The following is a 72089-nucleotide window of genomic DNA, read 5'->3' as shown; positions in this document are numbered from 1 at the left end:
ATGGCAGATCACTGGGCATGTCACATTATATGCAGTGGTCTAGATGGGAGTTGGGCACCATCATGTGCATGGGTGGAGGACAAGGGGAGGGGATGTCAAGGATGAGAGAGGGAGAGATCAAGAAAATGGAGAGATCACAAGAGAATGGTGGAAGGAAAGGAGAGGTGGAGGAGATGAAGAGGATAAAGAGGCTCCTCGAGAGCGAGGAATCATAAACAAAAAAGTTTTGACAAGGAAGAAGTGGAGGCTATGAGGCTATGATATGTAAGCTCGAGCATGACCCTTCTTTTAAATTATGGCTATATCATCTAGGGGGTATAATAGTGACATAGAGGTGTATTTCAAGTGATCATGGTTCTTCCACTGCCATGTGACAAAATAGCTAGCCTAGGTGGAAAGTTGGTACATCAGCATGACAACCACCTGTCCTTATCTATCCCTTTCATAGAAAAGCATTAGCTTTTATCTCATTATTATTTTCATACACTTATGTTGAAGTCCATAAACCTCTAAGATTAATGTAATGACATTAATTGCATCCTCCCTTATTCTAAGGTTCATACACAAAATTTCATTCAATATGCATCAAACAAAATTTGAAAGACATTTTTTAATCCGTTGATACTCTCTTGAAGTCAATAGGCAAGATCTCAAGCAGAACACAATTCAAATGGTAGGCCTTGTACACTTATCTTAGTTCCAGTAATCCATTGCGAGGACATGACTCCTTGATCTAGTATCTTTATGATGCCAAATGGTCCCTTTCAGCAAGAATTAAAATTCTTATTTGGATGCTTATCCTTTTGAGAATCAAAGATCAGGGTCATACTCCCTCATTATGTAGTAAAATTTAATATTGTTTCTCCCCTCAGCTTCACTCTTGATGTTTCCAATACATAGACCTCCATAGACTTGGCTTGGGAGACCATGCTAATCTCTTTGCTTGGCAGATTTGGAGATTCAGATGCACAGAGTCTCTTGATGGGACCCAAACCTTTGCATCTTAGTCACTCTAGTTGATCTAGCAGCATATTATACACACCCTCGTTGCCACTTGGAGCAGAGTTACGGCTCCGAGGTTAGGAGAATGTCCTTCATGAGAGAGTGGGACCATGGCTTATTTTCCACTTATACTGCCACAGGGCCCTCATGGCACTACTTGATAGACGTTTGCTTTTTTGCAAAAGAATGATGAACTAAATATAATTCAAAATGACTACAAGGTTACAGGAACAAAGAGTACTCATATATTTTTAACACATTTGGATACATTGTGATGGTGATAATAAAATGTAAACAAAATCTAATGTTTAGTACATTTTCAACTTTGGTATAATACATAAGCTCCACCTTTGCCTTGATAGTTGTTACTATTATAACAATATGTGGTTTAAAATATTTAAGTGCATTTGAAGTCAAGCTATTAATATTTCATTGATGGACAGATGATAGATGACTATTGGGAAAGCAGCAAGAAGATGTTGGCAGATGCTGATTTTTTGAGAAGTCTTAGGGATTTTGACAAGGACAATATACCTGCAGTCACTATACAAAAAATCAAACCGTAAGATCCATTGCTCACACATATTAAATACTCATTCCCACTATTGCAATCTTTCAACTTTCATTCGGAATAAATTTCTTTTCAAAAAGCAAAAAATTTAAATTTAAATCTCAGCAGCCCTTGAGCTCTTACATTTTTGACATAGTCATTCATCACTATTTTCTTTCCTCCCATTTACACCTTGGCAGACCAGTAGTGTTTCTTGTCCATAGGAAAAAAGAAATACAAAATAAGTTAAAGGGGATAGTCTCGTAAGGAAATCCTTATCAATGTTGTGCAATTTCCAACTAAGAGATCACATCGTATTTAGAAAGTTCAATTCCCAATTTCACGTACCTTTAAGGAAGGAAAATGGAATTCGGGAATTTCTTAGAAGATAGAAAGTAAAAGGGTGATTTTCCTAGGAGGTCCATAGTGTCTACCTTTCACATGAGCCTTCCTCTTTCCCCATATCTCATCCTCCTCAGTCTCTGTCTCTTTCCTCCCTTGCAGTTTGGTTCCTCTTTGCCTTTTTTGTACAACAGGGGATAAGAATACCTTTTTTATATAGGCATGGATCTATGTACTTTTCCCCTTCTTAAAACCAACATCTACGATCATTTCGAGAATAGAATCCTCAATTGGATCCTATTTGTTAATCTAACTAGCCTTGAGCACTCCTCAATTGCATAGACAATTGTCTCATTTCCTTGGTCCCAAAAGTACAAATAACTTGTAAAGAAACACATGTAGAGAAGATGCCCAACCATTGGACCTGTCTACCCTTTGCCTAGTTGGTCCCCTACAACCAGTCAATGAATGGCAACATCTACAATCATTTTGAGAAAAGATTCCTCTATCGGCTCCTATTTGTTAATCTAACTAGCCTTGAGCACTCCTGAACTGCATAGAGAATTGTCTCATTTCCTTTGTCCCAAAAAGTACAAATTGTAAAGAAACACATGTAGAGAAGACGCCCAACCATTGGACCTGTCTACCCTTTTCCTAGTTGTTCATCTACAACCAGTCTAATGAATGGATGTGTCAATCTATAAGATGCATGCATGAGTGCCCTATAGAATCCCAAGTAATGTTGTGATGCTCCAATTAAGGCAGCTCTCTAAAAACTATCCAGGTGTCTATTATCAAGGGTGGTCCTCTCTCCCATATGGACCATGCATGTATCATGAAAAGCCCATTGCACATCTTGAATCATAGGAGTGTATCTTGGATAAGTGTAATGTAGAAAACCTCAACATAAGCTCCTCCTTTTGATTTCTTTTTAAAAAACACATTTTCAAAGATGCTTGAAGCCATAGCCTGAATGTGAATCAAATAGTGAGTGAACCAAGCCACATCCTTGCCAATCAATGTGACTGAAAATTGTTGTTTTTCCTATCATCATTATACAGAACATCATAGCCGCTAGCTTGCCATCTGGTTTCATATTGATCGACGTGGCTGTCGGCATCCTCTTCCATTGAACCTTGTTTTACCTCAAGATTCTGCATAGGAGGCCATAATACAAACTCTCTACTGTACAGATTTCCTTTTTCTTTTTGCTAGAATAGGTGGTAACGTGTCAAATTTAAGTCGCCTTCTTATCTGATTGCCCACACCTAGGTACCTAACAAATTCTTAAACACTCTTTGTTATGGTGTCGAAGTTGGGTGTGATTGCATTATGTCATTCTGATTTGCATGTACAATAGTATCTTTCAATCTTGATTTTTTCAATTCATGCTATTTTCATGCTCTAGATCTCATCTAGTAGCCTTTTACATGTTGAGATTGATCTTCTTCATTCATAAATTATGCTGAAGATATTCACATTCGATTCAAAGTCTGCTACTGTATTGTCAAATTTTTCTTTTTTTGTAAAAAAGAGACTTCTATTAAGAAAGAAACTCGCTAGAGCAAGCTCTGTGTGGAAATACAACATGCTAAGCATGTAATAAAAAACACCTCAGAGGAATGAGGTAGAAAGAAACCAAGGCTGAGGCTGAAAATGCCAACTCAACCTTGTAGAAGTCTCAGCAAAGAAGGGAGAGTCTCTCCAATCTCTGAGAAAAGTAATTCTCCTGAAGGAGACTGCTCGAGATGGTCACACAACTAGCCATCAGAGTGTGTACCATATCTGTCCAAGTACTGGCCAAAATCTGAGAAGGGTAAACCTGAGAACCCTCCAAAGCCTCAGTGCATCTGGCTCTCCAAATGTGTCATGCTACAATGTTAGCTAAGACCTCCCATGGAGAGTCGACTGAGGAATGAGCAGACCTGAAGAGAGTGGCCGGAACATCCCTTAGAGAGCACGACTCCACAAGGTGTCGTCGGATTGACTGCTATCCCACCATGAATAGAAAGCCAAAAGAAGAGAGTGATTTTTCTATTCCGGTGGGATTTCCAGAGCCTCTGCCAAAAAATTTTCTGCAAGTTAGCCGAAATCTGAAAGTTCTCCCAATGATGAGCTGTGGTATGCCTCCAACCCCTACAGCTGAGCTGGAATTTTTTGGCATTACTAACCGTGTAACGAAAGAAGGGGATGCCCTTCTCTCGGTGCCCTTCATCTATCCATTCCCATTCCCCAGGGTCCCACTGCAAAAACTTAATTGGGACACCTCCATAGAGCCACAGCCTCCATGAGCCCAGGGCGATCAGAAGCGGGTCAGGATCCAAGTACCACTGTGAAAGAGAGCCATGCTCCATGAAGCCCACTATTCTGACTGTCTGAAATGGTACCTCCAACAAGATATCATCTATGGATCTGGACAGCCTGCCCCCCGAACAAACATCAAAGACTAAGGCATCGTCATGTGTGTCATGAAAAGCAATCACCTGTAAAGGAACTCCCAGTCTGAAAAATGCCCCCATCCAGGTGCAGCAAGTAATAGGCATGTCATCTGTATCCACCCAATCCAAGGGCAAGGCTGCATCAATCTGTCGGACTCTCCCTGCACTCCTCCCTCTGAGATTAAAACCATTTGGGCTTGTCGGTCTGCAGGAAGCTTCCTGAAGGCTTTCCATGCTCCCACAATAGATGTAGGGCCCCTCTCCCATCTTGGCCACTGCATGTAAGGAGAAGCTCCAAGTGGTCTGCCATGCTCATCCAAAATCCTATCATTCCACATGATAGGCTGCCTTTCAATCTCTTCGTGGGTGGATGGGGGAATCCTGTGAAGAGTACTTCTGAAGCTGGCCCATGCTTTCAGGATAGCAACCATAAGAGGGGAAGAGGGAGATCTAAGGTGGACTGTGGTGAAAACCCATCTCGTACTGTGTGTCCAATCCTCTCCTAAAGTGGGCATGCGAGACTGTATGCATCTGATAAAGAAATCCTTCCAAGGCTCTTGCCCTGGCATAAGTCCTCTCACAACGACCTTGCAGAGTAAAGCTCTGCACTATAGATCTGGGTCGATGATATTCAAACCCCCTTCTCTTGTAGGAAGAATCAAGGTCTCCCAAGACACCCTGGCTGTAACATCAGATGTGCCATCTAGACCACTCCATAAAAAGTTTTGTATAGGCCTCTTAAGCTGAGTAATACAATCCCTAGAGTGGCACCAACAAGAGCAAATAAACCAAGCTGTGGCTAGAAGAACCTGGTTAACCACTACCACCCTGGAAGCCAAGTCAAGTTTGGCTGAGCTCCAGAAAAGGAGCTTTCTTTTGATGCTCTCCAACACCGGAGCAAACTATTGTGAAGGAGAGATGCCCACCCCAACCATCATGAAATCATGAGGATAAATAAAACCCCCTCAGAGTGAGGTGGAAAACAACCAAGGCTGAGGCTGAAAGTGCCACCTCAACCCTATAGTAGTTTTAGAGAAGAAAGGAGAATCCTTCCATTCCCTGAAGAAAGAAGCCCTCCTAGCTGAGGCTACACGGGAATCTCCCTGCATACTTGTCCATACGGCCATCAAAGTAGCCAATGTGTGCGAGGGATGAACCTGAGTACCCTCCAAATCCTCTGTATGTCTGTCCAGATACTAGCCAATGTGTGCGAGGGATGAACCTGAGTACCCTCCAAATCCTCTGTGCATCTGACTCTCCAGATATGCCAGGATGCTATGCTCGCTAGAATCTCCCAAGAAGTATCCACAGAGGCATGTACAGCTGTAAAAGGAAGGTGTGGTACCACATCCAACGAACAGGACTCAATCTAATGACGTCGAACTGAAATGGATCAAGAGGAGTCAAATCTCTCATAGAATACCTGAGGCTCTGTAAGAGAAAGCCAAGCCACTGAGCCCCATGTCATAAAGAATGGGGAGTGGGCAAAGTGACTGAAAATCCTAGCTACCCCCATCCAAATCATCCTCGCCTGTCTGCAATCCCATAAGCAATGCTGAATAGTCTTCGAACCAGAGAGGCGACGAGGGCAAGTAGGATCAGCTCCAAACCTGGATCTCCAAAGGTTCACTGCAATCCCACCATGGATAGAGAGCCAAAAGAAGATAGTGATATTTCTATTCCTGTGGGATTTCCAGAGTCTCCTCCAGAAGCACCTCTGCAGATCCACAGTGATATCAAATGTCTCCCAATGAGGAACTCTGATTCACGATCTTTTTGCTTCACATCATTGAGCTCGGTGGACATATTCTTGATTAATTTCTTGTCTGAACCTCTTGAGAAAAGCTTTGAACCTTTGCTACCTAAATGTAGAACAAAAGTCACCCGAAGAGATAAAAGAAGTAATGTGAAATAGAATTCTGATGTAAACATACTTTATCTCCAATCAATATCAATGTCTAGCACGTAGACAGTTCCCATGGAAGGAATCTATGAAATTTTTGAGCTATGGTATCATGCTTCACATGCCACTTGTTTCAATGGTGATGTGGATATCCTTGCATAACTGTTCCTGGACTCATCTAGGTATATGTTGAGAGATCACGCTCAACATCATGTGATCATATGTGCATAGCACCATCATGTGATCATATGTGCATAGCACTAACCCAATAGAGTGCCATAAAGAAAAGGGTTAGATGCCCTAACCATAACCCTAACCCTAACCCTAAATGGGTTTGTATATATTCTACATTTTACTAAATCTAGTGTACAGTTAGTCAATCTACTACTGAGCTGAAATCTCCTGGCATTACTGACCGTGTGACAAAAGAAGGGGAGTTCCCATCAGGTATTTGCAGTGGGACCCCGGAGAGTGGGAGTGGATTGACGCAGGGCATCGATGGAAAAAGCCTCCAAGACCCGGTGGAGAGTAGCCGGGGGTCTGGGTCTAGGAACCACTCTGAATCTGATCCCTGCACCAAAAGACCTACAACACTGATAGGATGAAAAGCAGACTCAAGCAAGATGTCCTCTGTGGACCTAAGCAATCTGCCACCATCTTGCACACTAAAAACTAAAGCATCCTCTTGTGCATCTCGAAAGGCCAAAACCTGAAGCGGAACGCCGCCTCTCGTAAAAGTACTTGCCCAAGTAGAGCAAGTGAGTGGCATATCATCTGTCTACCCAAACCTCTGGAAGGGCTGGCTCAATCTACAAGATCCTCCCTACACTCCCTCTGAGATGTCCTATCAACCTTGATTTGGTCTCCTCTGGAAGCCTGCGGAAAGCTTTCCAAGACCCCATAGATGATGCAGGTCTCCTCTCCCACCTGGACCACTACATGTAGAGTGAGGCACCCAGTGGTCTGCCATGATCATCTAAAATATTGTCATTCCACATGATGGGTTGCCTATCAATCTCTTCACGAGAGGAAGGAGGAATTCTCCGAAGAGTGCTCTTGAAACTGGCCCAAGCTTTCAGAATGGCAACCATGAGAGGGGACGAAGGTTATCTGAGGTGTGCTGTGGTGAAGATCCACCTAATACTACTCATCCAGTCTCCTCCTGAAGAAGGTGTGCACCTCTATATGCTGCTAAAAAGAAAGTCCTTCCACGGTTCCTGCCCTGGCATAAGTCCTCGCACCACTATCTTGCAAAGTAAAGCTCTGCACTGTAAATGTGGATCAATAATATTGAGACCCCCATCCTGTGTAGGGAGGATAAGGGTCTCCCAAGCCACTCTGGCTAAGGCATCTGCTGTGCCATCAAGCCCACTCCAGAGAAAGTTCCTGATCGGTCTTCTGAGCTGAATGATGCAGTCCCTAGGACGGCACCAACATGAACAAATAAACCAGGCAGTGGCTAGGAGGACCTGGTTGACCACCACAACTCTAGAGGCAAGATCCAGCTTGGCTGAGCTCCAAAAGAGAAGCTTCCTTCTGATGCTCTCCAACACGGGAGCAAACTGCTGCGTGGAAGAAATATCCAAGCCGACCTGGCAGCCCAAATACCTGACAGGCACACCCCTCTGAACCCAAGTGAATCCTGATCCAAAAGCCATTGGATTTATGCCAATTTATCTGCGCCCCTGCCGCCAACCAAAATAAATCCAATGCTGTCCTGAAAGAAGTGAGCGTCTGTGGAGTGGCATCCAAGTAAAATGCTGTGTCGTCTGCCAACTCACTCTCAAGTAGCTCCTCTTCCCTTCTGATGGGAAGTCTCAGCCCAAAGATGTCAGCTTGAGATCTAACATAGATACTCGTAGCTTCGGCCACGAACGAAAAAAGGAAAGGAGCAAGGGGGCATCCCTGACGGACTGATCTCGAAATCTGAAATCTCTCACCCCTTACCCCACCAATAAGTACCTGCTGGCTATGGGCTGATCTGTACAAAGAGGAAACACCTCTGATCCAAGCATCAGTAAAGCCAAAACGTAGAATGGTGCCCTCCAAAAAACCCCAATCTACTCTGTCATAAGCTTTCTCAAAATCCAAAAGAAGAATGGCTAGATTCTAGCCACTCTGCATGGCCCAACTCTGAAGCTTCCCAGAAAGAGAAATGTTATAAAAAATACTTCTGCCATGCACAAATCCCATGTGAGTGTCATGAATAAGATCAGGGAGAAGGGGCTGCAATCGGAGGCTGATTGCCTTGGCGAGAATCTTGTAACAAGTCCCCAGAAGTGTGATAGGCCTCCACTGGGACACTAAATTTCTACAACCTCCTTTTGGGATAAGGTGAATGAGACCCTCTGTAAGCGACCCAGAGTCCCAAATGGCCTGCAGGGCTGAAGTAATGTAGTCTCCAATCATATCCCAAAATGCAATGAAAAAAGAAGGGGTGGGGCCATCCGAGAACCCGGGCACTTGCCCTTGTAAAGGGCTGAAAGTGCAAGAAGTGTTGGTGAAAGTTGCATCGAGCAAAACATGCATATCCGGATTCACCAACAAAGGGATGCTCTGCCAAATAGCCTGTCTAGCATCCTCTCTATCCTGTGTCTCAGGATCACAGCAGTAAGAAGGGTGGCATAAAAATATGAAGCTATGCGTAAGACATCATCAGGCTCTGTCTGTAAAACCCCACGTGAGTCAATAAGCTGGGATACACTCTCTCTACTATGTCTAGGGCCAAGAGTAGAGAAAAAGTGTTTATTGACTCTACCACCCATCTAAATCCAGAAGGACTCCCGTGCATGAAAGGCATACTCTGCTCTCTGATCAAGCAATATCTGCTAATGAGCCCTTGCTGTAGCAAGGCGCTCCTGATCCAGCGCTCCTGATCCAAGCATCTGAAGGCCGTTTCTGCTCTTCCCTCTGCAAAGCTGCCAACTGCTGGCGAACACCAATCTCACGTCTGAGAATATCTGGTCTCCTGGTACAAGCAACTGAGAGGTAGAAGTCGCTAATACCAGAAAGGGCAGCAGCTACATGTGATGGATATGGCTGCCCACCCTGGACATGAGAAACCCATATCTACAGGGCTGCCTCTGTAAGGTCCTCCTCTGTGTACAAGGCATCTCGAATCTTGATGGTGGCAGACCGGCCTCTCAAGTGAGGCTCTGAGATAGCCAACACAACAAGAAAGTGGTCTGAAGTGGAAACCCCAGCAGCAATGCATACTGATCCACCTCTGTCTATTGCCCAATCATCTACATAGAATCTGTCAATGCGTGCATGAATAGGCATCTGCTGCCTCTTGTTCGACCAAGAGAACAGGAGGGACTGTGGCTGAATAAGAAAGGCATCGTCCAACCAAGTATCTGTGCCACAGAAGTGAAAAAGGAAGGCATCCTAAGCTGCTCTCTCCAAAGAGTGAAGTCGTCCTTCTCTACCCCCTTTTTTGTCTGACGGTAACTCAACCATGTTAAAGTCACCTCCAATCACCCATGAATCCGCAATGGGGGCCCAGGAGAGCAAATCCTTCCACATAAGGACACGTTCCCCTCTAATGTTGGAGGCATACAGGTTAAGGAAACCAACCCTACGCCCTCCAATCAAAAGAATGATCCACTGAGCTCTAGAGGGAATAATGACTCCGTGTCCAACAACTAAGGGGAGAACCGACTGCGAAACTGAAATAGAAGTGCCCCCCCTGGTGCCCAAGGCAGGCAACCAAAAAGTATGGCCAAAAAGCAACTTGCCTGACTTGGCACAATCTCTAGAATCCACTTTGTGCTCTTGAATAAATAAGAAATATTTTTGGACCTCTTCTCTTGGCGAAATGCCCAACGGTCCTGCTGTCCCTTATCACGCAGCAGTTTATTTTTCATGTTTCATGATGTCCCTTATCACGCAGCAGTTTATTTTTCATGTTTCAACTTAATACAAGTCTTAAAAAGGTATGTGCAATAGTAACTTTGATTGGAGCACTCTACGAGTCGTCGCTCCTGCGAGCTTCCCTCCCCCCATCGCTAGCTACCTCCACTCCCTAGCCCCCCCCCCCCCCCCCCCCGCCGCGACCACCCCCCGCCCCCTGTCTCTCCACCCTCGCCTTCCGCTCGCCATCCCCCTCACCCGCCGCCTCGCTCGCCTCACCCGCCATCCCGCTCACCCGCCACCCATCCCTCCGCCTCGCTCGCCGCCTCCCATCCCCCGCCCCCTGCCTCTCCGCCCTCGCCCCCCCGCCCGCCCTCGCCCACCCGCCCCCCTCGCTCACCCGACCCGCCCCTCGCTCACCCGCCTCGCTCACTCCACCCGACCCCCTCGCTCCACGCCTCCATCCCGCTCCCCCCCGTCCCCCGCGCCCTCACCCGCCTCTCCGCCACTCCGCCTTCCATCCCCCCTCGCCTCCATTCCGCTCCCCCCGCTTCCTTCCGCTCCGCTCTGCTCCCCCGATTTTTTTTTTTTTTTCCGCCTCCACTCCGCTCCCCCGCCCTCCGATTCACCCCTCCGCCCCCGCCACATCACCCCCGCCCCCCCGCCCTCCCGTGCCACCCGCCTGCCCCGTACCCTTCACCCCGCCTCGCCCAACCCCCCCCCCGTTCACCCACCTCGCTTCGCCCGCCCCTCTGCTTCACTTCCCCACCCCGCCTCCACCCTCCGCCTCCGCCACCATCCCTTCCATACCCAGGCGCCATCCTCCCGCTTCGTCTCCCCTTTTGGGGTGGCAGCCTGTTCTTCATCGGAAGCTTGCAGTTAGTCTTGGCGGTATGGCGGCACCCTGCCCGGATCCGGAGGCCCAGTCGGACCCTCCCTCTCCAGATGCCTACCGCGTTATCCTGACAGAGCAACAATCATCCCGTGTGCAGGAGGTTGCCACTAACTTTACCCGTACCTCTGTTTACGGTAGAGTCATTGGACACTCTCCCTCCAGAGCAGCCATCAGGGACTGGCTCCAGTCCACTCTCCTGCTAGAGGATGGCCATATTGAGGAGGTGGCCCTTATGGGAAGGGGCATCTTCTGGCTCAAACTCTCCAATGAGAAAGCTGCGAGCAACCTGATTGCCGGTTCCCCCACATCGGTGGATGGAAAGATTATCATGATAGTCCCGTGGTACCGTGGATTCAGCGCAGCAGATTTTGATGTTCGGTTCCGTATACCTCGCCACCCAGTGACACTAGTTTTTCCAGGGCTTGCTGCTGAGCTGCGGCCGATTGTCAGGGACTTGGGCTCCCATTTTGGATGGGTTATGCACGACACCTTCGCCGATGCGGTGACCACGGCAGGAGCCCCCCGAGTCCGAGTGGCTGTGGCAGACCCTGCGACCCTCCCTGCAGTGATCGAGATTGTGACAGATGCCGGCAGCATCACCCAGAGCATGATAGTCACCGGACAGCCAGGTCAGTGCCTGAGGTGCCATGGCTTTGGGCACTTGGCGGCTGCGTGCCCACGCTTCGCCAGTTCATCTCGACCCCCCCCGCCCCCGCCTCCTCCGCCCCCGCCCCCCCCCTGGACAGTCACGTCAGGAGGAGCCGAGGCAGGCGGAGCCCGGTCCAGAGTTAGTGGGTGGCTGGACCGAGGTTAGAAGGAAAAGAGGAAGGAACAAGAAGATCTGGGATAAAGGCAAGGAGGCAGAGGTTACCCTTCCGGCAGCAGCACCCCAGAGACCTGACAGGCAGCCGCCCCAGGGACCTGGGAGAGCTTCTTCGTCGACGGCAAGCCGCCCTTCACAGCCTCAGATCCCCCCCTCTCCCGCTCCCCCGCCCCTTTCCACTCAGTCCCAGTCCCCCCCCCAGTTTCCCCTCCCTTCGCCCGGCCCGCAGCCTCAGCCTCCGTCTCTTCCTCCTCGGTCTCCTTCTCCTCCCTCTCAGCCCCAGCTCCAGAGGAGTCCCCATCCCCCCCCTCCCTCCGCCCCCCTCGACTCCTCTACAGTGTTAGCTGCACCCTCGGCTTCCCAGTCGAGGGCAGCCCCCGCTCTGCCTCCTCCACCTGCTCCGCCAGTCGCCTCCGTGGAGCTCGAGTCGCCTGCCCCTCAGCCTCCTCCCCCTCCCCCCCCGCTGGCAGGACACCCGGAGTCTACACCACCACCGGAGCAGGCTTCCATGGCCGCTAGCCCCTCAGTGGCAGACTCTGATGGGTCTCAGCTTCAGGAGAGAGCGCTTCCTCGAGACTTTTACAGATCAGGCCCCTGGGACTACTTGGACGTGGCCGACCTTGGGACCTTCCCGGCTTATCTCGACATGAGCATCTTCTTGCTCCGCAAAGGGGCGGATGGGAAGATTGTCGCCTTGGCCCCTAGGGATGGCCCTAGCTTCGCCTTCACGTTCCTCAGCGATGGCACCGAGACCTGGACAGACGACTCGGTTTGGGAGGCGCTCAGAGAGCAGACACACGCCCAGGTCTGTTCCTGGATAGGCCCGTCCGGTGGGCAGCTTCTCGAGACTCAGTGGTCCGAGGGCGATGTGCGCTTGCGGTGGCGCTGCGCCGCCAAACGCTTCCGACTGATTGTGATCCTCAGACCTACCCCGTCATGGCCTCTCCCCCAGGATGTCAGAGCTTGGTCCCATCAGAAACTCCGCACCTTCTATGGGATGACCACTTCAGAGATCTCGAGCTGGCTCGAGAAAGCATTTGTTCATGGCACCAAAGGCCTCTCGCCTTTGTTGAAGGTGTTGAAGGACGGGCAGGACGATCCCGTCTCCCCCTCCAAACCTTCTCATAAGCGGCAGCGCCTCCATTCCGACATGCCTGATTCTTCATCGACTTCGACCGCGAGCAGACAGTTGTTCGCAGCCCCCCATCCCTCGCCATGAGCCTACACCTCGTATCCTGGAATGTGAACGGGTTTCACTCTTCTGGCACCCGTGGTCCCAGGAAGCTCATTTTGCGGCAGGAACTTCAGCCTGCAGTGATTGGTCGTTTGGATGTACTTCTGCTCCAGGAGCACAAGCTCTCTGCGGCTCATTCCCGTAGCTGCGGGAAGGTTCTCCCTGGACGTTCCTACACTTACTGGGAGCCCTCGATCGGCGCACAGGGGAGGAGTGGGGGTGTCTGTACCTCCGTGTGCGAGCAGTTAGCCCAGGGAGTTTTCGGTCATGGCACGTTGATCCCAGGCCGAGCCCTTTGGGTAGGCCTGGATTTGGAGGGATCCAAAATTGGAATACTCAACATCTACGCTCCTACAGACCTCCGATGCAGAGCCACTTTCTGGAGGACACTTACAGGGATTCTTCCAGTCATGGATTCCTGGATTGTTGGAGGTGACTTCAACAATCTGGAGTCATTGGAGGACCAGCAGGGCAGAGGTCCGGAGTTTACAGGTATGGCTCAGGCAGAGCAGTCAGCTTGGGACTCCTTCATCTTCGCGACAGGAGGTAGGGACAGCTGGAGAGACCCGTCCTTCCGGCGTTGGCACAGGAGCCTGGACTTCTCTTGGGGCTTCCGCAGGGAAGGAGGCAGACTCCTGGAGAGGCTTGATAGATTCTATGTCAGTGATTGGGCCATCAGTAGAGGCGGTCAGGCGGGTATAGTTCCAGGGACGACACTTTCCGACCATGCGCCGGTACTCCTCTCATTAGATTCGGCAGCCCAGACCCTCCCCCCCCGGTCATGCAGGATTCCCGATTCTATTTTCTCGAGTAGCAGTATTTGCAGTCTTTGGGACAGAGATTGGGGGGAGTGCACGGATTTGGTGGACTCAGTTGCGCAGGCTCTGCAGGAGTCCAGCCAGATCTGCCAGCTAGCAGCCCTACAGGTTCGTCAGGAGTGGTGGAGTAGAGAGAGAGCTCTTCGGAGGGACCTCGCATCCATTCAGCGACTCCAGCAGGCTTCCCCGGGCTCGGAGGAGCTTCGGATCCAGGCCCTTCGAGCCAGAGCCCTCCTGGAGGAGACACTCCAGCGCCGCTCAGAGTTTTCCTATCACGCCTCTCTCTCCTTCTGGGCCCGGAAGGGTGATCGGATGTGCAGAGAGTTCTTCAGGACGCATGGCCAGAGAGCTGCAGGTGATCAGCTTTGGAGTCTCAGGACAGCGGATGGTCACATCGTTACGGATTCGGGGGAGGTCCTGGGGTTGGCCACTGACTTCTACAGGACCCTCTTCCAGCAGGAGCCGCTTGCCCCTCGTGCTAGTCGTGGCCGTGAGGAGGTGTGGAGGCACATTCCATCCCTGGTCCAGCCTAGCATGCAGGCGATGTTGTTGGCGCCGTTTACCTCGGATGAGATGCTGGAGGCCTTGATGGCTATCGACGGACAGAAATGCCCAGGAGAGGATGGGCTTCCCCGAGCTTTCTTCATTTCCTTCTGGGACCAGATCCATCAGCCCCTCCTTGCAGCTCTGCAGGGGATTTTCAGCAGCGGTTTGATGCCAGAGAGCCTCTCTTCGGGACTGATTTGCCTCATCCCGAAGGGAGGAGATAGACAGGAGATCCGCCAGTGGCGTCCGATCACTCTCCTTACTACCGCCTACAAAATCCTCGCTAAGATGATCAGTGCCAGAGTTCGGCCTCTACTCCCAGACCTCATTCATGACACTCAGACAGGCTTTGTCCAGGATCGCAGTATCTTGGATAATGTCTTCACCTTTTCAGAGGCGGCGGAGTGGGCTCAGCACAGTGGATCACACCTTGCCATTCTACTTCTCGACTTTGAGAAGGCCTACGATCGCGTGGACTGGGCCTTTTTGGAGGGGACTCTGGAGCGGCTAGGTTTCCCCGCAGGATGGATTCAGGGTATCTCAGCTTTGTACAGGACAGCGTCTAGCAGGGTCATCATTGGAGGCAGGATGGGTGAGCGCTTTAGCCTGGAGAGATCAGTGCGTCAGGGTTGCCCCCTTGCTCCTTACCTGTTTCTTTTCTTCGCCGAGGCCATGACTTACTACCTTCGGGCGAGGTCTACCGAGATCCGGGGGGTTCGCCTTCCACTTCGGGAGGACACGGAGCTTCTGGACTCGGAGTACGCAGATGATACAGCCCTTTATGTCCAGGATGATGAGAGGATGCTAGAGAGGGTGCGGATGGCCTTGGAGGTCTTCTGCTCGGCCGCTGGTGCGAAAATCAACTGGAACAAGTCAGTTGGTTTTCTCACAGACCCTGGGGCGTGTTCTCAGTGGGGGCGATTTCTGGGTTTCAGATGGATTCCACGAGGACAGACAGCTAGATACCTTGGCTTCCAGGTTGGCCTAGACATCACGCCAGCTCAGCAGTTTCTCCCGGTGCTAGACTCCATCTGACGGAAGCTGGCTTTCTGGAGTACTGCTAAGCTGTCTCTTGCAGGTCGTGCCTTGGTAGTTAACCAGGTCCTTCTAGCCACGGCTTGGTATGTGGCTTCATGCTGGTGCTTCTCGAGATCCAACGTGGCACAGCTCAGGAGGTTGGTTCGGAACTTCCTTTGGTCTGGGGAGGATGGTCTTAGAGATACCAGAGCCAGGGTTGCTTGGCAGACAGTCATTCTTCCACAGGCTGAGGGTGGCCTGGGGGTTATCGATCCAGAGCTTCAGAGTCAGGCCTTGTTAGGCAAGCTTGTCATCCGCGGTTTGACCCCGGGGGGGCAGACGTGGAAGATGTTACTTCAGCAGGGAATAGGCTCTTGTGTCCCGCGCCGAGGTGGAGAGTGGCCACCGTCCTTCAGGTGGATCTTCACTTCTGCCCCGCTCACTCAGCCCCGTTCTCCACTCGTTCGTAGCCTCCTCATGGTTTGGAGGCGGCTTTGTCTCAGTCTCATACAGTCCCAGCCCAGCTGTCAGGAGGAGATCGATCGCCAGCCGCTCGTCTGGAATGGGCAGGTCAGAGACGCCGAGGGCCTTCAGTTGGGGGAGAGATCACATATCAGGTGGGACGGCTGGATGAGGGGGCCAGCCCAGTCCCTTCGGGTTTGGAGGGATACGTACAGACATCTGGAGATGACCGATCTTGCAGTCGCAGCTGGAGGTGCACGTGGAGTCCAGGCGAGACGCACGGAGATTGACGGAGCGATCCCAGCCGCTTGGTTGGCTCCACCTGAGCCTCAGGTCCTCATGCCTGGAGACACCCGTTGGCTGGGACAGTTCACCCCCCGTGGCATCCCACTGGTGGTCGCAGGACGTTTGGATGACTCCTCTATCGCCTTCTTCGCGGTTTCAGGGGATGGACGACTCAGGAGAGAGGATGCGCTCATCGACCCCCTACTCCCGTGGCAGAGGGTTAGGGTCGTAGGCCTTCTGGGGAAGGTCTGGCGTACCGACCCTAGTATCGAGCAGGACTAGTTGCAGCTTTGGCGTCTTTGGCTATGGGAGGGGCGGGCCTTGTCAGAGCTTGAGTGGGACCCAGGAGAGTGGTGGTGGCCAGAGATTGTGACAGGACAGGGGCCGACTTCCTTCTTCGCTTACAGCACGACTCTGGGCAGGCGAGTTCTCGTGAGGATGCAGAGCCGCCCCCCCACCCAGCGACCTAGCTGGTACGCACAGGGTATTTCCAGGTTCTTTTTGCAGGCATTCTGGAAGGCCTTGTGGGAGAGCTGGCGGCCGCGGAAGATCTCATACTTCCTGTGGCTTCTTGCCCACAAAGGTCTTCCAGTGGGGAGCTGGTTGAGGCAGATAGGCCAGGACGGTTGCTGTCAGATTTGCCATGCGGACGAGGAGTCACCAAAACACTGCCTGTGGAGCTGCACGCGCGCCCAGGAAGTGTGGAGGTGGACCTTCGGGCTTCTTACCCGCGCAGCACCAGAGCTAGGAGTGATCACTTGGGGCGCGTTCTGTTGGTGCAGCACCGCACCTGGTCTTCATCACTTGTTCGAGGCATGCCAGCAGGACCCCACCTTCCTTATCACACAGGGGACGTGGGGGCCACTCGAGGGTATCCCACAGCACCTAGCAGAGGCTGATACAGGAGTTCGGGAGAGGCAGCCAGTCTGGGAGATTATCAGCAGCATTACAGGATGGCACATCTGGACCTCGCGCTGCGCGCAGATCCTCGGTGGCACTTCCTTATCGACTGCCCAGATCATGGCGGAGATTTGGAGTGAGATTATTCATACCCTCAGAGGCCAGTGGGACCAGATTCAGGGAGACTCCCGGGCTGGTCAGGAGAAGCGGAGACGCTTCCTCCAGGCTTGGGACACACAGAGCCTCTTCTTCGAGCAGACTACGCAGGGCCTTCGGTGGCACTACTCACCACCCCGATGGCTGTTCATTCACACTCAGCATATCCCTCCGTGAGAGTATGATTTATTATGCTACCTTTTAGGGCTGCGTCCGGTTTGTGAACGCAGCCCGTCAGCTATAAGCTGACCTCTTGTATTTTGTTCTCGAAGTAATATAATTAGCACTGTTTTTTCGGAAAAAAAAAATACAAGTCTTAAATTACTCCCACGGCCAACCACATGGTCTGTACCGTTTCCTTTTCCTACTCCATCACCATATCAATGGTTTGTAAGTTCATTTTTATTTTTTTCTTGATAGATTCGTCCTCCATTTCTATTCACCGGGACGGTGAATGATCGTGGCGGGGGAAACTGTTACCTTATCACACGACGACCACCTGTCGACAGGCATTGACCACATGACAACATCTGTTGACCACATGTCGACCATGTGTCAACACAAGTTAGCCACGCGTTGACCACATGACAACATCTGTTGACCACATGTTGACCATGTGTCAACACAAGTTAGCCACGCGATCACACGGGTTCATCCAGGAGTACTATCCGAGGCTGTGAACCACAGGTCGACACATGTCAACCACAGGTCAACCAGGAGTATCATGTCCAAAGTAATCTCATCAAGAGCTGCGCACATGGAGAGTGAGCTTAGCACATGGAGCAGGCAGGAGTATTTATATTTACACAGTGGTTCAGTGATACAGTGGTGCAGTGGTGCAGTGAACCAGCTCACCTGCACATGGAGAATTTACACCATCAGGCTGGCGAGTCAGGGAGTCAGGAAGTCACCGTAGCCATCAAGAGAGCCAGCGGCGCAACGGTTCACCTCACCTGCACATGGAGAATTTACACCATCAGGCTGGCGAGTCAGGGAGTCAGGAAGTCGCCGTAGCCATCAAGAGAGCCAGCGGCGCAATGGCTATCCTCAACAGCTAAGGAGATAAGAGGATGACCAATGGGAAGAAAGAGGGGGATTCTCAGCGAAGAAGGGACCCTCCAAGGCGGGGGATGAGGATGAAGGAGAAGGGAGAGAGAGGAAAAGGGGCATTTGGCATTCAGCACTGGAGCGAAAGAGAGGAGAGTGAGGAGAGATAGAGGCTAGAGCTACGAGCTCGCCAAGGAGAGAATGTGGAGAGACTTGTGTGTACCCTCTGTCTACTATGGAAATAGACCTGTGCATTCTTGTGACTTGCGACTTGTGACCTGGGGACACTAGTCCAGTGATATGTACTTTGGCCAACTTGGTCACTTTCTCATCTCTCTTGTCTCTTCCCGATATGGGGATTGTTCACCAGTGTAGGATTTTCTTATTCTGCTTATGTTGTGGAGTTTGCCGGTGATTGTCATTTAGCATAGTGCACTCGTACGTCGTCGTTCACTGTAGTATATCATACGACACTCGCACACTACTGCACGGTGCGCTCTGTCTTCCATTGCATTAGAGCATTGCAGCACGATCCATTGCATTAGAGCATTGTAAAACTCATGCTACTCACGCCAGTGGCCTTTGGCCTCCGGTAATACCTCCGGAAAGATAGGAACCCCTCCCCTCAAACAGTTTATGGCGATCACGATGGGGCACTACTGGTATTGAGTAGCACGAGTGAAGTGGTGATCTAGGGTCCTAGAGAGAGGTCGTATGCCGAGTAGTTCTGAAACATTTGAAGGAGCTAGTGAGAGAACTAGGAGGTACTTGAGGAGAGTGGAGAAAAGACTTCCGGCAGACCAAACTAGGTTCAAGAAGCATTACGTGCGACGTAAGTTTGCGAAGTCCTCAACTTGAGCAAAAAGTGAGCCCATTGAAGCAGTAGCTAGAGCAAGTAACTTCATCGACACTCTCATTGACTTGGATCAACAGGAACCCTGGTGGTCTGATCCGGACTCCAGAGAAGAAGAAGTGCAAAGCGGAGAACAGGTGAAAGAAGAGGGTACTAAGGACGAGGGCTCCTCAAGGACTCATCAAGGTCAAGGCAGCCCCTCTCCTCCTCCTGCAACGATGTCTTCATCAACCACCTCTTCTACTGGAGTGGTGACTCCATCTACTCCTGCCTCGACCTCTTGTGGACAAGCTGCTACCTCATCTATTATGCATAGCTCTGGGCTCCTAGCTAATCCTTCTTCTACATCTATCCCATTGGGGGATATTTTTGCTCCAGCCATGCCTTTACCTGCCATGATGGTTTCATCTCCCTTTCCATCCACACCGGTGTTGCCTTTTCCACCACCTCCTTCCTTCCCTTCTGCCTACTCATCCATGACTTCAGCTCCGTCCCTCTCTTTCCCAAATACTCTCCCATCCTCTTTCACCCCCATATCTTCCATGTTCTCACCCTTTCCCTCTGCAACACCGAGACCCCCCACTTACGCACTACCATCTGGGTACAACTTCTTCTATGACTACATCAGTAGTGACTTCCCCATTGTGGTCCTCCACAGGAGGAGTTGTCGGGGTGGTCTCCTCCTTGGGAACACCAACACTCATTACAGCCCCATCGGGACTCCCTCCAACTCTTGCATCTTCTCCAACCTCTCGGGTGGGGATGGCCGTTCTCAGTCCTCCAGACAGAGCTAGACTTCTTGAGCTACTCAACAAGGTCCACGTGAAGACTCAAAAGTTTAAAGGCCACCTCCATGAGGATGCGGAAGCTCATGTGAGGAAGTTCCTCACAGCATGTAGAGCTAAAGGTGTGGAGAATGAGCATGCATTCCTTCACATCTTTCCCTCGTCATTGGAGGATGCCGCGGATGTATGGTACAGTCAATTTCCTCCAGACCACTTCCAGACATGGACAGACCTAAGGGAGGAATTCTTACGTACTTTCAAGTTGGAAAAATTCGAACACATGATTGTCCAAGAGTTATCCACTGACACCATGAAGCCTGGAGAAAGCATCTCTGAGATGTACAGCAGGATGAGGGTCTTGGCGGCAAAGATGTATGTGCCACCTAATGATGCTGTCATGAAGGGATGGTTTTTGAAAGCATTACCCCCTTCCATTGCTATAAGGCTGGTGGATAAACTCCCTGAACATGCCTCACTTCAAGACTTCCTAAAAGAAGCTGTCAAGATGGAACGGTCACAGTTAAGCTTTGCCTCATCAACAAATACGACCACCCAACTCCCAAGAGAGGAGGGATCATCCGCATGGCAGCAACTCAAGAAGGAGTTAGAAGAAATCAAAGAAGGCCTGAAAGATAGAATAAAGGTGGATGGTCAATCGTCCTTTGAGGCCCAAATTCGAAGTGGCCTTTGGTGCACCGAATGCAAGGGTTCTAACCATGGTTACTGGGAGTGCCCCTCCAAGCGAAAGGTACCTACTTCTACCTCATTTTGTGAGATCCATGGACATGATGCCTCTGAGTGTAGGTACCTCAAAGGATTAAGGAAGCTTCTTCCAGAGTATACCTCGGGGCAACCTCTGGTTGCTGCAGTCAACAGAACGGTACCCATAACTTCTGGTCCAGCAGAAGTATCTCCTGCTCCCCTCTTGCACGAGCATCTGAGCCACCTCCTCCTCCTGTCATGCCACCTCCATTGCTTCCGACTCCCCCTTTGCTCCAAGCTCCTGCCCCCAATTCAATTGGTTCCCCTTATTTCTATCCTCAGCCATACTATGCCCCGTACCAACCACCTATGTCAGGAGGTGGCTATGGACCCTCTTATCAACGCGGTCGAAGGGGTGGTTTTCGAGGTGGACGGGGAGGTGCAGGTAGAGGTACAAACTTTAGAAGACCCATCATGTGTTACAGATGTGGTGAGTACGGCCACTACCAAGATGATTGTACACAGCCGTTCGGGGGACCCTCTTGTACACAGTGCAACACAAATGACCACTACACCAGAGATTGTCCCAATAGAAGACTGGAACCCGCATCCCAAGTGAATATGGTTGATGTAGTAGTGGCGGGGGAGGGCAACAATCCCCATTTGATTGGCGCAGTGTTGGGTGCTGTGACACGGTCACATACAAAAGGTGACAAATGTAAGGGTGACTCAGAGTCAGCACCGGAGACCTCAGCACCAATGAGTTCGACAAGTGTTCCCCCACCGAGGTTCTCCTCCTCAAAGGTACACAGTACGCCCAGGAATAGACCACCCATGCTGGCTTCTGATAGTGATTCAGAAACAAACTCGAAGGGCGCACAGCCATTAAGGTCAACCACTAACTCTGGGAGTGCCTCATCCTCGGGTGATCACTCTATGCCTTTGAGGTATCAGGAGGTGGTAAAGGGTGTCATGAGAGATCTTCAAACAAGTTCTGAAGATGAAGGTAGCACACTTCAGCTTCCATCCCGCAAGTCCAGGACTGTGAGGTTTGCAACAGAGTGACAACCCTCGGACAGTACCGGGATAAGGAGGCACGAGTAGGTCCTCCCACTTTGTCCCCAACAGCACTCAACAGAGAAGGGGCTATGGGGACAAGACCTAGTCCTGCCCAGGAAAAAGGGAAAGGAGTGATGGAAGAGAAACCACTGGAGACAATGACTCATAGTTCAGACCTACATCCACATCCTCATGTAAGCTTCGACCCTCGGCCAGAGGCTAGGAGGATGAGGTTGCAGAAGGCTAATGCTAGTGTCCACCACTACTCCCTGTTTGAAGATCTTATGAGTTTCAAACCCAACCTCACTCTACGACAACTTTGTCTGTTGTCCCCCCAAATCAAGCATCAGACTATTACATTTCTGAATCGCCTCCCAGGAGGTCGACACAAGGGATCTACTCCGAGTGGGCCAACACCAGAGACATTACCGGCTCAGCATGGGTCTACACCGGACCACTTCTCTGCCTACGCTTCCCTCACTTGTGAACAAAGTCCCAAGCTCACCGTGGAGATCCATGGAGTGGAGCTGAAAGACGTCTTCCTCGATGGTGGGGCGGCTGTGAACATTATGCCGAAAGGTACACTCCAAAAACTAGGGTTGAAGTTGACAAGTGATGCTCACTTTCTGGTACACATGGCTGATCAACGCAGAGTAAAACCAATGGGTGCAATCAAAGGTGTTCACATGAAGATTGACGGAGTAACTTTTCTCTCCAATTTTGTTGTCCTTGATATGACCGAAAATGAACAAACTTACCCTCTACTTCTTGGTAGGCCACGGTTGAGGTCTTCAAAAGCCATTCAGGATTGGTCAACTGATGAAGTTCGATTGCCCCTGGGATCGACATCCCTCGAAATAGATATGGTCACACGGCAGGCAAGGCACATACCAATAGAACTAGGAGAGGAGGATTTTGAAGAACAAGCCGGAGTCGAAGAGGAGCATCGGGCCTGTGGGGACTGGCCCAGGGGTGGTGACCAAGATATCAATGAGGAGACAATCCTGGAAGGATTTGAAAGTTTGACCTACTTGTTGGATCGGGCTGATCAAGAAGACGAGGAGGCTGTCATTTTGGATTGGATGGAAGCCCTAGGCTCCTTAGCGGTCAACATGGTGGAACTATGCCAACAAGAAGATCAAGAAGAACACCTACTTGTAGTATCAGAAATCCACCCAGAACGACAGGGTCTGGCTGAACTAGTTTACGAAAGGATGCCCTTTGGACTTTGCAATAGTCCACACATGTATAAGAGAATGGTCACTAGGGGTACTACAGTGGACACCACGGATCGTAATGAGGACAATGATGGTACTGCAGTAAACATTGAGGATCGTCTAGTGGCCGACATGGAGGACATTGGTCAAAATGATGCTGACAATACTATAGGATACAATGAAGGATCTACTGTGGACGAGGCTAGTACTGCACAACCCACCAATGGTACTCCAGAGTACAATCATGGTATTACGGTGCACAACCATGGTACTACGGTGTACAACCATGGTACTGCTGAGTGCAATGATGGTCATACAGAAGACAGAAACACTAATGAAGACGAGACTGATGGTGATAGTGATTTAGAAGAAAGTGACATAGACATTGCTGAACTTGAGGAGAATCACCACCAACAGCTTGAGGTCTTGGGCGGACCCAGGGTGCATGCCGGATACAGAGGTGAGGACATGACCAATCTCACTTTGCTTGACCTTTTCTTATCAGAAGCCGACCACCCCTCAATTCAAGACCTTCCAGAAACCACTTATGAGGTGGAAGGCTTACCTTACCGGGGCATGCTGAAATAGTCACCGAGGCATCGAAGGCATACAACATCTGCAACATCTACTGATTATACATCTCAGTCAATGCCTGAGAACCCCCCAGTTACTTACCCCCCCTCTTGGTTGAGAGAAGTGGAGGGGGACTTTTCCCTTGAAGATACTCCAGGACATACAGGAGTGAGAATGGGTGAACCAAGTACCTCAACATCCCAATGCATTGCCCCTATTGATGAGGCACGGAACTGGCGGTATCTCAACATTGGAAGTGAGGACCAACCCAGGCATTTGAAGTCAGCCACTTGGGTCTTGGAACATGACTATCTTCTAGCTGCAGTCACCGACCTTTTTAAAGAATTTGTGGATGTCTTTGCTTGGTCCTACAAGGATCTAAAGGGGGTGCCCGCTGATTTCATGGAGCATAGCATCGACTTATATCCAGATGCAAACCCTGTGATTAAAGGTCCATACCGCATGAATCCCAACTACGGCAAGGCAGTCCAAACATATATACATAAAATGGAGCAAGCAGGATTAATCTACCCAGTGGATTACTCCAATTGGGTTAGCGGAATTGTCATTGTACCCAAAAGAGAGACCGGCAAACTTAGAATATGTGTTGACTATCGGAGTTTGAATGCTGCAACACGACGTGATAGGTTCCCCCTTCCCTTCACAGATAGAGTGTTGGAGACAGTGGCAGGACATGCTTTATACTCATTCATGGATGGATATAGCGGGTACAACCAAGTCCGAGTGAAAGAACTGGATCAGCCCAAGACTACCTTTGTCACTCAATGGGGAACATACGCCTACCGAATGATGCCCTTTGGACTATGTAATGCCGCGGCAACCTTTCAACGACTTGTAACCAAACTCTTTCAAGAGAATATCGGCAAGTTTCATGAGATATTTCTAGATGACTTCTCTGTTTTTAATGGTAAATCGGCCTCCCATCTTGATCCGTCCATACAAAATGATCATCTACATAAGTTGAGATGGGTCTTTGATAAGTGCAGAGAAGTGCGCTTGTGTTTGAACCCTGACAAATGTTTCTTTCTCGCACTCCGAGGTGTTCTCCTTGGTCATATTGTTTCTGCTGAGGGCATGACCACGGATCCCGCAAAGGTAGAGGTGATCATCTCATTGCCCATCCCTCGTACACCCAAAGAGGTGAAGTCCTTCTTAAGGCATGTAGGATATTATCGAAGGTTCATACGTTTCTATGCCGACATTGCTATTGCACTGACAGAACTCCTACATCAAGACCGATCGTTTGTTTGGGCCACCCCACAACAACTAGCCTTTGATGATTTGAAGCATCGCCTCGTGAAGGCCCCCATCCTCAAGCAGCCCGATTGGGATGTAAATTTTCATGTCCATGTGGATGCTAGTGGGTGGGCAGTAGGTGCTATACTGGCTCAACCTAACCAAGATACCAAGATTGATTTGCTGATCTATTTCGCGAGTCGACAACTCAATGGAGCAGAACGCAATTACAATACCACAGAAAGGGAGGGCCTCGGCATGGTTTATGCCATGACCAAGTATCGTCACTACCTCTTGGGCAACAAGTTTGTGATCATCACTGATCATCAAGCTCTTAAGTATTTATTGAATAAGCCTACTCTTGGTGGCCGGATAAGCAGATGGATTCTTCTTTTTCAAGAATTTGAATTCGACATTGTGGTGAGGGCTGGGAGACTACATCAACCTACAAACCACTTGTCCAGGTTACATTCCGGGGAACCAGGCAGTGGTATCACCGATGACTTACCCGATGCGGGCTTGTTCGGAATAACGGCACTACCTCATGAATGCCTATTTGCGGTGGACTACTTCCCACCATGGTATGCCAACATAGTACACCTCTTGTCTACAGGGGGCTTTCCTCCAGGATTAACTCCAACAGAGAAACGCAAGCGGATCCTTCAAGCTGCTCCTTTTAAGTTGATTGCAGGTCAATTGTACAAGCTCGGGAAGGATCAGATCTTGAGACGGTGTGTGCTTCCGCACGAGACACAATCCATTCTTAAAGAGGCACATGCTGGCATAGGTGGAGGGCATATGGCCTCAGATGCTACTGCTCGGAAGATCATGCGAGCAGGGTTTTGGTGGCCCAAGCTCTTCCGCGACTGCCATGTTCATGTGACCAGATGTGATTCATGTCAACGAGCGGGCCCCAAGCCTACAAGGCATGAGTACCTCCCTCTCAAACCATTCACTCCAGTGCCTCCCTTCTATCGCTAGGGATTGGATTTCATTGGACCCATCTCTCCTGCCACACGCCGAGGGAACAAGTATGCTCTGCTTGCCACCGACTATGGAACCAAATGGGTCGAAGCCAAGGCAATCAAGAACTGTACAGCCCAGGTAGTAGCCACATTTCTATATGACCAGATCATCTCTCGGTTTGGTTGTCCTGTTGAGTTGATGAGTGATAGAGGGTCTCACTTCCTAAATGACACCATTGCTGCACTAGTTCACCTGCTACAAATAGTTCACAAATTTTCATCTCCCTATTACCCACGTGCCAATGGTCTAGCTGAGAGCTCAAATCGCACAATGTGCGGGATCGTGCATCGACTTTGCCTAAATTATTTAGCCGATTGGGACGACATACTTCCAGCTGCTTTATTCGCCTATCGAACTGCTTACAAGACGAGTACTGGGTATTCACCCTTCGAGCTGGTCTATGGACTGGAGGCCGTTATGCCTTATGAATTTCATCTTGACACTCACAGGATTCTTCCAGACAAAAATGACAACTTTGAAGCCTACACAATGGAACGCTTGTGGGATTTGGAAGCACTGGCAGAGCATCGACGTGAAGCAGTTTTCGCTCAAGAAGTGTGGCAGAAGCAACAAAAAGCTTGGCATGACCGGAACCTCAGAAAAAGAAATTTCAAAGTCGGAGATTTAGTACTCTTGTATTCCAGCAAGTTTCTCAAACACAAACCTAAGTTTGTGAGTGGTTGGACAGGTCCATTTTTCATTGCCAAGCTTATCCCAAGTGGCGGAGTCTACTTGGCCACTTTGGAAGGCAGACTCCTACCTGCACCAGTTAATGGGTCACGCATCAAGAGGTACCATGATCAATGAGAAAACACCCTCCTAGTCCTTCTCCTTCCTGGTGACATCTTCTCCCTCTGAGTGAGGGCCACTTTCTCTTTCTACAAGGGTCCTCCTCTCTGCCCCTAGTACCACTTTCTCTCTCTACATGGCTCCTCCTCTCTCCCCTTGGTGCCACTTTCTCTCTCTACATGGGTCCTTCTCTTTCCACCCGAGTGTCACTTTCTCTCTTAAGTGAGCCCTCTATTTTTCACCCCGAGCCACTTTCTCTCTCTAAGTGTGACCACCTTTTTTTCATCCCGTGCCACTATCTCTCTCAAAATGACCACCCTTTAAATGCGGCCTCCCTTTTTCACTCTGTGTCACTTTCTCTCTCTAACTACGGCCTCCCCTTTTCATCCTGTTTTACAAACTCCTTCTCCTTCTACCTTCTCTCCAACTTCTACCTCTCTCTTTCAAACACCTTCTTTTTCCACCCTCTGTCCAAGTTCTACCTCTTTCTTACAAAACCCTTCTCTTTCCACCCTCTGTCCAAGTTCCACCTCCCTCTTACAAACACCTTCTCTTTCCACCCTCTGTCCAAGTTCTACCTCTCTCTTACAAAACCCTTCTCTTTCCACCCTCTGTCCAACTTCTACCTCTCTCTTACAAACACCTTCTTTTTCCACCCTCTGTCCAAGTTCTACCTCTCTCTTACAAAACCCTTCTCTTTCCACCCTCTGTCCAACTTCTACCTCTCTCTTACAAAACCCTTCTCTTTCCACCCTATCTCCAACCCCTACCTCTCTCTTACAAAACCCTTCTCTTTCCACCCTCTGTCCAACTTCTACCTCTCTCTTACAAAACCCTTCTCTTTCCACCCTATGTCCAACCCCTACCTCTCTCTTACAAAACCCTTCTCTTTCCACCCTCTGTCCAACCCCTACCTCTCTCTTACAAAACCCTTCTCTTTCCACCCTATGTCCAACTCTCCACCTCCCTCTTACAAACACCTTCTCTTTCCACCCTCTGTCCAACTTCTACCTCCCTCTTACAAAACCCTTCTTTTTTTTTTTCCATGAAAAAGACTTCCAATAAGTAAGAACAAAAACCCGCGAGAGCAAGCTCAAAGCGGAATACATCATGAAATCATGAGGATAATAAAAAACCCCTCAGAGTGAGGTGGAAAGAATCCAAGGCTGAGGCTGAAAGTGCCATCTCAACCCTGTAGTAGATTCAGAGAAGAAAGGAGAATCCTTCCATTCCCTGAAGAAAGAAGCCCTCCTAGCTGAGGCTGCACGGGAGTCCCCCTGCATACCCGTCCATACGGCCATCAGAGTGTGTACGATGTCTGTCCAGATACTGTCCAGATATACTGTCCAGATACTAGCCAATGTGTGCGAGGGATGAACCTGAGTACCCTCCATAGCCTCTGTGCATCTGGCTCTCCAGATATGCCAGGTTGCTATGCTCGCTATAATCTCCCAAGAAGTATCCACAGAGGCATGTACAGCTGTAAAAGGACGGTGTGGAACCACATCCAACGAGCAGAACTCAACCCGATGACGTCGAACCGAAATGGCCCGAGAGGAGTCAAGTCCCTCATAGAAAACCTGAGGTCCTGTAAGAGAAAGCCAAGCCACCGAGCCCCAAGTCATAAAAAGTGGGGAATGGGCAAAGTGACTGAAGATCCTGGCTATCCCCATCCAAATCAATCTCGCCTGTCTGCAATCCCATAAGCAATGCTGAATAGACTCCGAAGCAGAAAGGCAACGAGGGCAAGTAGGGTCGGCTCCGAATCTGGACCTCCAAAGGTTCACTGCAATCCCTCCATGAATAGAAAGCCCAAAGAAGATAGTGATCTTTCTATTCCTGTGGGATTTCCAGAGCCTCCTCCAGAAGTATCTCTGCTGATCCGCAGTAATACCAAAAGTCTCCCAATGAGGAACTCTGGAGGGTCTCCAGCCTCTACTACTGAGCTGAAATCTCCTGGCATTACTGACCGTGTAACGAAAGAAGGGGATGGTCTTCTCTCGATGCCCCGCGTCAATCCACTCCCACTCTCCGGGGTCCCACTGTAAATACCTGATGGGAACTCCTCCATAGAGCCAAAGTCTCCAAGACCCGGTGGAGAGTAACTGGGGGTCAGGGTCTAAGAACCACTCTAAATACGATCCCTGCATCAAAAGGCCTACGACCCTGATAGGCTGAAAAGCAGACTCAAGCAAGATATCATCTGTAGATCTGAGCAATCTGCCACCATCCTGGACACTGAAAACCAAAGCATCCTCCTGTGCATCTCGGAAGGCTAAGACCTGAAGTGGAACCCCGCCTCTCGAGAAAGTACCTGCCCAAGTGGAGGAAGTGAGAGGCATATCATCTGTGTCTATCCAAGCCTCTGGAAGGGCTGTCTCAATCTGCAAGATCCTCCCTGCACTCCCTCTGAGATGTCTTGTCAACCTTGACTTGGTATCCTCTGGAAGCCTACGGAAAGCTTTCCAAGATCCCAAAGAAGAAGCAGGTCCCCTCTCCCACCTGGCCCACTGCATGTAGAGTGAGGCACCCAGTGGTCTGCCACGATCATCTAAAATACTGTCGTTCCACATGATGGGCTACCTATCAATCTCTTCCCGGGAGGAAGGAGGAATCCTCCGAAGAGAGCTTCTGAAACTAGCCCAAGCTTTCAGAATGGCAACCATGAGAGGGGATGAAGGTGATCTGAGGTGTGCTGTGGTGAAGATCCATCTAACACTGCTCATCCAGTCTCCTCCTGAGGAAGGTGTGCACCTCTGTATGCTGCTGATAAGAAAGTCCTTCCACGGTTCCTGTCCTGGCATAAGTCCTCGCACCACTATCTTGCAAAGTAAAGCTCTGCACTGTAAATCTGGATCAATAATATTGAGACCCCCATCCTGTGTAGGGAGGATAAGGGTCTCCCAAGCCACTCTGGCTAAGGCATCTGTTGTGCCATCAAGCCCACTCCAGAGAAAGTTCCTGATCGGTCTTCTGAGCTGAATGATGCAGTCCCTAGAACGGCACCAACATGAACAAATAAACCAGGCAGTGGCTAGGAGGACCTGGTTGACCACCACAACTCTAGAGGCAAGATCCAGCTTGGCTGAGCTCCAAAAGAGAAGCTTCCTTCTGATGCTCTCCAACACGGGAGCAAACTGCTGTGTGGTAGAAATACCCAAGCCGACCTGGCAGCCCAAATACCTGATAGGCACACCCCTCTGAACCCAAGTGAACCCTATGTCAAGCCCCCAAACTGGAGTGTCCTCATCACTGATCCAAAAGCCATTGGATTTATGCCAATTTATCTGCGCCCCTGCTGCCAAGCAAAATAAATCCAATGCTGTCCTGAAAGAAGTCAGTGTCTGTGGAGAGGCATCCAAATAAATTGCTGTGTCATCAGCCAACTCACTGTCAAGCAGCTCCTCTTCTCTTCTGATGGGAAGTCTCAGCCCAAAGATGTCAGCTTGAGATCTAACATAGATGCTCATAGCTTCGGCCACGAATAAAAAAAGGAAAGGAGCAAGGGGGCATCCCTGACGGACTGATCTCGAAATCTGAAATCTCTCACCCCTTACCCCACCAATAAGTACCTGGCTATGGGCTGATCTGTACAAAGAGGAAACACCTCTGATCCAAACATCAGTGAATCCAAAGCGTAGAAGGGTGCCCTCCAAAAAACTCCAATCTACTCTGTCATAAGCTTTTTCAAAATCCAACAGTAGAATGGCAAGATTCTGGCCACTCTGCATGGCCCACTTTGAAGCTTCCCAGAAAGAAAAAATGTTATCAAAAATAATTCTGCCATGCACAAATCCCGTCTGAGTGTCATGAATAAGATCAGGGAGAAGTGGCTGCAATCGGAGGCTGATAGCCTTGGCCAGAATCTTGTAACAAGTCCCCAGAAGTGTGATAGGCCTCCACTGGGACAATAAATTTCTGCTACCTCCTTTTGGGATAAGGTGGATGAGGCCCTCTGTAAGCGACTCAGGCATCTCGACAGAGTCCCAAATGGCCTGCATGGCTGAAGTAATATAGTCTCCAATCATATCCCAAAATGCAATGAAAAAAGACGGGGTGAGGCCATCTAAACCTGGGCACTTGCCCTTGTGAAGGGCTGAAAGTACAAAACCCTTCTCTTTCCACCCTCTGTCCAACTTCTACCTCTCTCTTACAAAACCCTTCTCTTTCCACCCTCTGTCCAACTTCTACCTCTCTCTTACAAAACTCTTCTCTTTCCACCCTCTGTCCAAGTTCTACCTCTCTCTTACAAACACCTTCTCCTTCCACCCTATGTCCAACCCCCTACCTCTCTCTTACAAAACCCTTCTCTTTCCACCCTATGTCCAACTCTCCACCTCCCTCTTACAAACACCTTCTCTTTCCACCCTATGACCAAGCCCCTACCTCCCTCTTACAAACACCTTCTCTTTCCACCTTTGTCACACTCATCTCTTTTTCTTCCATCTTCCATCCTGGATGCACGTCCAACCTATTTTTGGCACTTAGCTAAATGTGATAGATATGCTAAATTTGGCAAATAAGCTAAATTTGACGAATATGCTAAATTTAGTGGATATGCTATTTTTGGTGGATAAAGTTAAGTTTGGTGGATTTGCTTTTTGGCTCTCTCTCCCCTCCATCGGTTCTCTCCACCCTTTACACACCACACTCAAAAGTGCGCTAGTTTGGCGGCCAACTATTCTCCTCCCAACTCTCCTCTCCTTGGCAACCAGCTCTCTCCCTCCTCCTTGGCAACCAGCTCCTCCTCTCAGCTCTCCTCTCCTTGGCAACCAGCTCTCTCCCTCTCCACGCAGCTCCCTCTCCTCCCCTTCTCTCCCTCTACTACTCGCCACCCTGCTTCTCCACCTCTCTCCTGCGCAGCCCCTCCCTCCTCTCCCTCCTGCGCAACAGCCCCCCCCCCCCTCTTCCTCTACTCTCCACCCTGCTCTTCCCCTCTCTCCTGCGCAACCCCTCCCTCCTCTCCCTCCTGCGCAACAGTCCCCCCTCTCTCCCTCTACCTGACCTCCCCCCTCTCCTGTGCAACATCCCCCCCCCTCTCTCCCTCTACTCGCCACCTGCCCCTCTCCCCCTCTCCTGTGCAACAGGCCCCCCCCTCTCTCCCTCTACCCACCACCCTGCCCCTCTCCCCCTCTCCTGTGCAACAGGCCCCCCCTCTCTCCCTCTACCCGCCACCCTGCCCCTCTCCCCCTCTCCTGCGCAACAGGCCCCCCCCTCTCTCCCTTTACCCGCCACCCTGCCCCTCTCCCCCTCTCCTGCGCAACAGGCCCCCCCCCCTCTCTCCCTCTACCCACCACCCTGCCCCTCTCCCCCTCTCCTGCGCAACAGCGCCCCCTTCCCTTTCTTCCTCTACCCACCACCCTGCCCCTCCCCCTCTCACCTGCGCAACCTCTTCCCCCCTCTCCCTCTACCTACCTCACCCTCTCTTGTGCAACAGCCCCCTCCCCTCTCTCGCTTTACCCACCACCCTGCCCCTCCCCCTCTCTCCTGCACAGCCACCCCCCCCCCCCTCTCCCTCTATCTGCCTACGTCCCCCTCTCTTGAGCAACTCTCCCCCCCTTCTCCTCCCTACACCCTCTGCATCACCCCCTCTCCCCTCCTTGCTCCAGCCCCCCTCCTCCCCCCTCCTCACCCCTCCTTCCCTATCAGTCTACATCCGTCCTCTTACTCTCCCTCTCCATCGACACCCCTTCCTCACTCTTTTCCTCTCCATACGAAGCATGGGCCTGCACTGGTGGCTCTGCTAAGGAATTCTCTCGTAGCAGATTCCGGGCTCCTCTCTTATTAACCTCGACATCAACACCTCCTCCTTTCTCCTTGCCTCTCCAGACCTCGACATCGACACCCCCTCCGCACTGTTTTCCTCTCCATACGACCATCGTTCATGCCTACCCGTGCCCCTCGCCACAAGTACAAACCCAGATTACCCCGCGATACTAAATTCGTTGACTTCCATCGGGCTCGAGTAGGCCACAAAACAGGATCGGGACCATCTTCCATGGCATCACTTGGCAAATGCACCACTGATGACCTGGGTGCCGGGTCTACACCACAGAGCACTTCCAAACCACCTCGAGCAGCTGCAGATTCACCTCCCTCCAATAGGATCACTATCATATCAGATGAGGAGCTATCCCTCTTTTCGAGTTCCTCTGATTCAGATCATGGAGGCTCTGACTATCTGCCTCCCACAGGTACAATCAAAACACCATCCAAGGCATCCAGTGGGCACAGTGGTCACAATAACGGTGGCGGTGATTTGGCCCCACAAAGTACAGCTTGTGATCTTCCACCCCCGGCTTCATCCTCCTCGATCATTCGGGTGGTTTTCAAACCTTTCCTCGATCCCACACTCAAGCTATCTAGCATCTTGTCACCTGATGAGATAGCCCGCATGTCTCTCATGGAGTTTGATGATGTCACACTTCCCCAGGTGGACGTCCAAATGGGTACTGCGTTCTTTCAATCTTATGACTTTGCAATAGACACATTTGGATTCTTGAATTCCTGTCACATGTTCACTCCTAGTCTTGTATCCACATATCTCCGTCTTCCCACACTTCCCTTTTTGCCACCTCACACCGACTCACCCACATTCCTGTCCTTCTTGTCTACCTGTAAAACTCATCGTAGAGGACATGAGTGCAAGAAGGTTCTCGAGGGAAACAGCCGAGAGGCGCTTCTAGCGAGGTATTTGTTCATGCACTTCTACTCTGCCCCAGGCCACTTCTTCATCACCAAGGCGATCCATTCTGCCTTAGACTCCATTCTCTCGGTCACTCCCTATGATTTCGCCTCACTCTTCTACTCTGCCTTTCGTAACATAGTTCGCAAGCGTCGGGGCACATATACCTGTACTTGTGGGCCCCGCCTCACCTTCTTACTTCATCAGTGGAAGGCCAACCCTCCTTCCATTGTCACAGGTCGCCTCCCTTCATCATCTCTCTCCCCTCCTGTCACCCCCTCTTCCACATCGTTCACTGTCACTTCCAGTATTCCTTGCCCCGGGACTGCCTCCTCTCCTCTTTCGATCAGGAGGACACCTCGGCGAGCGCCACCTCATGAAGTCTTCACCGGAGCTTCTTCAGTATATTCTGTTACCGGTCCCACAGGGTTCCCATCAGTGACATGTCTTGTACCTCCATCAGTCGTGCCCGTGCCAGGACTTGCCTCTCCATTAGTCACACTTGTCCAGGCTTCTCCAGGGATCTCCAGACTTTCAATGGGAACTTTCAATGGGAGGGATTGCACCAGGTACACCTCCTGTTGTACCAGTGACGACGACTGTTGTACCAGGGACTTCCTCGAAAGGTGTATTGTTACGAAGGACTGCAGCTGTTTCATCTTCACTCCCTACCACTTTCACCGATGCAGTCATCACCACAGTTCAGGCAACCTCTGAGCATGTTCTGGACCAGGTGTTGGACCTGAATCTTAGCCTGGGACCCGACTCCCACGGGCTTTCTCAGGAGATGTCATCCCAGGGTGTACTTCACATTTCGGCCTCCCCAGGCAAAGACAGGAGTAGAGACTAGAGTGGGAGCCCCTCTCGAGGAGATCCTCCATCAGCCACTTCAGCATCAGAGGAGGTATTTGAGGGAGGGATTCTGCCCCAATCTGTGGATTGCCCACCCCTTCATGAGAATGATATGTTCACAGCTTACATAGCTGCTTCATCGGGCCCACCTGTTTCAAATATTTCCCTGGTGGAAAAACAGAATGAAGATTACAGCCAACTACTATCTGTCCTTCACAAAAAATGCTCACCAGTATGTGGGGAAGAGGAGGATCTCAATCAAATCTTCACCATTCCCTTGCAGGACTGCCTCGCATAGAAAAAAAAGATCTCCAGGGCCCCGACATGTTTTGTGCACTTGGACAAATTGGCACCTACAAGAAACCTGTCAACCGAGGAAGAGGGAGCTCTCCCTGACATGTTTGAGGAATTGGGGGACGTCATTAATTTGGCAAACAAGATGAATTACAGCGACAGGTATGCGTGGATGAAAAGGTCCCTGCATCTTGCTCAGCGTATCATGGATGACACCTTCACGCAGCTTGGGACAGCGGTCTTCAATTCCACAGGTTATGCTCATAAGCTCCTCTCTCAACAGCAACATTTGAAGTTAGAATTCGAGAGAGCACATGCAGCCCAGTAGCGCGCCACAGACATGACACTTCGACAACAGGAGGAAAGGTGGTAGAAAGAGAAGGACTCAGCAATACATGAGTGTGACATCGCTTGGAATATTCAGCAGGCTGCCCTTGAGGATCGCCTCCATAATCACAGGCAGGAATGGGAAGCAGAAATGACAACTCTACGCAGCCAACATGCCGCAACTTTGGCAACTTTGCAAAGCCAGCATGTCACAGAGGTGACCAGATTTCACCAGGAGATTACACAGTTAAAGAGTCTTTGTCTTCCTCCGAGATTGCCAAGGAAAAATCAGAATCTAGAGTGGCTGAATTGGAAAAGAAGCGTTCATCCATGGAGGAAGAATTCACAGATCTTCAGACGTAGTTGGCCACCCTCCAGACTTCCCTGTCCACCTTGCAAGGGCAAAAGGATCATTACTACCGGCGATACCACCGATATAAAGCCAAGTATGAAAATCTGAGAAATGTGATGGACACACTTGAGTGTGAGGAGGGAGCACCCCATCCACAGATACATATGACTGAGCCAGAGCAAAGGGATGAGCAAAAGGCCACAGAGCGAAGAGGAGATGGCAGAGGAACAGGCTGCTGATTACAGCCCTCAGTAATCTCATATAAGGGTTGATACATGGGTGTTTGGGTTTTTTTTTTTTTTCACTGATAGATTTTGCCAAGCTACTTGGCCCTCACTGTAAATATCAGTGTTTTACCTCAAGATGTACTCAGTTTTTTTTTGCAATTTTCCATGCTGTCCCTTATCACGCAGCAGTTTATTTTTCATGTTTCAACTTAATACAAGTCTTAAATTACTCCCACGGCCAACCACATGGTCTGTACCATTTCCTTTTCCTACTCCATCACCATATCAATGGTTTGTAAGTTCATTTTTATTTTTTTCTTGACAGATTTGTCCTCCATTTCTATTCACCGGGACGGTGAATGATCGTGGCGGGGGAAACTGTTACCTCATCACATGACGACCACCTGTCAACAGGCGTTGACCACATGACAACATCTGTTGACCACATGTTGACCATGTGTCAACACAAGTTAGCCACGCATTGACCACATGACAACATCTGTTGACCACATGTTGACCATGTGTCAACACAAGTTAGCCACGCAATCACACGGGTTCATCCAGGAGTACTATCCGAGGCTGTCAACCACAGGTCGACAAATGTCAACCACAGGTCAACCAGGAGTATCATGTCCAAAGTAATCTCATCAAGAGCTGCGCACATGGAGAGTGAGCTTAGCACATGGAGCAGTCAGGAGTATTTATATTTACACAGTGGTTCAGTGATACAGTGGTGCAGTGGTGCGGTGAACCAGCTCACCTGCACATGGAGAATTTACACCATCAGGCTGGCGAGTCAGGGAGTCAGGAAGTCGCCGTAGCCATCAAGAGAGCCAGCGGCGCAACGGTTCACCTCACCTGTAGCAAGAAATAGGTTTGTCATCTGTATCCACCCAATCCAAAGCCCAGCATTGCAAGTCTGGGTCTATGATATTGAGACCCTCTTCCCACGTGGGGAGAATCAAGGTCTCCCAAGCCACCCTGGATAAAGCATCTATTGTACTATCTAGTCCACTCCATAGAAAATTCCTATGGGACACTTAAGCTGAGTAATTTAGTCCCTAGACTGGAACTAGAAAGAGAAGACAAACCATGCTATGGCTAATAGAACTTGGTTAACAACCATCACCCTAGAAGCAAGGTCAAGTTTGGCTAAGCTCCAAAAAGGAAGCTTTCTCCTGATACTCTCCCAACACGGGAGCTAACTACTACAATGGAAAGATCTCCATACCAACCTGGCATCCCAAGTATCTGACAGAGATATCCCTCTTTGAATCCAAGTGAAATCAATATCATCCCTCCACTCCGCAGTGTCCTCCTCATTAATCAAAAAGCTATTGGACTATTCCAATTAAGATGTGCACCTGCTACAATACAAAACAAATCCAATGCAATCATAAAACAAGGGAGTGTTTGAGGAGTGGCATCCAAGAAAACTGCATTGTCATCCACCAACTCACTGTCTAAGAGCTCTTCCTCCTATCTCAAGGGAAGTCTCAGCCCAAAATATCAGCTTGAGATCTAAAAAATATACTCAACCTTTAGACACACAAACAAAAAAAGAAAGTAGAGAGCATCCCTGATGGACTCATCTAGAAATATAAAATCTCTCTCCCCTTACTCCTTTGATAAGCACCTAGTTGTGGATTGATCTGTACAAAAAGGAAACACCTATAATCCATGCATCTAAAAATCCAAAACGAAGAAGGGTGCCTTCTAGGAATTCATTCTACCATGTCTGATGCTTTTTCAAAGTCTAGGAGTAGAATGGCCATCCTTAAGCTGCTCTTAATGACCCAACCCAAAGCAAATGAGAAGACATTATCAAAAAAAATCATGCCATGCACAAATCATGTCTACCTTTCATGAATAAGATCTGGAAGAAAGGGTTGCAAATGCAAATTGATTGCTTTTGTAGGTGACCAAAATACGTAATTGGCCTCCATTGTTGCGACATCAAATTTTTGCAACTTCCCTTTGGAATAAGATGAATGATACCCTCTGTAAGTGAATTCTAGAGATATCTACAATGATATGGTGTTGTAGGCCATAAGTCAACTATATGGTTGACCAATACTTGGGTACTATATATACCAAGTACTTGTATTGTTTCATTTGAACATTTCAGTTGGAGTTCACTTGTGGTCACTTCTTTGTTGTCTTGTGTTCACAACTCTTCTCCATTCTTGTTCCTATATGTGGATGAATTTGTTCAACCATAGTACTTTAGGTGCTTCAGGTACTACTGAGACTAGACTCCAAAGTACTTCAGCCATATCATTGAGGGGGGATTTGTAGAGATATCTACAATGATATGGTGTTGTAGGCCATAAGTCAACTATATGGTTGACCAATACTTGGGTACTATATATACCATGTACTTGTATTGTTTCATTTGAACATTTCAGTTGGAGTTCACTTGTGTTCACTTCTTGCTCTCGTGTTCACAACTCTTCCCCATTCTTGTTCCTACATGAATCACGCATAACTCTATTGTCCCAAATGTGCAAGGCTATGAGAAGCCGATTCAAAATTTTTGAAGAATTCACAGGGGAGACTAACAAAAAGAATAGAAACTAAGGGGAAAACTAACAGAAGAAGGGGCTAGACTAGCAAGGGAGAGGGATCATAGAAGGAGGGACATGGTAAGGAGGGTGGAACTAGGAAGAAGAGGGGAGGAGATGGAGAGGGGAGGGAAGAAGTAGGTAGAAGAGGGAGAGGGGGATAAAGCTATATGGCCCTTTACGGGCACCATATAGGCTATATAGCAATAGGTGGGGGCCTAGGTAGGAGAGGCAACTACAGGGAGTGGGAGGAGGAGGGCAGCTAGAGGGGGGAGGGGAGGGGCAGAAATGAGGCAAGGGGAGTCAGGCAGCAAGTCAAGCAGTAGGGGAGGAGCAGCATCTCAAGGTCATCATAGTGATATATGTATATTTTCAAGTCACATATATTCTTTAATAAATTATTCAAACAAATGTCCTATTACTACAGGTACCTTTAATCACAAATATATTATTTACATAAATGTCCTACTACTATAGGTACCTTTCAAATCCTGAAATGGAGCCAAGCAAAATACTTGTTGTTTCCAAGGCTGCATATGGACTATGTTCTTGGATCACTGCCATGGAAGCATATGATAGAGTCGCAAAGGTTGTTGCACCCAAAAAAGCAGCTCTAAAAATTGCCGAGGAAGAATATAATGAAGTTATGGAAGCCCTTCAAATCAAGCAGGCTGCACTGAAAAAGGTTTATTTTTTATAGTATACCAAAAGCTTAGCGTAGATCATATTTTTATGTGAGGTGCAAACCTGTGCTTTTGGTGAAGTTCATATTTCTGTAGCTATTGCAAAATTATATATTACAAAAAAAACCAATTTTATCTAATCTTATAATGTAATCTATCTACTTGAATTCTTTGATTAGGTTGAAGATCGGCTAGCAGAGCTAAGTACAAGGTTATATGAAGCACAAGAAAAGAAAAAATCTGTCCAAGATGAAGCAGACCTATGTGCCAAGAAGATTGACCGAGCAAATCAGCTCATGTCAGGGCTTGGTGGGGAAAGAGTTAGGTGGACTTCTCAGGCTGAGGCATTTGGAAAACTTTATGTACAATTGACAGGGGACATCCTACTTGCAGCAGGAATGATAGCATACTTAGGAGTATTTACACCAAGTTTTCGGGATCAGTGCTTACAGGTAAACAAACCTCTCTCTCTCTCTCTCTCCATAAATGTATGTGTGGGCGTGTGTATGTTGCTCTTTTTTTTCGACATTCTCTACAGAAATCTTTCTTTGATTGTTTGCAAACTCATTACATAGATTATAAAGGATTTTCATATACTGAAATATTCAGCTGATGTATTCTTGAGCTCATTTTCGGGGGAAGCTACTGTGCAATATAAAGCATTAAAATTTCCACCCAAAAAAAAAGTGAGTGTGTTGCTCTGAATCTCATGGTTTCTTGCTACTACTACAACAGCAGCTTCAGGCTTGTTTCCCGGTTTCCATCCTATGAGGTGGGGATATGATCTTCTCTTTTATTGGGTTCATTATTGGGCACTATGGACCTTATGGAAGCACTGCAATCATAGGGTCTTTGGTAATCCTTCTCTTGCCAAATATCATTTTTCCCGTGCATCGTTACGCAATCACTTTATGATTGTCTACATGCGTGGGACTTACATTATCCTGCTTTCTTACTGCAATCATAGGGTCTTTGGTAATCCTTCTCCTGCCAAATATCATTTTTTCTGTGCATCATTACGCAATCACTTTATGATTGTCTACATGCGTGGGACTTACATTATCCTGCTTTCTTATCATATAATGAGGCTTTTAATATTTATGGCAGATTTTCCCTTTATTTGGGACTGCTTTTTATAATATATTGATAGTTGGTTTTCGCCCAAAAAAGTGTGCGTGTGTGTGCCTACATACATCCGAGAAAGAGAATGCCAAAATTGTTTATAATGCAGCCCCAAACCATTCTGTCTATAATGCCTCCACCTTGGATTTTGGATTATGGAATTCATATATGGTCTATGAATTGTCCTGCCAAGTGGTGACGTAAAAGATTGTGATTGCTTTGGAGCTGTAAATTGCCTCTTCGCCAACAAGTGTTTCTATGGTGGGTGATGTTAGGGGTTATTCCATTTTGGTCAACGCTTAGCCCGATGACATATTGCTCCTATTGTCTGTCACAAATGTTTGGCTCCTAGGGAATCCTTGCTCCATCTCTTTCGGCATTGCCCTGTCACTCGTGACTTTTTGTTTCTTTTACAGTAGCATCTCCGAGCCAAATTCCCTACTGCTTGCTTTGGCAAGCTCTTCTGGATATTTGGCATCTGTCTACCGAGGCCAAACTTTCCTCTTTTCTTCGCAAGGGTTTGATATTGGGACCCTCTGGATTCTATGGAAGGACATGAATCATAATGTCTTTGGAGACTCCACTTTATTCAGGTTTTCCTATTTCCAAATGTCACTAAGGCAATCCTTTTATGATTACCTTAGTGCTTGTCAGATAGATTCCTCTATCTACTTCTCTTATATTGAAATATTCTGATGTTTTTGTAATGGCTATAGTGGGCTACATTTGCAGCTTTGTATTCTGCTTCACTGGAGGAGAGAGACACACGGTCTTGCTTCTTATTGAACCATGAGATGCATGCTGAGCCCAATGAGAAGTAATAGCCAGAAGTGGACCTGCGATCATCGATATTCCCTGACCAATCTGAGTTAGTGAAGCCACTCAGAGAAATGTCACCATAGGAAAAGGTACCCTGGACGTATCTGAGAACCCTCTTCGCTACATTCCAATGCGTGACTGTGGGACTATGCATGAACTAGCTAAGAAGCCCTGTGGCATAGGCAATGTTTGGCCATGTGGAGCATATGTAGATCAAACTGCCCCCTGCCCACCAACCGCCGCATGTACAATGTGCCATCAAACTTTTCAACTGTATCATGCTTACTTAGCTTGATTCCCTTTTTCAATGGAGTGGCCACAAGCTTACAGTTCCCCATCTTAAGTTTCTGCAACAACCCCTTCGAATATTTTGTATGTGACATAGAAATCCCCTCCTGGTTTTGCCAAAATTCACTGCCAAAACAGTAGTGTAAGAGGCCCAAATCTATCATGTCAAAAGTATGACACAAGACAGACTGCACTGCTGCAATTTTTTGCAAATTACTGCCATTGAGTATGATGTCATCGCCATAAAGAACAAGCTTGAATAGATCTGGATTTTGTTGCATAACATATAATTTGGCTTTGCATGAAGGGTTGACAAAGCCCTGGGACAGCAAGAACTGATCTATCTTATGATACCATGCATGAGACGCTTGCTTTAGCTGATGCAAGGCTTTCCTGAGCTTGCATGCCTTGTGCTCTTGTCCTTGAACAACAAACCCTTGGGGCTGATGCACATAGAACTCCTTCTTGAGATCCTCATTGAGGAAGGCCATCTAGCCCCTCGCCCCCCCTCCTTTCCCCCCGTCCCCTCCCTCCCTCTCCCTCCCCGCCCTCCCTCTCCCCCCCCCGCTGCCCCTACCCTGCCCCCTCCCCCGCTCTCCCCCCCCCCCCCTCCCTCCCTTCCTATCTGCCCCCTCCTTTCCTCTCCCCTGCCCTCCCTTTCTCTCCCTGCCAGCCCCCTCCCTCCCTCCGAACCTGCCCCCTCCATCCCTCCTAACCCCCCCTTCCTTCCTAACTCAGTCCCCTCCCTCCCTCCTAACCCCGCCCCCTTCCTAACTCAGCTCCCTCCTGCCCTCCTAACCCCGCCCCCTTCCTTCCTAACTCAGCTCCCCTACGCCTCCCCCCTCAGCCTACCTCCGTCTACCCCCCTCAGTCTATACTCTCCTTCCCTTCCCCTCTCTCCTACCCTCCCCTTTCTCCTTCCTGCGCCCGTGTTCGAGGGCGTCCTAGGCAGTATTTTCACGGACGGAGCCTTTTCAGTGTTGGAATTGGCCTTTTCACATCGATTGGCAAATGGATCCCCATTCAGCCAATCTCCGTCCACTTCCACCGGCCATGAGAACTGTCATTTTTTCAGAAGATGAGTTGCAGCAGCTCAAGAAAGATGTGGAATTAGAGGGCTCCACATCACTTTTCGCCCGCATCTTTGGGTCACACCCTTCCAGATCACAGGCTAGAGACTGGATGCTGGCGGCGTTACCAGGAGATCTCGCCCCACACCTTAGGGATATTCGACTTCTGGGACGTGGATTCTTCCAAGTGGTTTTCGACTCCCACGAGTCCACAGCCCTTGTTCTCAAAGCTAATCCCCTGGCTTTGGGTTCAAGGAGGATCTTTCTTTTACCCTACACCTTGGGCTTTGATCCGGTCGACAGGTAGGTCACATCACTGTTCATTAGATTTCCTGGTCTTCCTCAGGTCTACTATCGACTGCTTGTCACTATTGGAGCCACATTTAGAGTGGTCACTGAGATCCCCACTCTTCTTGGCATGCCTTCTCCCTCAGTAGAGGCAGTCAATGCAGACGGGGTGCCTTGTGTTACGGTCATTGTCTCTGACCCTAACATCTCAGATGACCACATCATGCTTCAGCGTCCAGACGGCTCTCTCTTTCGATAGAGAGTTGAGATTTCAGGTAGATAGGACTAGTGCAGGATTTGCGGGACCCTTGGGCACTTTGCTAGAGACTGCCCAAGGAAGAGAAAAAGACCCAAGAGGTCTTCTGGTGCAACACCTTCACGTACTATCCCGACTGCACCTCCCCAGCACCCTGTAGCACGCACTCTAGGATCATTAGGAGCAGCAGGGCACCCTGCTTTGCACACCCAGGACCACAAGGGGCAGCGGAGCGCCCAATGCCCGCAGCACACCCAGTACCACGATGGAGAGCTATTAGAGCGGCTCCCTTACCTCAGGAGGAGAACTTTGATCCTGTTCAGGCAGACGTCTTCTAGACTCCAGAGGTGGATGTTGCTGCAGCCCCAAACACTATAGTTCCACATCAGGAGGGGGCTTTAGATGCACCAGCCCCAGTCACCTTGGTTTCTGACCACGAGGGGGCTACAAGCACTTCTTCCCCGCAGACTGTTCCTGCCACAATCAGGACGACCGAGAAAGTGCAGGCACAGATGAGGACTCCAGATTCCTCTTCAGCCCAGCCACAGGCCTCCTTAGCACCTAGCTCCAGTTCTGCTGATAGAGGCCTGGCAGGTCCTTCTCCTCCATCTTCCACGAGTGCAGGTCTTCTTCGCACTCCTCGGTTCGACACTGGCAGATTCGGCGACTTTTATGGATGAGGAGGAGTTTGTGCCCTCCACCTTAGGGGTCCCGGTCTTGGGGATTTCTTTTGATAGGGCCTCCCCTTCAATAGGTGTGGGGATCCTTTCACCTGTTGAGTTTCCTGCCCTCAGCAGGAGTGTTTTGGCCCAGGGGAAGATGGTCTCCTATACTAGGTCGGGTAAGCCTTTCCATCTAGCATCCTCTTGTCGATGAGGATAGTCAACTGGAACATACAAGGCCTAGGCAAAGTTCCACACCGTCGTCGTAGGCAGCTGATCCGGAATCAGCTTCATCCAGGTGTCACTGGAGGTGCTATTGATATCCTTTTTATCCGAGAACACAAGTTGGATGCTAGTGATTGCTCTAAATCAAGCAAACTACTTTCAAGACATACCTTCTGGTCGCCTGCTATGGGCACAAGGGGAGGTACTTGCATTTCGGTCTCTCCCTCTATTCTCCCCTTGGTTGCTGGTCATGGTATTATTTCCCCCTCTAGAGCTCAATAGATCATTATTTTGATTGGAGGGCGTAAGATTGGTCTTCTCAATCCTTATGCTCCCAACAACAGAGGGAAGCAGATCTCCTTTTGGAAGGAGTTACTCTCTTGGGCCCCATTGCAGATTCTTGGATCATTGGTGGCGATTTCAACATGGTTGAGTTGCCATCAGACAAAAAGGGAGGTAGACAGGGTGGAATTCATTCTTTGGAGAGGGCAGCCTGGGATGCCTTTCTTTTTCAATACAGTGGCAGGGACACTTGGTTGGATGATGCCTTTCATGTTATGCCACAGTCACTCGTGTACTCTTGGTCGAACAGGAGAATACACATGCCCATCCATGCACGTATTGAAAGATTTTATGTAGATGATTGGGCACTTGACAGAGGAGGATCTGTATGCATTTCTACTGGGGTTTCCACCTCATATCATTTTCTACTGGTGTTGCAGATTCTTGAGCCTCATCGGAGAGGACACTATGCCAGTGTTAGGATTCCGGATGCTTTTTATGTAGAGTAGAGCCTCACGGAGGACATTTTACAGATTTGGGTTTCTCACATACAGGGTGGAGCTGTCCGCCCATCTCAGGTAGCTACAGCCTTATCCGGAATTAGTGACTATTATCATACAGTCGCTGATTCCAGGAGATGTGAGATTCTCAGACGTGAGATTGGTATATGCTAGCAGTTAGCGTCCCTTTAAAGGGAAGAGCAGAAGAGGCCCACAGATGCTTGGATTCAGGAGTGCCTTGCTGCAACAAGGGCTCATATGCAGACATTGTTGGATCAGAGAGTAGAATATGTCTTTCATGCATGGGAATCCTTTTGGATTTAGATGGGTGGCAGGGTCAGCAAACACTTTTTCTCTACTCATGGGCCTAGACATAGTAGAGATAGTGTCTCATAGCTTATTGACTCAGACGGGGTGTTACAGTCAGATCCTGATGCTGTCATGCATGTAGCTTCGGATTTTTTTCCATCCCTTCTTACTGCGGATCCGGGCACACATGCTATAGATGATGCCAGAGAGGTTATTTGGCACTGTATCCCTGTACTGGTGAAGGATGAGATGTATGTTTCTTTGGATGCACCTTTCGCTAATGCAGAATTCAAGACTGCATTACTTGCCCTTCACAAGGGCAAGTGCCCATGGACTTATCCCTTCCTTTTTTATTACTTTTTGGGAGCAGATTGGTGATCACATTACATCAGCCCTGCAAGGCGTGTGGGACTCTGGTGAGATGCCGAACTCACTTACAGATGGTCTCATTCATCTCATCCCAAAGGAGGGTAATAGGAATCTAGTGTCTCAATGGAGACCCATTACTCTATTGGGCACTTTTTACAAGATTTTGGCAAAAGCCATCAGTTTGCGGCTACAGGTTTTTCTTCCAGATTTGATTCATGACATGCAGACAGGGTTTGTGCATGGCAGAAGTATTTTTGATAATATTTTCTCATTTTGGGAGGCCTCAGAATGGGGCCATGCAGAGCTGCCAGAGATTGGCCATTCTCCTCTTGGACATTGAGAAAGCTTACGACAGAGTAGACTGGGATTTTTTAGAGGGTACTCTATCTCGCTTTGGTTTTTCAGATGCATGGATTAGAGGAGTATCCTTTCTCTACAGATCAGCCCACAGATTCTTATTGGGGGGGTAAGAGGGGACAGATTTCAGATTTCCAGATCAGTCCGCCAGGGATGTCCTCTTGCCCCTTTTCTTTTTCTGTTTGTGGCAGAAGCTATGAGTATCTATTTTAAATCTCAAGCTGATATTTATGGGTTGAGGCTTCCTATTTGCCGGGAAGAAGACTCCTAGATAGTGAGTTGGTAGATGACACGGCTGTTTTTTTGGATGCCAACCCCAGGACACTCACTTCATTCCGGACAGCCTTGGATTTATTTTGCACGGCTGCAGGTGCACACATAAATTGGCATAAATCCAGTGGTTTTTGGATTTGCGATGATGACACCCCGGATTGGGGTAATGATATTGGCTTCACTTGGGTACAGAGGGGCGTCTCCATCAGATACTTGGGCTGCAAGGTTGGGGTGGGAATCTGCACTTGCCCTTGTGAAGGCCTGAAAGTGCAGTCCTGAACTCTGTGTTGGTGAAAGGTGCATCAAGCAAAACATGCATATCCGGTTCCACCAACAAAGGGATGCTATGCCAAATAACCTGTCTAGCATCCTCTCTATCCCGTGTGTCAGGATCTGCAGTAAGGACGGCATAAAAATCTAAAGCTATGCGCATGACATCATCCGGGTCTGTCTGTAAAACCCCATGCGAGTCAATAAGCTGGGATACACTCTCTCTACTATGTCTAGGGCCAAGAGTAGAGAAAAAGTGTTTATTGACTTTGCCACCCATCTGAATCCAGAAAGACTCCCGTGCATGAAAGGCATACTCTGCTCTCTGATCAAGCAATATCTACTGATAAGCCCTTGTTGTAGCAAGGCGCTCCTGAATCCAAGCATCTGAAGGCCGTTTCTGCTCTTCCCTCTACAAAGCTGCCAACTGCTGGTGAACACCAATCTCACGTTTGAGAATATCTCGTCTCCTGGTATAAGCAACTGAGTGGTAGAAGTCGCTAATACCAGAAAGGGCAGCAGCTACATGTGATGGATATGGCTGCCCACCCTGGACATGAGAAACCCATATCTGCAGGGCTACCTCTGTAAGGTCCTCCTTTGTGTACAAGGCATCTAGAATCCTGATGTTGTCTCTGTGTCACCATGGACTTAGGTACCCCATAATGGAATGAAGCCCACACTCTTTGACACATTGTGTTGAGTTTTTTTTTTTTTTTGCAAAAAAGAGACTTCTTTTAAGTATTAAAGAAAACTGTTAGAGCAAGCTCCATACGGGAATACGGGATACACCATGCAATGCATGAAAAGCTCAAGAGCCAAAAAGAAAGGATTGGGGCTGATAGTGCCATCTCAATCCGGTAGCAACCTCCGAGAAGAAGGGAGAACCCCTCCAAACTCGAAGAAATACAGTCCTCCTAGAAGAGGCTTGCCCGTGAAGGGCCCTGCATGCTAGCCCATATGGCTATCAAAGTGTGAACCGTGTCACTCCAAATACCCGTGAACATCTGTGATGGGTGTATCTCGGTGTCATCCAAGGCCTCTGTGCATCTGGCTCTCCAAATGTGCCAAGAGGAAATGCTAGCCAAAATCTCCCAAGAGGTGTCCACTGAAACATGTGAAGCTCTGAAAGGAATATGTGGTACATCCTGAAGAGTGCAGGGCTCTATCACCTGCCGGCGGATCGAGAGTGCCCATAAAGAAGACTCACCCTCATAAAACACCTAAGGCCCAGTAAGGGATAACCATGCGACCGAGCCCTAGGTCATAAAGAAAGAGGAAGTATGAAAAATGCTGAGTATCTGAGCAACTCCTTTCCAAACAATTCTTGCTTGATTGCAGTCCCAAAGGCAATGTCGCACTGACTCCTCTGCAGAATGACAGCAAGGGCAAGTGGGATCAGCCCCAAATCGTGATCTCCACAGGTTCACTGCAATCCCTCCATGAATAGAAAGCCAAAAGAAAAGAGTGATCTTTTTTCTGAGGGATTTCCAAAGCCTCCTCCAGAAATTCCTACGCAAATCTGCGGTGATGAAGAAGCTATCCCAATGGGGGGCTCTGGAGGGAATCCAACCTCTACTGCTCAGCTGAAATCTCCTGGCATTACCAACCGTGAAACGAAAAAAGGGAATCCCCCTCTCTCGGTGCCCATGATCTATCCACTCCCACTTTCCTGGGTCCCATTGCAAGCACCTAATAGGTGCACCTCCATATAACCACAACCTCTAGGATCCCAAGGCCAAGAGCAAAGGGTCAGGGTCTAAGTACCATGGATGGCCTCACCCCTTCTTTTTTCATTGCATTTTGGGATATGATTGGAGACTACATTACTTCAGCCCTGCAGGGCATTTGGGACTCTAGCGAGATGCATGGGTCACTCATAGAGGGTCTCATCCACCTTATCCCGAAAGGAGGTTGCAGAAATTTAGTGTCCCAGTGGAGGCCTATCACACTTCTAGGGACATGTTACAAGATTTTGGCCAAAGCAATCAGCCTCTGATTGCAGCCCCTTCTCCCAGATCTTATTCATGACACTCAGATGGGATTTGTGCATGGTAGAAGCATTTTTTATAACATTTTCTCTTTCTGGGAAGCTTCAGAGTGGGCCATGCAGAGCGGCCAGAATCTAGCCATTCTACTCTTGGATTTCGAGAAAGCTTATGACAGAGTAGATTGGGGTTTTTTGGAGGGCACCCTTCTACGTTTTGGCTTTATTGATGCTCGGATGAGAGGTGTTTACTCTTTGTACATATCAGCCCACAGCCAGGTACTTATTGGTGGGGTAAGGGGTGAGAGATTTCAGATTTCCAGATCAGTCCATCAGGGATGCCCCCCTGCTCCTTTTCTTTTTTTGTTTGTGGCTGAAGCTATGAGTATCTATGTTAGATCTCAAGCTGACATCTTTGGGCTGAGACTTCCCATCAGAAGGGAAGAGGAGCTACTTGATAGTGAGTTGGCAGATGACATAGTAGTTTACTTGGATGCCACACCACAGACGCTCACTTCTTTCAGGACAGCATTGGATTTATTTTGCTTGGCAACGGGGGTGCAGATAAATTGGCATAAATCCAATGGCTTCTGGATCAGTGATGAGGACACTCCAGTTTGGGGGCTTGACATAGGATTTACTTGGGTTCACAAGGGTGTGCCAGTCAGGTATTTGGGCTGCCAGGTCAGCTTGGATATTTCTTCCACGCAGCAATTTGCTCCCGTGTTGGAGAGCATCAAGAGGAAGCTCCTTTTTTGGACCTCAGCCAAGCTAGATCTTGCCTCTAGAGTTGTGGTGGTCAACCAGGTCCTCTTGGCCATGGCTTGGTTTGTTTGTTCTTGCTGGTGCCGTTCTAGGGACTGCATCACTCAGCTCAGGAGACCCATCAGAAATTTTCTTTGGAGTGGGCTTGATGGCACAGCAGATGCGTTAGCCAGGGTGGCTTGGGAGACCCTCATCCTCCCTACACAGGAAGGGAGTCTCAATATTATTGATCCAGACTTACAGTGCAGAGCTTTACTCTGCAAGATGGTGGTGCGGGGACTTATGCCAGGGTAGGAGCCATGGAAGGCCTTTTTTATTAGCAGCATACAGACGTGCACACCTTCCCCTCTCATGGTTGCCATAATGAAAGCATGGACCAGTTTCAGGAGCACTCTTCGAAGGATGCCCCCTTCCTCTCGTGAAGAGATTGATAGGCAACCGATCATGTGGAATGATAGTATATTGGATGATCATGGCAGACCACTTGGTGCCTCACTCTACATGCAGTGGTCTAGGTGGAAGAGGAGACCCGCCTCATCATTGGGGTCATGGAAAGCTTTCTGAAGGCTTCAAGAGGACACCAAATCTCAATTGACAAGACATCTCAGAGGGAGTGCAGGGAGGATCTTGCAGATTGAGGCAGCCCTTCCGGAGGATTGGGTAGACACAGATGATATGCCACTCACTTGCTCCCCTTGGACAGGTACTTTTACGAGAGACGGTGTTCCTCTTCAAGTTTTGGCCTTTAAAGATGCACATGAGGATGCTTTGGTTTTTAGTGTGCATGATGGTGGCAGATTGCTCAGGTCCACAGAGGACATCTTGCTTGAGTCTGCTTTTCAGCCTATCAGGGTTGTAGGTCTTTTGGTGCAGGGATCAGATTTGGAGTGGTTCCTCGATCCAGACCCCCAGCTTCTCTCCACCGGATCTTGGAGGCTTTGGCTCTACGAGGGAGTTCCCATTAGGTATTTGCAGTGGGACCCTGGAGAGTGGGAGTGGATTGACGTAGGGCATCGAGAGAAGAGCATCCCCTTCTTTCGTTACACGGTCAGTAATGCCAAGAGATTCTAGCTCAGTAGTAGAGGTTGGAGACCTTCCAGAGTTCCTCATTGGGAGACATTTGATATCACTGCGGATTTGCAGAGGTGCTTCTGGAAGAGACTCTGGAAATCCCACAGGAATAGAAAGATCACTCTTTTCTTTTGGCTTTCTATCCATGGTGGGATTGCAGTACACCTTTGGAGATCCAGGTTCGGAGCCGGACCCTACTTGCCCTCGTTGCCTCTCTGCTTTGGAGACTATTCAGCATTGCTTATGGGATTGTAGACAGGCGAGGATGATTTGGATGGGGGTAGCCAAGATTTTCAATCACTTTGCCCACTCCCCATTCTTTATGACATGGGGCTCAGTGGCTTAGCTTTCTCTTACAGGTCCTCAGGTATTCTATGAGAGACTTGACTCATCTCGGGCCATTTTGATTTGACGCCATCAGGTTGAGTCATGTTCTTTGGATGTAATACCACACCTTCCTTTTGCAGCTGTACATGTCACTGTGGATACCTCTTGGGAGATTCTAGCGAGCATAGCAGCCTGGCATATCTAGAGAGCCAGATGCATAGAGGCATTGGAGGGAACTCAGGTTCATCCCTCGCACACATTGGCTAGTATCTGGATAGACACCATATATACCTTGATGGCCGTATGGATGAGTATGCAGGGAGACTCCCGTGCAACCTCAACTAGGAGGGCTTCTTTCTTCAGGGAATGGAAGGATTCTCCTTTCTTCTTTGAGACTCCTACAGGGTTGAGGTGGCACTTTCAGCCTCAGCCTTGGTTGTTTTCCATCTCACTTTGAGGGGGTTTATTTAACCTCATGATTGATTTCATGATATATTCCGCTTTGAGCTTGCTCTCGTGGGTTTTTTCTCTTAATAGAAATCTCTTTCTTGGATTTTTTTTTTTTTTGGAGTGTTCCAATTCTAGAATTGGTTTGGTTCTCAGGAATTGACCACATGTTGTCAGGATTGACCACATGTTGACCATGTGTCAACACATGTCAACCATATATCGTTAGGTGTTGACCACGTGTCAATCATGTATCGACATATGTCAATCACAGGTCACCCAAGAGTACCATACCCAAGGCGACCATGCCTCGACACATGTCAACCACAGGTTCACCCAGGAGTGCCATGCCCAAGGTGATCTCATCTAGAGCTACGCACATGGAGGGTGAGCTCCGCACATGGAGCAGCCATGGACATTAACAGTTGCACATGGTGAAGACATGTATAGTGGTTCAGTGGTGCAGTGGTCCAGCTGAAAGGGGCACTTGGGGCTGAAGAAGTTGTGAGTGGCTCGCGCGTTGAGCAGCTCCACTATGGGAGCAAATTTGACGCATCTTGGCGTCTTGTACTGGTTGATCGACGCCCCCCTCGCCAAACAGTAATCCATCAGCGCATCGAACGTCCCTTGCTTCACCACCCTTATCTCCAATGGCCCTATCGATTTGTCTGACACCCTTCCTTGCCTGTACACTGAATCCAAACAGTCCTCTATCGCTAAACAACAATCCTCAAATACCGACGCTCCTGGGAGTTGGGGAGTATGGGGGGGGAGAGTGAGCATTCGGTGTTTGGCATTGGAGAGAGAGAGAGAGAGAGAGAGAGAGAGAGAGAGAGAGAGAGAGAGAGAAAGAAAGAAAGAAAGAAAGAAAGTGTATTATTGTCCACTAGAGGCCAAAATGGGCCCATGGGACATCAAGAACTCTGCATACAAGATAGCACAAACTCAACGTGCCCCAAAGAAGAGGCATCGTCGAATATCATCTAAGTGCTACGCAATATAATGCAAGTGAAAGTACATAATGTCAAATCTGAGCCTAAATACAGAGTAAACTAGATGCAAGGAAACCGCCCCCGGGTGCAAAATGGGGGGGATGAGCACAATATGCCAATGCAAAGATACAAGTCCAGGTGTCACGGAGTCTGAGAACCAAAATAATACTGGAAATCCTGTCCATCGACTCTGCCTCCTGCTATGAGAGTACAAATCTTGGCAAAGGTGAGGTGAGCGGCTGGTGGGGCGAGATCTCCATGAGTGAGTCTCCTCCGAAATGCTGCCATCATCCTGGATCGTCTGGAGATGAAGCGGCGAGTACGTCCCCTATGTAACAAGATCCTGCGGCGTCTACAAACCATCTCATATGTACATCCACATGGTGGAGGCATGTGTCCTGTGTGGGCTCTGCCGTCCTCGTGCTCCTCCTGGTCTCTGTCCTCTGGTATGGCGTGTGCCTGAGCTCTATGAGGCTGGGCTCTATCACGCTCCGGTCTGTGCTCTCTGAGGTAGTCTCGCCGAAGCATAGTGGCCTCCCTGACATAAAGGGCTAGGCAATGCTGATCCTCGTAGTCCATCACTCGTGAGAGAGGTCCAAAGCCATCCGTGAAGAGACAGTGGAATCTACCTCTGATCTCATAATATAGCGGGCATCTGCAAATGAAGTGCTCCTCTGACTCCACCTCTCCCATGGTGCAACAAGGGCAGATCCTGGTCTCTCGGCCTGGTCGCCGTCCATCCTCCATGCGTCGCATCCTACCAGCCTCTATCTCGAGCTGATGCGAAGAGACTCTAAGCTGGCCGAGGGCAATCCTCAGTGAGTGGGACATGTGGGTACCTGTATAGCCTGGTGGGATGACAAATCCATCCTCTGAGATCCGAAGGAAGTGGTCACGATATGTGGCCATCTTCACCGGAAGCTGCGTGGGATAAATCCAAGTGCGATACGTATGAAGCTGCAGCAAGTCTGCTCTCGTGACCTGGCTAAGCTCGTGGCGAGTCAACTCGAGATGAGGGGCATCTATGCTGTATCGGAACGGAGGCAGTCTATCCATGTCTAGTCCAAGGGATGTGAGCCATCTAGTGAGTCTGAAGTACCAGCAGTATCGGGTCCCTGATCGTGCCAACTCCATAGAAGATGCAAGTGCTAACCATGGCAACCGAGCTCTGCCTGCTGCTGAGTCTCCAAACTCCCTGACCCTGTGCAGATACATGACCGACTGAAACGCTGCATCCAATGCAAGGGGAGTAGCTCCAAACTCTGCTAGTATGATCTCGTGCGGAACTGTAGCCTTGGCCCTAATGAGCCGAGAGAACATGATGATCTGTAACCTCTCTACTCGTCTCCAATCTGCAGCGCCGAGGTCTCCTGCCCAGAAAGGAGCTGCATACATCGCAGCTGGTCTCACCAATGTATCAAAAAGCAAGGATTTCGTATCGGGATGCTGAAAGTGGGACTGAAAACACTGACGCTCGAGATGAGCCAACGAAGCATACCCTTTACTAATCCTATCTCGTGCTGCATATGTCATGGTGAAGACCGGTCCCCTGAAAACTGCCCCCAAATAAGTGTACTCTCTAACAAGCTCAATGGGTTGTCCGTCATAAGTGAAGTAAAACTCATCCGTGCTGTAAATACGATCAGAGGTGTTGAAAACCATAACCTTGGTCTTGCCAAGGTTTACAGTCAACCCCCTGTCCTGGCAAAACCTGTGGAGTGCCTCAATATGTGCCTGGAGGCCCTGAGCAGTAGAGGAAATGAGAACCACATCGTCCGCATACAGGAGGATAGGAATGGAGGATCCTGAGAGAGTAGAGCCCACACCACCTGTCATCTGTACAAACATCTCTAGCTCATCAATATATAATCCAAAGAGAGTGGGAGAGAGCGGGCAGCCCTGCTTCACCCCAATCGTGCTGCATACCTCCTCTGAGAGCCCCTCACGTGTCCGAGCCCGACCAGTGACCCTCTCATACAAAGCCATGATAGCCCACTGTATCTCTCCACTAAAGCCCATCTGGCGAATCCTCTGAAACAATCTGAATCGCGGAACTGTGTCAAATGCCTTCCTGAAGTCCACGAAGCAACAATAAAGCCGTTGCCTTCGTGACTTCGCCTCCTCCACCAGTGCCCTAAGTGTGAGGATGTGGTCAAGTGTCGAATGATCCCTACGAAATCCAGCCTGCCCTCTGGCTCTGAGTCCTGTCGTCTCGGCATGGTCATTTATACGGCTTTCCAAAACTGATGCAAAGATCTTGGCCATAACGTGGCCGATCATGATGGTCCTGTAATTCGACGGCTCCATAGGGTCCCCCGACTTGTGGATAGGTACTATGGTATTGCCTAACCAGGACTGTGGTAGGCCTGTACAAACAGACTCATTGAAGAGACGGGAAAGAACAAAATCTAAGGCATCAATCCCATGGATTACATACTCCGCTTGCAATCCATCATGATCCTTAGCTCTTCCGTTCTTCAATCGGTGGACTGCTGCACGGACACTCTCTGGTGTGAAAAGAATAGATGAAGCTGGCCTAGGGGAATGGGATAAATCGATGGCTGGCTGATCTGGAACATCGTATAGAGCTGAAGTATATGCAGACCAGACACGTGGATCTGTAAGGGGGCTCTGAGACTTCGAGCGGAGGAATTTTCTCCAGAATTCCTTGGAGTCACAGCTGAAAAGCAAGCTTCTCAGCTCCTCCTCATTCTGGGCTAGAAATTGGCGTTTCTTGCGCCTAACCAACCACTTGTAGTCTCTCTTGGTTTCGGTAAGGAGGGGAGACTTCTCCTTGGTCTCAAGGTGAAGTTTCCTGCGGAGTTCCTTACACTCCTCGTCATACCAACCGTTGCAAGGAACAAGACCAACCGGTGGGGGACTAGACGAATGACACGTGGCAGGGAAGGACATGTGGGCGGCAGAAACGAGTGAAGAATGTAGAAGTTCCCACCTGTCCTGCGTGGATGGTAAAGCATCTAATAGATGAGGACGGAGTAGGCGGCTGAGGTTCTGGCTATATACATCATCGAACTGGTGGTCGAAATGAACCTCATAATAGGATTGGCGGTCGTGATGACGAGGGGGGGGTGGGTCATGGGAGACATGAGTCAAAGTAAAGTGGATGAGTGCATGGTTGGCAGAGGGCATGAAGGGGCTAACAGTAAGGCTATGGATGGAAGGGACTAGAGTCGGGGGACCTATGATGTAGTCGATCACGCTAGTGCCACGCCCAGAAGCAGAAGAGAATGTAGGCATGGAAGACTGTGGCCACCTGGACAAGCCGTTATAAATGACATACTGTGCGAGGTGAGGAGCTCCAGTAACTGACGTCCCTGATCTGTGGGCTGTACTGTGCAGTCTGATGAAGTCCGACAAAGGCTATCATTGTGAGATGCCGGAAGTATGACCGGATCCTCCATGAAGTCATAAGTGAGGGCCTGTCTGTTTGAGGTCCTCGCGTTGAAGTCTCCTAAGAGGATGACTTCTCCGCGATGTGAAAAATCTGCAATGTCCGCTGAGAGATCCTCAAATATGGACTGGCCTGGTCCAGTGGAAGAGTAAAACGACTGCGCCGGGGGGAAGTAGCAAACTGCAATAAAGAGATCTCGCTGAGAGGCTCTGCGGTGGATGCGTACCCACAAGAATCGGGCATGTGAATCCGCTCTCTCCACTGTGATGATCCGATCGAGATGCTCTCTGTACAAGAGAGGAGAGTGTGAGGAGAGATAGAGGCTAGAGCTACGAGCTCGCTGAGAGGAGAGTGTGTGGAGAAGATAGGGGCTTGAACTATGAGCTCGCCTGTTGTACCTCTCTGTCCACTATGGGGATAGACTTGTTTATTATGGTCTTATGACTTGTGACTTGTGGATAATGTTCCAATGATGTGTACTTCGGCCAACCTGGTCACTCTCTCATTATTTCTATTTCCTTAGTATATGGGTATTGTTCACTGGTGCATGATGATTGTCTCTTCTTGCACTCATGTTGTGGATTTCTCATGTGACCATCATCTGGCATAGTGCACTTATACGACGCGATTCACTACATTACAGCCTACGACACCCGCACATCACTGCATGATGCATTCTGTGCGATCCACTACATTAGAGCTTACAACACTCATGCTTCTCACACCAGTGGCCTTTGGCCTCTGGTAACACCTCCGAAAGGGATAGGAACCCCCCCCTCAGACAATTTATGGCGATCACGGTGGGACACTGCTGGTGTTGAGTAGCAAGAGGGAAGGGGAGTTCTAGGGTCCTAAAGGAGAGAGTTCTTATGCCTAGTAGTTCTGATACCCTTGAAGGAGCGTGCCATTTCCATTGTCTCTACGCTTTCCTACTACTACTTATACATCATACCCACAAAATCATGAGGCACCTGTCTCACTGGTCAGCACATGGTCAATATGCACTAGGTGAATAGGCTATTTTCAGTCCCAAGTCCACCAATAGTGGACTCATGAATGACATTCCACTGAAATTTTTTGGCATGATGGCATTAGACATGAGTGCCCCTGCACAGTTTCATTTTTATTTTTAGGTTAAACCCTTCAACCTACCCACCTCACAAATTGCACTTCCAATAGTCAAATCAGTCCAAAAGTCCGAGTCCCCCACAATCTCAAAAAATGTCAAGAAATGTCCAAGTCCCAAAAAATGTCCAAAAAATGCCAACTAAAGAATAACACTGAATTAAGATTAACTCAGTGCCCTCTCAATGCGTGTTGAATTAGCAATTTAGCACCTCTCAAATGGTCCATATGCTGGAATAGGCTTCAAGGGCCCAGGAATCAACTGTCTCCTTCCAAACTTTTGTGGAGTAAAAAGAAGCAATTATCTAAAACTGTCATGGTTTCTTGAAAGTGATTGGACAAAATGCTTTATTTGTAGATATTGCTTCAACATTAGATCTTGCTTGATATCAAGAGCCATAACATGCTTCTTCTTCTTTTTGGTGAGAAAATGGGTGTTGAATGAACAAAAATAATAAAAATTTACAAGAATGAGCTTAAGTCAAAAGCGAGTATTAGCAAGAAGCCTTGCTACAATGCAAAGAGAATAATGTTATCTACCAATGTAAAAGAGACCATCCAAACATTGTTGCCTCAAATGGGAGTGAAAATCCCTTGGCAATGGGATCTTGCGAAAAATCAAGGAGTTTCTTCACTTCCATAATACTTGTATCACCGTCGCTCTCACCAAATGCCAACTCATTAACTGATACTCAGTCATCTGACCTTTGTTGCCAAACATAATAGTCTTACAACGCAAAGTGACCTGAATATTAGCTCTATCAAACCAAGAGCGAATCGTTTTCTAGGCTGATCCCATATAGAGCTCCACGTTGTCAAACCTTTATTGTGAATGCATAAAGAGACTCTCAGCTTGAGCTGAACAGCGGCGATGCCATTTCAATACGGTCCCCGATTGACCTAGACATTGAGGCCTAAAGACCTATCCCCATAGCACCGAACATTCTTCAACCAGACAACATCTGTCACAACATTACGCCAAACTAGTAAGAGCTGTTGGAAAATGCTAGAGTGAGGGACGTGAGCTTGGAAAGCAGATAGTAAAACTTCCTGCTAACTTAATTGGCTCCCTTTGAAACCAAGAACTCCTACTTGCTCAAGCCAAAAATGACAGATAATTGCCCAAGGTTGCATAGAATACAACTTGCAGAACCATCGAGCACATAGACTATTACACTTAGCTTTAAGCATACTGCCAGTGGAAAGCATGCCATTGGTCCTGCCAAAGAAAATTTGCAGCCCATCGTTCCACCTACAAGAAATCTTGCTTCAAAAATGGTAAAACTATATTAGAGAGAAAAACCAAACAGGGATTGTCACCTGACCAAGCAAGGAAATCCACTTGTCACACCACTTGTGAAACTTATTATACACCCTCCTTTTACACCAATAGAGCCGTTTTCTCATAGACAACTCAATCCCTACAGGGCATTAGAAAAAAGTGGACCTCATGTTCGGGCCCTATAAGAAATTCATGATTTTCTTATTTTCATGGCTCAAAATTAAAACTTTCTAAAGTGAGAAGCACAACATTATATGATTGAGCATTCAATTGGAGATATAAATCATGAAATCGATAAATTGACATTTTGAATTTCCCGCTCGGGCATTTTTTTAGTGTTATAAATGCTATGACCAAGGATCCAAATTGCTTTCTCCTATTTCGGTGTGGAATTTGGTGGTTTTGGCATCACCATTGTCTTCGGAGCAGGCAAAACCCCCTAAAACGACATTTGAATCAATGAATTTGGCCTCTCGAAGGGGTCAAAATGGCCAAAATAGGCACCTGACAAGTGTAAGGCCAAGCCAAGTACCCAAATCGCGCCCAAATCGCTTTCTTAAGCACACTCCTGTCAGGCCAAGCCAAGTGCCCAAATCGCTTTCTTAAGCACACTCCTATCATGTGCCTATTTTGGCCTTTTTGACCTCTCCGAGAAGACATTTATGACACACTAAAAAATGCTCGATCGAATTTTTCAAAATGTCAATTTATCTGTTTTGCGATTTCGTGTAGTATGCTGGGTTAGCTAATTCAATGTGCACTGTGTTATTAATGCCCCAACTAAGGGCAAGCCCAAGGTTCATGGTGGCATGGCCACCATTCCGTCGGAGTCTCCACCCTCTCCACAGAAGCCTCTAACCAGAGCAGCCCTAGCTACGTTGGTGGCCACCCCGGATCCTCGGACCAAAACATCACCATGATGTAGAAGTGCCTGCAGCTAACCAAGGACAAGTGCAAGCTATGTGCTGAATGAAAAACCTCTGCAATGGCACATATGAGCTGTAACATTCCCACAATGCCCTGTAGTGAAAGCGACAAGTCATCGACATGCAATGTGAGGCGATTTTTCAATGGCAAATCCTAGATGATGCCTGCCTCAACATTCAACACTTGGTGCAATTGGTCACGCAAGCCGGCATTTACCAACCTCTATGGTACCCCTGACTCTCCAGGTTGGTCCACACCCATGCTCTCAACCTAGTTGCCCTACCTTAGCTTATGTCTCTGCCCCCAACAGTCAATCCTCCTGTTGCTCAGGTTGCTACCATCGTGAATCAAGATGATAATGGGAAAGAAGTCATAGATGGATAAAGATTTATGTGCATGCTGGAGGGAATTGCAGACGGACCTAAAATGTCTAACCAAGTCCAACTTGCATCCAAAGTAGGATCGGTCGACAGATGATGGATTGTGTTGCCTTAGTCAAGAAACTTTTCCAAACTCACCTCCAGCATAGGATATTACCCTGGGGTTTAACCTGGCTTGATTGGTTACATGGTGGCTTGAGGGGGTCTAAGAGCACGACTTCAACAAAATGTGGAAGGGGAAAGTGAAAGATCATAGTGGTAGGGAGAGAAGCAAGCTAACATTAGGAATGGAAAGGAAAGATAACAAGCATAATGGAAATGAAATGGAAAGAAAATGAAAGCAATGGTGGACAAGTACTCACATGATACTAAAGAGCTTGATGTTGACTGATGTAATAGACAATAGACAAGTACAACACTATATAGTGTGACACTAGACTCTAGAAAGCCATAGTGTATATGGGATAACTCCCAATATGACACGTGGCATGTCTAGGACTCACTAGACTATAAAACATACCTAGAACACTCATTTTAGACTCACTTTGGCTTTATATTCCAACACCCCCCCATGAAGGCAAGGTGAGAGACTACTAGAATGGAACCAAGAACAACACATGACAATGACAGTCATCAAACTGTGCATCTTATGTAACTTAGAGGCTAAAATCTGAGTGTGTTCACAGGTTGATCCAAGCAATCTTATGGCTTGAGACTCAACATGCTCAAAGGCTCACGTTATAGCATGGCTACATGACCAGCTCATAGGTCTAGGAATACACCAACATCCTGGAACTCGGCCAGGCCTGATAACGAGACCTATCAAAGCCAATACATATGGCTCCCACAGTACATCCCCCCTTGGCTTCATAACAGGACATGTTAGGAAGCCACACACCAAAATATGAAAACCAATACAACTTTTTAGGAGGACAATCTAAGGCAGAGGACCTTTGGACTCAATGAAAACCAAACACTCAATACATATCATTTTAGGGAGACTACCCAGGTCAGAGGACCCCAAAATACATCAAGCTGTAGGAATAATAGATCAGAAACAAATTTATTGATCATTAGGTACATAGACCTCTGAATAGAGAGAGAGATCTCTGATGTCGGCAGTAAGAGCATGAGTCGGTGTCCAAGCATCATCTTCTACTTTGTCTTCACTTCTTGCAGTCCCAACCAAGTTGACATGATCCTTGTGTTGTCTGGAAGGAGCGATCCTCGGTGTGACCAAGCTTCCCACAGTGATTGTATTTGACAGGCTTGAATTTGCCTTTGCCTTTACCCTTGGAGTTCAGTACAGTGGAGTCTGGAGTTTATGCATACCGTCTGTCATGATCAATAAGCATAGAGACTATATCATGATAACCCACTTGTGTCACACGGAATGCTAGTATGATCTCCCGTTACTTAGAATTATCCTCAATGCTTGAGAGGAGCACAACAACTTGATCATCTTCCCCTACAGGAGCCGCCAGACTAGCAAGCTGAGTGACAAGGGATTCCATATGATTCAAGTGAGCAAGAAGAGAGTCTTCATGCTTCATTTGCAGCTTGAAGAATTCTTGTCTGAGGAATACCTTTGAATTGATGATTTTGTTGCCGAACAATTCTTCAAACTTATCCTATAAGTCGTGAGCAGTGGAATCAAAATCAAAATGATGAATAACGTCATCACCCAACCCCAAACCAATGAGAGAAAGAGTTTTGTCATTCAGATTCTTCCACTATGCAATTTTCTTTTCATCTGATTGTGGCTTTTTCTCCTTGCCACGTACAATATTCCACACTCCATCTTTCATAAGTACAAGACGCATCTTTGTTTGCCATGTAGGGAAATTCTTACCATTAAACTTCTCGAACGAAATGGTAGTTGATTTGGAAGACTCCATGGCTCGAAAAGAGTAGAAATGCAAGTGTAACTATGGAAAAATCACCTTGATAAGTTCTTCATGAGCTGGAGCAATTCTGAAATTCTTCATGATAGACAAAAGTAGAAGGACAGCAGCTCCAAGAGAATGATGGGCAGAATACGAGCACCAACTTGCGGGCAGCAGCTCCAAGAGAATGTCGGGCAGAAGGAGCAAATGGCGGGCTGGAGCAGAGGTCAACGATGAAGAGGATGGACAGCTCCACGTTGAGCTGGCTGCATCATGCATGGGCTGTCAAATCATTGAGCTCCAAAACAAAATCCGTGTGCAGAAACAAATTTCATCTGTTCTTGCAAGGGCTGTAACTTTTCATAGAAAACTCCGATTGCAATGATGTAAAAACGAAATTTGTAGTACTCAAGGTCCTCTACAACTTATGAAAGACACAAAGCTGTGATTCTGCTTCTAGATCCGGATAGAAGCATCACATCGTACGCAGGTCACAGAAAGATGTAGCTGAATGAAGGAGAAGAGAGGTGGCAGATCATGGCATGGAAGGAGAGAAGAAGGCAGCCTTCCAAGGAGGAGGAGGTAGAGTAGCTTCATTGGCCTCCCTTACCTCAACCTCTTGGAAAGGAAAGAGAAAGGGAAAGGGAAAGAGAGAGTAGGGCTAGAATCATGGCTCTGATACCACATGAAAGATCATAGTGGTAGGGAGAGAAGCAAGCTAACACTAGGAATGGAAATGAAAGATAACAAGCATAATGGAAATGAAATTGAAAGAAAATGAAAGCAATGGACAAGTACTCACATGATACCAAAGAGCTTGATGTTGACTGATGTAATAGACAATAGACAAGTACAACACTATGTAGCACTAGACTCTAGAAAGCCATAGTGTATATGGGATAGCTCCCAATATCACACGTGGCATGTCTAGGACTCACTAGACTATAAAACACACCTAGAACACTCATTTTAGACTCACTTTGGCTTCATATTCCAGCAGGAAGATCCTACCAGGCTGAATTCTCCCTACACCTTGGAAGGCTGCTTGGTGCTTCTACCCTCCCCGGCGCTAGGTCCTATTCAAGATCATGGGACTTCAACATTGATCGAGTCATTTATGACTCTTTTAAAACATCGTTCGAGTCATTTAGGATTCTCTTCCGAGACACTCTGCCTAAATAGATGCACATGTTGTTTTTCGCTCCACTCTAATGTCTCTAAGGCCCACCGTGAGGTTCTTGGATGAGTCATTTGTTTCGTTGGGTATGCCAAAGTGTTACTCATTCGGCCCTCTCGTCTGGTCGGCCCAACCTAATAACTCCAATACCACACACGGGGTCTCTCTCGATGCACCTTTCACAAATTTTTCCTTCACAAGGATAGTTGCACTTTTCACCAATTTGACCTTCACAATGGTGGATGCCCGGATCCAGAGGGGTTGAGACCATCATTCTTTATTGCTTTTTGAGACATGATTGGGGACTACCTCATCCCTGCAAGGAGGTTGGGACTATCACTATGCCTGATTCAATTACTGAGAGTCTCATTCATCTTTTTCCAAAGGGAAGTTGTAAAAAATTTCACTTCTCAATGGAGTCTTATCACTCTTTTGAAAACTTTCTATAAGATTTGACCAAAGCCATCAGTTTGCGATTACAGCCCATTCTTCCAAATCTTATTCATGATACCTAGACAGACTTTGTACATGGTAGAAGCATTTTTTATAATATCTATTCTTTTTGGGGGGCTTCATATTGGGGCTACTCTCTTCGATAATATCCACTCTTTTTGGGAGGCTTCACATTGGGCTGTCCAGAATGGCTAGCACCTTGCCATGTTAGTCTTTGATTGTGAGACATCTTATGACATAATATATTGGGGATTTTTGGAGGCACCATTTTATGATTTGAATTCTCTGATGCATGGATCAGAACTGTCTGCTCTTTGTATAGATCAGTCCACAATCACATTCTTTGGAGGAGAAAGTGGGAGAGAGGTCTCAGATTTCTGGATCGGTAACTTGGATGTCTCTTTTGAGGCCTCAAACATTTTATGAGAGACACGAATCTTCTTGGTCTCTTTTGGCTCAACAATATTTGTTTGAGTCATGCTATTTGGATGACGTTATCAGCTCTCCTTATAGACCTGCACACATGCCTCTGTGGAGGCCTCACACGATATTCCAGTGAGCATATCAGGATTGCATATTTGGAGATCCAGATGCACATAGGCCTTAGATGCACACACATTGGCTAGTATTTGCACATATATTGTACACACCTTGGTAGCCATTTGGGGGAGCATGAAGGGGTCTTCCAAGGCAGCCTCTACTAGGAGTGTTATCCTCCTCAGGGAGCGGAGTGGTTCCCCATTCTTCTCGGAATCCGCCCCAGGGTTGAGGTGGGACTTTCAACCACAATCTTGGAATATTTTCCAGCTCTTCTACTTCAGCTTGATTCTACCCTATTAGGGTTTTTTTTTTAATGCCTTGCATGATGTACTCCTTCCTTGAGCTTTGCTCTTGGATTTCTTCAGACTTAATAGAAGTTTTTTCTTTGCCAAAAAAAAGGGAACAAGCAAAGTTATAATGACCAAATGCAACAATTGTCTCTATTTAAGGTTGAGTGAAGTTGAGAGTAAAATACTATATCATTTATGTTGTGTTCAATTTGAGATCTTTCCCATAGATATTATGTCTCCCTTATGAGGGATCAAAAAAATGCTAATATATTATAGTTAGTTATTACTACTGCAAGCTGACAGCCATGACAGAGACTCTACATATTTTATACAAGAGCAAAAAAGCAAGGAAAGGATTAGAAACTTGATTTTTTTTTAAAAATTGTGGTAAACATGCTTACCATTTTTTGTGTATGCAGAGATGGTTAGCTGTATGTAAAGAGAAGGATATACCGTGTTCATCTGAGTTTGTATTCAGCAGTGTATTGGTAGATCCAGTAACTATACGTGCATGGAACATTGCTGGTCTACCAAAAGATCAATGTTCAATTGACAATGGAGTTGTTATCTCAAATGCACGACGTTGGCCACTGATGATTGATCCCCAAGTAAGAATTATTGAAGGATATAGTAATTCTCTTAGTAATAGAGGAAAATTCTATTTTGAAGGAAAATTTGAAATCAGATAATACATTTTCATCTTCTTTTAAATTCATACCGACACTATCAAAGGAAACACTATGAAAAAAGAATATGATGTTTTTCTTGGTTTGTGTATCTTGTGTATATATGTATATTATAAATGTGTGTGTGTGTCCCTATTGGAATCACAGAGTCTTAGAGAGCCTACTTCTTCCATGGGATACTAGTTCTGGATGTTGCTCAAGAATTTTTTTTATGATTTCTTGTCTGTCAGATAGATTATGTTGTTTACTTGTCCTACAATGAAATTATGATCTTGTATTGGAAGACCTTGCTCCCCACCTCTCAAACGCATGCTTGCAAGGACGAGGCTTCTTTCAGGTGCTTTTCAATTCTCCTAAGGCCACAGCTTTGGTGCTCAAGGATAACCCCTTGGTGCTAGCCTCGAGGAGGATTTTTTTGTCACCTTTTACTTTGGGTTTTGATCCTATTGAGGAGGACAATCGGTTCATCTTTCTCTTTATCCAATTACCTGGACTTTCTCAGGTGTACCACCAACACCTTGCTACTGTCAGAGCATCCTTTGGAGTGGTCACAGAGATCCCCCTCCCTGGCCTACCTTCTTCTTCAGCAGAGGTTGTTAAGGCCGATGGGGAGCCTAAAGCTAGGGTCATTGTCTCTGACCCTAACATCATGGATGACCAGATCATGCTTCAGCATCCAAGAGTTCTTTTTTTACCAAAGGATTGAGATTTTCCGAGCAGATTGGATCAGTGCAAGACCTATTGGACCCTTGGGCACTTTGTTGAGACCACCCAAGGAAGAAAAAAAGACCAATAAGTCTTATGGTACAGCTCCTGTTGGAGTAGCAAGAAGGATTCAACAAATGAAGCAAAATGGAGAGTTTATTCAAGAGAGGAGAGGCTCTTATAAGGGCAACTGATACAATGCGTGTGCCCCAAAGGAGAGCATCTCTAGATCCACAAATCACTCCACTGATCTCTCAATCAAGCCCATGAATCTCTCAATCACACCTAATAGAACCTTCTACCACCTAACCTGGTCACACTAACCACCATGTGGTGACACACAACCCTTGTACCCCTAGGTACACCCCATTACAACAATTTGTCCTTCATTCTTCCCCACAAATTGATGACCTCATCCCTCAGTAGTAGTACATGGGATGCTCCATGGCTTGCTCACCATCATGCGACAACACACATGGCCCCAACCTGTGACTCACTCCTAGGACTCTTGGTTTACAACTCGAGGATTGGACAATGACTATGTATGGAAATCCCCATGGGTCCAACAAGGTAAAACCTCAAACAAAGGACTAACAATCATTTAAGGATGGACTATCCATGGCAGAGAACCATTATTGACCACTTACACAAACAACTTAGAAAACATATGGGCCATCACCCTTGTAAGATTGACTTGGGTGGTGAAAGCAGTGAGAGCTTTAACATCATCTGGTTCTTCTTCTTCTTCTGTCTCTGCTTCTTCCACAAGGTTTGCTAAACATTTCTTCTTTTTTTTTTTTTGCAAAAAGAGACTTCTATTAAGTATTAAAGAAAAACCGTTAGAGCAAGCTCCATACGGGATACATCGTGCAATGCACGAAAAGCTCACGAGCCAAAAAGAAAGGATTGAGGCTGATAGTGCCATCTCAATCCGGTAGAAACCTCCGAGAAAAAGGCAAAACCTCTCCAAACTCGAAGAAATATAGTCCTAGAAGAGGCTGCCCGTGAAGGGCCCTGCATGCTAGCCCATATGGCTATCAAAGTGTGAACCGTGTCAGACCAAATACCCGTGAAAACCTGTAATGGGTGTATCTGGGTGCCATCCAAGGCCTCAGTACATCTGGCTCTCCAAATATGCCAAGAGGAAATGCTAGCCGAAATCTCCCAAGAGTTGTCCACTGAAACATGAGAAGCTATGAAGGGAGTAAGTGGTACATCCTGTAGAGAGCAGGGCTCTATCACCTGCCGGAGGACCAAGAGTGCCCAAGAAGAAGGCTCACCCTCATAAAACACCTGGGGCCCCGTAAGAGATAACCATGCGACCGAGCCCCAACTCATGAAGAAAGGGGAAGTGTGAAAGATGCTGAGTATCCGAGCAACCCCTTTCCAAACAGTCCTCGCCTGACTGCAGTCCCAAAGGCAATGTCGCACTGACTCCTCTGCAGAATGGCATCGAGGACAAGTGGGATCAGCCCCAAATCGTGATCTCCATAGGTTCACTGCAATCCCTCCATGAATAGAAAGCCAAAAGAAAAGAGTGATCTTTCTATTTCTGAGGGATTTCCAGAGGCTCCTCCAGAAATTTCTACACAAGTCTGCGGTGATGAAGAAGCTTTCCCAATTGGGGGCTCTGGAGGGAATCCAACCCCTACTGTTCAGCTGAAACCTCATGGCATTACCAACCGTGAAACAAAAGAAGGGAATCCCCCTCTCTCGGTGCCCATGATCTATCCATTCCCACTCTCCTGGGTCCCACTGCAAGCACCTGATAGGTGTACCTCCATATAACCACAACCTCCAGGATCCCAAGGCCAAGAGCAGAGGGTCGGGGTCTAAGTACCACTGCAAGCCCGCTCCAAGGTCCACAAAACCAGCAATCCTGACAGGCTGAAAGGCAACCTCAAGAAGAATGCCATCCTTGGATGTAGAAAGTAAACCTCCATCCCCAACATCAAAGACCAGTGCATCTTCCCTGAGACCTCGGAGAGCGATCACCTATAAAGGAACTGATGTCCTCAAAAAAGCCCCCATCCAAGTGGTGGAAGTAAAAGGCAGCTCAACTGTCCATTCCACCGGGATGGCTGTATCTATCTGCTAAATCCTGCGTGCTACCCCTCTGAGGTGACTCACGGACTGCAGTCTCTGATCCACACAGGTAGCCTGATAAAAGATTTCCAAGTGCCTACTGTGTAGGCGGGGCCTCTCTCCCATTTAGACCACTGCATGTAATGGGAAGTGCCCAGTGGTCTGGCATGCTCGTCGAGAATACTATCATTCCAAATGATCGGCTGCCTATCAATCTCTTCGATGGTAGAAGGTGGAATCCTTTGAAGAGTGTTCCTGAAGCTCCCCCAAGCTTTCAGGATGGCAGTCATGAGAGGAGAGGCAGGAGATCTGAGAGGGTCTGATGTGAAAATCCATCGAGGGCTGTCCACCCAATCATCTCCCAAGGTTGGTGTGCAAGCCTGAATGCATCAAAAAAAGAAATCCTTCCAAGGTTCCTGCCCAAGCATGAGTCCCCTCACCACCACCTTACAAAGCAAAGCCCTACACTGCAAGTCCAGGTCAATGACATTAAGGCCCCCTTCACATGTAGGGAGAATAATAGTCTCCCAGGCCACCCTTGCTGCAACATCTGCTGTGCCATCAAGTCCACTCCATAAAAAATTCCTGATTGGTCTGATGAGCTAAGTGATGCAATCCCTAGACCGGCACCAGCAAGAACACACGAACCAGGAGGTGGCCAAGAGAACCTGGTTCACTACCACAACTCTAGATGCAAGGTCGAGTTTGGCAGAGCTCCAAAAAAGGAGCTTTTTCCTTATACTTTCTAGTACTGGGGAAAACTGCTGTGCTGGAGAGATGTCCAATCCTACCTGGCATCCCAAATACCTGATAGGAACACCCCTTTGAATCCAAGAAAAACCAATGTCAACTCCCCAGCCTGGAGTGTCCTCATCACTGATCCAAAAGCCAAAGGATTTATGCCAGTTAATGTGTGCCCCTGCAACTGAGCAAAAAATATCCAAGGCTGTCCGGAAAGAATCAAGTGATTGCAAGGAGGCCTGAATAAAAATAGCAGTGTCATCAGCCAACTCACAGTCAAAAAGCTCCTGCTCCTGTATCAAGGGTAGTCTCAGCCCAAAAAGCTCAGCCTGAGATCTAAGGAAGATACTCATAGCTTCTGCCACAAAAAGAAAGAGGAAGGGGGCTAAAGGGCATCCTTGACGAACTGATCTAGAAATCTGAAACCTGTCACCCCTTACCCCTCCAATCAAAACCTGGCTGTGGGCTGATCTGTAAAGGGAGGCCACCCCTCTGATCCAAGCATCTGAAAATCTAAACCATAGAAGAGTGCCCTTAAGAAAACACCAATCTACTCTGTCATAGGCTTTCTCGAAGTCCAAGAGTAAAACTGCTAGCCTCTGTCCACTCTGCATAGCCCACTCTGTGGCTTCCCAAAAGGAAAAGATATTATGAAAAATGCTCCTGCCATGCACAAAGCCTGTCTGAGTATCATGGATGAGATCTAGAAGAAAGGGCTGTAGTCGAATGCTGATCGCCTTGGCAAGGATTTTGTAAAGAGTGCCCGAAAGAGTGATGGGTCTCCAATTGGATACAAAATTCATGTTGCTACCATTCGGGATAAGGTGAATGAGTCCCTCAGTCAGTGAGTCGGGCATCTCGCCTGAGTCCCAAATGCCCTGCAGGGCTGAAGTAATATGATCACCTATCATATCCCAAAAGGCTTTAAAAAAAGAGGGAGTAAGACCATCGGAACCAGGGCACTTGCCCTTATGAAGGGCAGAAAGAGCAATCTTGAACTCTGTGTTGGTAAAGCGTGCATCAAGTGAGCATAACATCTCTGGGGTGACCAACACAGGTAAACTATGCCAAAATTCAACTCTAGCCACCACTCTGGCCTGTGAGTTCGGATCTGCAGAAAGAAGGGAGGTATAAAAATCTGTCGCTAAGTGCATGAAGGTCTCCGGATGGGACTGCAAAACGCCGTCAGAGTCAATAAGCTGCCTGACACTCTCTCTACTATGTCTGGGGCCAAGTGTAGAGAAAAAGTGTTTATTGACTGTCCCTCCCATCTGTATCCAAAAGAAATCCCGTGCATGGAAGGCATACTCTGCTCTCTAATCAAGCAAGGTCTGCAAGTGAGCCCTTGCCGCAGGAAGGCGCTCCTGTATCCAAGCATCTGAAGGTCATTTCTGCTCCTCCCTCTGAAGGGCTGTTAACTGCCGGCGGATACCGATCTCTTGCCTGAGTACCTCACCACGCCGAGCACTAGCAACTGAGTGATAGAAGTCGCTGATACTGTCAAGTGCTGTGGCCACATGTGAAGGACCGGCCACCTCCCCCTGCATATGGGAAACCCAGATCTCCAACACTGCCTTTGTGAGAGTCTCATCCGTGTATAAGGCGTCTGGGATCCTGATACTGTGAGACCGTCCTCTCAGATGAGGCTTTGAAATGGACAAAATTACCGAAAAATGGTCTGAAGTGGAAACACCGGGTGCAAACTGTTCCCCCTCTATCAAGAGCCCAGTCACCCACATAGAATCTATCAATCCGAGCATGGATAGGCATCTGCACCCTATGGTTCGACCATGAAAACAAAAGTGACTGAGACTGTGAACAAGAAATGCATCATCTAACCAAACATCTCTGCCACTGAACCTGAACAAGAAGGCATCCCAGGCTGCTCTCTCAAGGCAGTGGATACCACCTTCTGTACCCCCTTTCTTATCCGAAGGTGCCTCAACCATGTTAAGTCACCTCCAATAATCCATGAATCCGCAATGTCAGCCCACGAGAGCAACTCTTTCCAAAACAAAACACGGTCCCCTCTGTTGTTCGGAGCATAAAGGTTGAGGAAACCAACCTTACGTCCGTCAATCAGAAGTAAAACCCACTGGGCCCTGGAGGGGGTTATGGTACCGTGTCCAATGACCAGAGGGAGAACAGAGTCTGAAACTGAAATTCATGTACCTCCTCTGGTTCCCAAGGCAGGAAGCCAAAAAGTCCGACCTGAGAGCAGCTTACCTAACTTGGAGCAATCTCTGATATCCAGTTTGTGTTCCTGAACAAAAAGAATGTCTAGGGAACCACCTGAAACACCTGGATGGAGCTGATTCTTGATCAGCTGTCTACGACGGCGATGAGGGATGCCGCCCAATCCCTGTATATTCCAACTGGCTATCCTCATCAGCGGGAGGAAGTGGGTTGGAATACCTTACCCGACCTGGTGGCGGAAACAGAAGCCTCTACCGGAGCAGACCTCCTGCCATACACGAGGTCCGAGGGGAGAAAAGTCCACAGGTGAGAGAGAGAAGAATCTCTCAACCGATAACTGGCTCTCCAAAAGTAGAGGGTACAAAGTCCTCATCTGGCAGGCTAGAGAGGTCCTCCAAAGCGGAAAAAGAGTTCCGCTGAGCCAGTCTTGGAGAGGGGGTACGAAGGATTCCTACCGAAGCAGGAAGAGAATGTAGAACCCCTTTCCCTCTGTCCAAAGAGGGAGGCACCTGTATTGGATCCTGATCAAAAAGTGGTGTAGACGAGGTGCCAACAACGTGCGCTACTGAGGAAGGTACAGCCTGATCCAAGGGTGGAGTCGAACAAGGCTCCTGAACAGTAGTCTCCTCCTGAGGCTCCAAGGGGATAGCCTCCGAAGAGGTGGAGGAGTGAACTAGAGTAGAGGGCCTAGCTGCGACCGGAACCCACCGTGGGCCAGAGGTGGCACGGGGTGCCGAAGGGACTCGAGTAGCCCTAGGAGAGGGGGGAGCCCGTGTCTGAGGCCGTGTCTGTGGAGCGGTATGTCCTGCTCCAGCTCTTTGTCGTAAACTAGTACAAGCTGGTTGCTTTGTGGGCCTCTTTTTCTTCTTTGGGCAATCTCTGGCGAAGTGCCCCGAGGATCTGCAAAAAACACTATAGCCAATAGTGGACCGTCTGTCATGAATGTCCCTTGACCAATCTGAGTCGGTGAAACCACTCAGCTCTAGATCACAATCTGAAGCATAATACAAGCCAAGAGAGAGAGAGTGCCATGGACATATCCGAGAACCCTCTTTGCTGCATTCCAATGTGTGATCGTGGGACAATGCATGAACAGGCTCAAAATCCCTGTAGCGTAGGTGATATCAGACGGTGTGGAGCATAGATATATCAAACTACCAACCAACTGCCTGTACAAAGTGCCATCAAACTTTTCAGCAGCATCATGCTTACTCAGCTTGAGTCCCTTTTCCAATGAAGGAGCCACAAGCTTACAGTTCTCCATTTTAAATTTCTGCAACAACCCCTTCAAATACTTTGTCTGTGACATAGAAATCCCATCATGGGTCTGCCAAAACTCAATGCCAAGACAATAATGCAATAGGCCCAAATCTGTCATGTCAAACTTGTGACATAAAGCGGACTGCATTGCTGTAATTTGCTGCAAATCACTGCCAGTGAGTATGATGTCATCCACATATAGTACCAACATGACCAATTCTGGTTTTTGCTGCAGAACATACAAACTCTATATGAGTGTTTATGAAGCCCTGGGACAGCAAAAACTAATGTATCTTCTGATACCACGAGGTGCTTGCTTCAGCCCATATAGAGCCTTCCTGAGCTTGCATATCTTGTGCTCTTGTACCTTCACCTCAAAACCTTGGGGCTGATGTACATAGACCTCCTCTTTAAGATCATCCATTGAGCAAAGCGGTCTTGACATCCATTTGGTACACTGACCAACCATAAAACGCAGCAAGAGAGATGACAGAATGAATGGTGGTCATCTTGGCCACTGGAGCAAAAGTCTCCTCATAATGTATCCCCTCCTCTTGTGCATACCCCTTGGCAACCAAACGGGTTTTGTATTTCTCAACTATGCCATCTGAATGGTATTTCACCTTATAAATCCATTTTGTGCCAATCACATTTTTCCCAATGGGTGCATCAACCAAGTCTCATGTGGCATTCTTCTCAATGGATTTAATCTGAGCTTCCATAGCTTTCTGCCATGCCGGATTATGCTGAGCATCCTTGAAGCTCTAAGGCTCATTTTCAGCTTCCATCACTGAGGTCATCAAAGCAAAGTTGACCTTTTTCTGATTTTTCTGAGTGCTGGCCCTGGTTTTCCCCAAAGTAGGCTGATTCTTAGCATATTGGATGGTCAACCTTGCCCAACGTGGAATAGATTTCTTTGTTGTACCACTCGGGGCTGCATCAGCATCTTTAGTGGCCTCACGACGTTGATAATGTTTCCAAACATGAGACTGTCTATTCTCAATAATTGGCTGCAAATCTGAAACATTTGAGGGAGAGCCATCCTCAACATGTGGCAAGCCATCTGAACTATGAGAAGTAGAAGGGGAAGCATCAAGAGACTCCGTCTCATCATCCTCAAACTCGATGATGTCCAAAGGGGTGTCATCGTGTGGTGGCAAGTCTGTACTAGCGGGCTGCATGCACTCATTCTCAGCAAAGAGAACATCTCTGCTGATTATTACCTTCCTGGTAGCGGGATTATAAAGCCTAAATCCCCTGCTTTTAGTGCTATACCCCACGAAAATGCATTTGACACTTGTCATCAAGCTTTGTCCGCCGATGTGCATCTGGAACCAAAGCATATGCCACTGAGCCAAAAACTCTGAAATGACTAACCTTTGGCTTGAAGCCATACGAAGCCTCAAATGGAGTCACATTAACCAAAGCTTTGGCAGGGCATCTGTTCTGAATGTAAGTGGCTGTCACATATGTTCTGAATGTAAGTACCTTCAGATTTTGTGTTTGCTGCATTTAATGAGAAGATGGATGCCAGGGGGGATTTGAATGTTGAAAATCAATCCAGAGATGCTTCCCTTGTTGCAAGTGATACATGGTATATCGACAGTGGTGCTACTAAGCACATGACTCCTCACAAGGAGTGGTTTGAGAGCATCACACCTATTCATGGCAGACAGGTTACGTGTGGGAATGATGCTTCTCAAGACATCATCGAAGTTGGGCACATTCCTATTCAGCTTGATAATGGAAA

At 48.1% G+C, this 72089-nt stretch overlaps 1 protein-coding gene across 1 annotated transcript; it reads left to right on the top strand.

Moving 5' to 3' along the window:
* Window positions 1-38394: 38394 nt before the first annotated feature.
* LOC147902240 (uncharacterized) lies at window positions 38395-64058 on the top strand. The gene is made up of 4 exons (XM_087374461.1): window positions 38395-38517; window positions 38695-38967; window positions 63086-63274; window positions 63855-64058. Exons 1-4 carry the CDS (start codon window positions 38395-38397, stop codon window positions 64056-64058), a joined length of 789 nt encoding a protein of 262 aa, XP_087230587.1.
* Window positions 64059-72089: the final 8031 nt, after the last annotated feature.

The sequence above is a fragment of the Dipteris shenzhenensis genome, chromosome 5 (assembly GCF_047967505.1).
Source record: "Dipteris shenzhenensis isolate YYH24624 ecotype China chromosome 5, Dip_SZ_1.0, whole genome shotgun sequence".
NCBI classification, from domain to species: domain Eukaryota; kingdom Viridiplantae; phylum Streptophyta; class Polypodiopsida; order Gleicheniales; family Dipteridaceae; genus Dipteris; species Dipteris shenzhenensis.
Note: the sequence above shows the minus strand (reverse complement) of the source record. Positions and strands in the feature narration are given on the sequence as shown.

Bases quoted from the DNA above. Each gene is read 5' to 3' on its own strand.
- LOC147902240 (XM_087374461.1), top strand. From the start codon at position 38,395: ATGGAAGCATATGATAGAGTCGCAAAGGTTGTTGCACCCAAAAAAGCA. The intron at 38,968-63,085 runs GTAAACAAACCT...TTGTGTATGCAG, and splicing joins TTCGGGATCAGTGCTTACAG to AGATGGTTAGCTGTATGTAA. The intron at 63,275-63,854 runs GTAAGAATTATT...GGACTTTCTCAG, and splicing joins CACTGATGATTGATCCCCAA to GTGTACCACCAACACCTTGC.